The 72,089-nt window shown below is 42.5% G+C and overlaps 3 protein-coding genes and 1 pseudogene across 4 annotated transcripts; 1 reads left to right on the forward strand and 3 right to left on the reverse strand.

Moving 5' to 3' along the window:
* Nucleotides 1-6,461: 6,461 nt before the first annotated feature.
* Nucleotides 6,462-8,328, reverse strand: LOC119733676. The gene has a single exon (XM_038207068.1). It carries the CDS (start codon nt 8,034-8,036, stop codon nt 6,462-6,464), a length of 1,575 nt encoding a protein of 524 aa, XP_038062996.1. The 5' UTR covers nt 8,037-8,328.
* A 14,203-nt stretch (nt 8,329-22,531) lies between these two features.
* LOC119733677 lies at nt 22,532-26,717 on the reverse strand (annotated as a pseudogene).
* Nucleotides 26,718-47,395: 20,678 nt separating this feature from the next.
* On the forward strand, nt 47,396-50,800 carry LOC119733678 (uncharacterized protein K02A2.6-like). Its single transcript, XM_038207069.1, has one exon. The coding sequence runs from the start codon at nt 47,396-47,398 to the stop codon at nt 50,798-50,800; it is 3,405 nt and encodes a 1,134-aa protein (XP_038062997.1).
* On the reverse strand, nt 50,611-55,277 carry LOC119734010. 2 transcript variants are annotated; one of them, XM_038207388.1, is made up of 7 exons: nt 54,979-55,277; nt 54,290-54,438; nt 53,976-54,122; nt 53,476-53,629; nt 53,197-53,312; nt 52,722-52,911; nt 50,611-52,083 (listed from the first exon to the last, which is right to left on the reverse strand). In XM_038207388.1, exons 1-7 carry the CDS (start codon nt 55,187-55,189, stop codon nt 51,953-51,955), a joined length of 1,098 nt encoding a protein of 365 aa, XP_038063316.1. In that variant the 5' UTR covers nt 55,190-55,277; the 3' UTR covers nt 50,611-51,952. The 2 variants fall into 2 exon arrangements, with proteins under 2 accessions (XP_038063316.1, XP_038063317.1); XM_038207389.1 differs by lacking the exon at nt 53,976-54,122.
* Nucleotides 55,278-72,089: the final 16,812 nt, after the last annotated feature.

The following is a 72,089-nucleotide window of genomic DNA, read 5'->3' on the forward strand; positions in this document are numbered from 1 at the left end:
AGAGTCAGGGAGTCAGACTTGATTCCGTTGCCTTGTGGGCTGTATGGCAGTACGTGATTGGCTGATATTCACGGATGATGACGTCGAACCGTCAGTTGACCAACCACCGTTGCGCTTTGTGGAAGACGGAGAAGAACGCTAAAACTCGTGTTCCGTTACTCTTTGGAGAGCAGAGAGTGAACATTTTGACTGCTCTTGACTATTTCGTAATATTTGAAGCGTAAAATACGTGATCATGTGTTGAAGGAATACTTTCTCTATCGATACGTATGTAATTTATTTCTACGGCAGACATATGAGACAACGTTTGAAGACTATTTCTAAGGGTTTACTTTCCACCAAGACGCAACAGTTTTTTGCAGTAAAATTTCACGTAATGTATAAACCACAATCTACATTATTTCTCTTTACGATGAAAACTTCATATCTTTTGGCCATGTAAATCCAATAAAATAAGAATAATACTCCAAACTTTTTACGTTACAAGCTTTTAAAAAAAAGTCCTCCGAGCTCATTATGTATGCATAGGCTGATCGAAACGTGCATACGTAAAAAACAAACGGAAGCACTTTTCAGTGGGCTGCGCGCTGACTGGCCAGGTACAGGTACCTGCAATAATGTCAAATTCAAGCCCAAACCAACCAACCAATACTCAACCAGGGGCCAATTTCATAGAGCTGCTTAAGCACAAAATCTGCTTAAGCACAAAAAACCTTGCTTAGTGAAATCAGGTTACCAGCCAAAATTCTACGTGATGTATAGGGCTGCTTGTGAGTGGTATTTAGCTGTTGTTTGCTTAGCATGACAATCACATGGAGTTTTGGCTAGTAACCTGATTTTACTAAGCAATGTTTTTTTTGTGCTTAAGCAAATGTTGTGCTTAAGCTCTATGAAATTGGCCCCAGGTCCTGAGTACATGCAAGTGAATGTCAATTTATGTCAATTTCAAGCCCAAACCTACCAACCAATACTCTTCCAGGCCCTGCAGATTCATGCCTTTGGATTTCAAGTGCCAGCCCAACCCATCCAACCAATATTCTTAGGCACTGGGCTATACCCGGACTTGAGAAAGCCCAACCATGCAACCACTAGCTTCATTTTACTTTGTTAATTGTGTTGTACATGTTTTATCGTTTGTCACATTTATATGAGTGCCGAGGGCTAGGGAGGGAGGGTTGTGAAAGCGCCCGAACGTGACGGGTGAAACGGGGCCACGCCTGTTCCCACGCTAGTGCATACACTTCGCGAGCGGGTCAGAATAGCCTGCGCACCGAGATTGATACATTTCATGATTTTCAAGACAGGCCCTTAGTTTGCGATCTCAAAATGTATACATTTCCAGACATCTGCGCTAAGTGCGCATTTGTGTTGGTTTAATTTTATTTTAGCCTTTACCGATTATAATCGACTTTAATCGTGGCTTGTAAATATACGTTTGTGTCTTTAATTACACAAAAACCTTTCATGTATGAAAAAAAGTGCTTTTTCGGTGAAGGTTCTAATAAAGTATTTTCCAACTGTTTGTGCACCATAAAGTTAGCTGTAGGCCTACTGCAAATAATAACTGTAGACCTAGATCTGTTGTCACATTATTTAAATAAGCAAAACATAGATGGCTATTTGGCTACTCCTGTGCTTCAATCGTTCGTTTTCCACAAACCTTTTAATACATTGTTATTTTAGTTCATCTTCAGCAATCAAGATGCTGTGGGCCTATGAATGCAAAACTGCACGTGGCAAGACCCCACCGGATGTTACGGAGCGGGCTGTGCGAGATGTGCTATCATTCGGAAACAAGTTCAAACTGTTACATGTAGCAGCAGCCAAGATGCAAGACTCTAAAAATAGTCATTTTTGAAAGAAAATATAACTTTCATTTGATTTAAGAGAAAGACATACGTACATGTATGGTGAAGTATTTAAAGGAAACCAAAATGCACAGGAAAAAGGAATCACTTTTTTTGTAATATCACATTTTTTGAACGGTTAAACAAATCTTAACCCTTTCATAGAGTTTCAAAGTGAACCAAGAAATTGGCAAGGCGGGACTACAACCTGTAAAGCTTCTTGCATATCTTTTTCGGTTATTTTTGGTTTACATGCTGGGTGCGTGGCATATAGGCTCTAGTGCTTGAAAAATATATTTCACCTGAACTCAAATACTAAATGTAGTTGTTAAAGTCATTGTAATATACTTTCTAAGTAACCGCATACCATGTTCCAACTTACTTTATACCTTGACATAGTACATCATTCAAGTAACCATCAACGGTCTAACAAAATTAAAGGCTTCATTTGCAGCCTATATGTGTATGCCTAAACTGCTATAGTTTCTTGGTTAAAAGCGTTTGTAAAATATATGCATTTTTGTGAAAATCGTTCCAACTAACCCCAGTCTCCCCTACCTGTGGTTTTGGGGCTCACAATAAACAGTAATAAACTTGGAATGCGTCGGTTGGTTTTCTCTAAACTAAATTGGCCAGGCCACGCTACTAATATTCCTGCATGTAAAGGGCCCACAGGCCAAGACCATCAGGCGCGGCTCTAGAGCCAATATTTTAGGGTGGCTAGACCCTTCGCACGTGACGTCAACTTCGAACTTTCGCAGATCCAGTATATCTATTTGCCAGCATGTACTTTTCATTGCATTTGTTTTGGGTGTGTGGGAGGCTAGACAAAACTGTGAGGGCCCCCCCCCCCCAAGAAAAAACCCGGCGCCTGCCCAAGACCCTTTGATTACGTACAATGTGTTGAACTTTCAAAATAAGAATATAAACAAAAACACTTACATTGTTTGCCAGAAAAGCATTCACTACTCCTAACCCAAATTCTTCCAGAATCTTTTCCATGTTCTGGCCGAAGAATTTGGTGCAGTGCGGCCGTTAAATCCGTCTCTCGTCGTCAACAACCTCACAATCCGGCTGTTCAGCGTAGAACAATACAATGTTTCTTTCCTTAACAAAAGGCGGCGCAAAGGTAAAGTCGTTCATGCACATGGGAACGAACCACTTCCAACAATGCCTGATGCAGAAAAGTCGACAACTAGCACAAACACGTGCGTGCTAGCAAAGGAGAGCTGCACGTATACATTACAATAGCCGACATCTGACACAAAGGAAACATCTGACGTGACACAAAGGAAACGCAATCTGTGCGTGCTTCTCAAATTACACATTGTCATTGCGCATGCGCAACACCCAGAAAAAAAACAAGATACAGATCCCCGGGGGCGAGATCGGCCAGGGGGCGAGATCGGCCAGGGGGCGAGATCGGCCAGGGGGCGAGATCGGCCAGGGGGCGAGATCGGCCAGGGGGCGAGATCGGCCAGGGGGCGAGATCGGCCAGGGGGCGAGATCGGCCAGGGGGCGAGATCGGCCAGGGGGCGAGATCGGCCAGGGGGCGAGATCGGCCAGGGGGCGAGATCGGCCAGGGGGCGAGATCGGCCAGGGGGCGAGATCGGCCAGGGGGCGAGATCGGCCAGGGGGCGAGATCGGCCAGGGGGCGAGATCGGCCAGGGGGCGAGATCGGCCAGGGGGCGAGATCGGCCAGGGGGCGAGATCGGCCAGGGGGCGAGATCGGCCAGGGGGCGAGATCGGCCAGGGGGCGAGATCGGCCAGGGGGCGAGATCGGCCAGGGGGCGAGATCGGCCAGGGGGCGAGATCGGCCAGGGGGCGAGATCGGCCAGGGGGCGAGATCGGCCAGGGGGCGAGATCGGCCAGGGGGCGAGATCGGCCAGGGGGCGAGATCGGCCAGGGGGCGAGATCGGCCAGGGGGCGAGATCGGCCAGGGGGCGAGATCGGCCAGGGGGCGAGTCGGCCAGGGGGCGAGTCGGCCAGGGGGCGAGTCGGCCAGGGGGCGAGTCGGCCAGGGGGCGAGTTGACCTGACACTGCATATCTGGCAAACTAACGTTTACTAAACGTTTGCCGTCTCCATCCTCTAATGCAGAAGTTGAAGTCCCCTGTCTCTGTGGTTGTGAAGCTGAAGCTGCAGGCCCATGTCCTTGATCTGTGTGGCTTTCACGGTGCTCATCAGAGACAGAAACATCTATACCAACCACAAAAATAGTGTGTTTAGAATTACCTGACCTGCATGTATATTACCTGACCTGCATGTATATTGTTAATTATCCTAAAACCACAGGACCCTTGAGTGTAATTCTAAATTAATCTTCAAGCAAACAAGATTCTCATCTCATTCACTGTGTGCAATTATGAAAATCATCCAACCAGTGTATAACACTGAAAAGTCACCATGTTTTTGGTTGGAATCAGGGGTGTGAGTGTCCACTGATAAAAAAAAGCTGACAACACCTGAAAATAGCTGAAAAAAGGTGTAAAGAAGCTGAACTTTGGAAATCTCTTATACTTTTGTACACAGCAAGTAAGAGAAAAGGCTGAAACCCAAAACAATTATAAACAAAAAGCTGAAATCAGCTTAAAAGCCAAGATTTCACACCCCTGTGGAATGTATGCCTCCATATATTAAATGCATCATTAAAGCGTATTCAACTCATCAAGGACAGTGAATATGACCATAATACAGACCAATCCAGACTGATCAAGTCTGTTTGGAGATAAGCTACAACAAAACTAAGATTACATGTACTGTATAGCTGTTCAAGCTTTATAAATGGATTATTTTCCCACAACAAACCAAACCTGGAAGACTAATATGAACATATTAGATGAGTACATGACCAGTATAAACAGTGAGATTTTGAAGTGCAGGCTTATTTGAGTCCCTGCAAGTCCTTTCACAAAGCCAGCCGCAAGTGATTAAACAATGACAAAGGAATGCACTTCATTTAAATAGCTAGTGACTTGAATTGAGACTAAAGACTTGTGATGGACTTGCTGGACTTGAATACAACTCTGACCAGCTTAGTACCTGCAACATCACAATGTCTCCTCTGGGATTTTCAGATTGCACTTGGGAAGAGTAAAGTTTAAAGAATGAATAACATTTTCAGTGAGATTTTCTATACTATTGTTTATCAGTGAGTTTGAAAATGTTTAGCAGTTGGTGTGTGTGTTAAATTTAAAATACTGGCAAATGCATACATGTACCTTTACTCTTCCAATACTGGACGACTTTTCTAGCCTTGACAAGAGGGAGGTCGTTTAGGTCGGAGACTTCAACAAACTGCAAATCGTCCTCACTCTCTACTCCAAGTGCATTCAGCACTGACAATATAGATTCTCTAAGTGGCCATCAGATATGGATGGTAGGGCCTCTCGAATGCCGTATTCCAATGAGAAGAATGTATTCTGGCCTTTTTCCATTGTATCCAGCTGCAATTAAAAAATAAAAAAATGTAATGAAATGTATGTATTCTGAATGTCTGATGATGATGAAATGGAAGTCAACTGAGGGCCTTTGTATTCTGCAAATGCAGCATGATGGAGACGTGTTCAAAAGTATTCTTCTGTCACAGCACAGGTTTTGCACTGGGAAAACTCTTCACTCGGTGAAATTTGTCATGGTGGTGATTATACATCAAATAAACAATAACACTTCATTGTATTCAAAACTGTTTTATTGTGATTGTACGTTTTCTATAACTTTAGAAAAACAAATTTCACGATGTGAACGTTAATTTTCCCAGATCACATCACATTTGTCTAGAGCACTCAACACACCCAATTTCTAACATGGTGGTAACTGATTGTATGTTGGATATGTATGCAACAATTCTTTTACACTGCATGTTACGTACATGATCTGTATGGTCATATAAGTTACAACGTTTCAACTGACACTGTGGAAAATCTGTAAGTCTGATATTGACCCAAAAGAAACATCACCAAAATAAGGTAATACATGTATCACTTGCGCGCACTATTTGCAGAAATGTCCAAATGTGCGTCTCTGAGATGCCCCTTTGAACATTACATTCTTTTATAATGTTCTTCAAAATGGCAGCAAGTAAGCTTTTTAACAGTATTTTGGTTGGTTACTTTTTAGATATTCCACCTTTAATCCTAACCCCCTTTGGTTCCCCAGGACTTGCCTGCTCAATCCAATAGGATCCAACTGTGTCTTATTTTCTATTAATTTTTTTTTCGTTGGATCCAACAGAGTTCGACTTGGCATTATTTACCAGTAACCCTACAGAATGTGATTGCTAAATCCAACAGGTTGTATCTGAAATGTCAACTGGTTGGTTATGTTGGATTCAGCTGGGTTAGGGTTAAGCTTACACATCTCAACCTGTACCTTTACTCCAAAAAAGCAACTCGAAAATTGTAACAGGAATTTACCAAAAAAAGAATGCAACAAAAGAATGCCAACAAAAGAACGCCAACAAAAGAACGCCAACCAAAAGAATCAACAACCTGTCACACCAGAAGCTATAACTTACTTGATCTACAATGTGTGTATAAGGGATCTAGACGTTACTAGATGAACTTGTACGTTGCACATTCTCCAGTGAGATGTTGTCAAGTGAACTACATGTAGTTTAAAGTCCACCAACTACTGAATGCTTCAATGCTATTATTGTATCTCCTCCTTTGATGTTGTTTGCATGAAGTGGGTTGTAATCTAAAAGTTTGTCTATTCTCACGCACTTCACAAGTTCATCGTCCATTGGTAGGAGTTTATGCAGCCCAATGTTTGCAACATATTCACACTTGCCGAGTTTTACGACTATGAAGGGGGTGTTGCACGAAGAAACTATAATCATTTCAACTTCTCCAACAATAAGATTCCCGTCTACTTTTTCTAAGATGACATGCATCCCCCTGGAATACTGGGTGCCACATACCACACAGCTGTTACTAACAAAGCTTCCTGACAGCAGCTGTGGGATTGAAGAAACTGCTTGCTGTACACTCTCTCTGTACAACTCCACATGGCAAGCTATTGCTTTATCGTCCAACTCCACACTGAAATTCTCCAAGAAGCCACCTAGAAAATGGCTTCCTAGGTTATCACCTAAAAAGGCTACAACAGATCCTTTCACTTTTGCACCAAATCCAATGTGCAAGCCAGTGTCTTCAATGTCCTTCAGATCCGCTACCAGTCTAGAGAAGAAACGTTCTTGGCCAAAATACTGCACATCAGATTCCTTGCACAAACTTACAAGCTGGATGGGGTCTATTTTGGATCTATTGTATGGATGCAAGTTTCCAAGTGAATAGTATACCGCCAATATTTTGTGCTTCTTTTTAGCGGAGCCCAGAGGATTGACGATCTCAAAAGAATCTTGATACAGGATTAACTTAACAGAGCCTTGCACACGTGAGAACAGTTCATTATTTTTGTATGCTGTTCCGTCAGTAAAATCAGAGTACACATTTTCTCTCCCAGTCAAAGGATTGTGATACTGCTCTTGCACCTCATCATCTTTGAAGAGTGTCTCTATAGACTTTTTGATGGGAACATAGTGGTAGTGGTGAAGCTTACTGTTTTCATCAATACCAAGCCGTATTGCAACTGGCTCTATGAATGACATGTTGCTTTTGTAGAATTCCTTTCGTGAAAAATCAGAACGAAGAGGACCTGTTGTCTTTTGGTGTGCGACTGAAAATAAATCCTGGCTTTCTACATCTGACAGTATCTGTGAAATTAGGTCACTGTCTAAGCCTACACTGGCTAACTTGCTTTTCATGAACTGTCTACGATGAACGTGAATTTTGTTTATGCTATTGAGTTCATCGATTACAATTTGAATAGTAGAAGCGGGGACATGGTATTTTGTTTGAAGGCGCAAATAAAATAATGCCAAATTGTGCAGATAAAGCTGTTCAATGTTATCCTTCTCTTCTTCATCATCATCATTATCAGGTGCGTCAAATTCATCTCCAGTACATGTACCAGTATGTATTATCTCCTCCTCATCGTAACTCTCAGGAGAAGTTGAGCCTGTACATGGAGTTTTTGAATGTTCCAGATCAGATGTTTCAGTATTTGCACTACCAGAAGAGTAACATATGCATGATTGGGTGGCATCTTGATAGAAGATAAGTAAATAATGATTTAACATTGTATGTTTTGTCACAGAGGACAAATGGGCAAGAGACTGTGAATCCATTATCGATGTGTGCCTTCAGATGAAGCAAAAGTGATGCTTGGTCTGGGAATGTTTGGAGGCAAGACTAAAGCTGACAACTTAAATTTAGTTTACAAGCACCAGAATTACATGAACATGCCCTTGTTTTCAAGCGTGCTTTTCGTGCATCCAAACGTTGTTGCCTATGTTCCCTAGTCACATGAATACTGAATGCATTGTAGGTTTTGAATATACGGGTACACTTTGCTACCCCCATGGAAATGTCACATTGCCAACATGCGCATGAAAACGATAGTGCCTGACATATGCTTTCAGTGACGTTGATTCATTATGACAAACTTGGCACTTGGAACATCTGTAGACAGACAGAAATGTAAGTTTACGGATTGTTTAGACATACATGTAGGGCCATGTCAAAGCACACAATAGGATAGGGTTATTTTGAGTGAAAAAGACGTCAAATAGAAGTTGGTTTGGTGCTACATGTACAACCTGGAAAGAGAGGGGGGGGGATGGCTTTTAATTTTTTTTTTTTTTTACAATACTTCTTTCCCAACAATACTTTACTTTCTTGCCTACTTTTTTGCCAGAGCTGGTCACATATTGGGTATGATTTTTGCCCAGGACCAAGTCAACGTTACACGATTCACAAGGTCAAATTCGAGTTCAAAGTAAAGGTCAATATCAGTCAGATTGCTCAGACATGTTGTACAAATAATACCATAATTATTTATGACATTACCTTCCAAAAGAATGAATATTGAATATTGGTGCCCACAATATTGGTGCCCACAATCATTTGATTTTGGGCAAAATAGTAGGGAAAAAAAGCAAGCTGTAGCAAAAAACAGCTGGTCGGATGCCGCTAAAATTTAAAATTTGTCTGTTCACCAAAAATAAGCCTTTAAACTACATAATGTAGCTTGGTTTGTTCACATCACCCAGTGATTAGAAAAAGGAAAATAGAAAATAATTATATGAGGAGCTTACCTTACCGCTGACAGGTCTGATACTCTGAAAGTGAAATAAAACCACAACATTATTAAAACATTTACTAAAATAAGGTTTGGATGACAACAGAGCATTTTTTTTACTTTTGTTAGTTTTCACGCCTTCATTCGCTCTTTGCACGCTCCACCATAAGCATGCAAAGCCTTGATCTGGCAACTTTAGACAAGAAAAATGGCCTGTTTAATGATTTCCATGTATACATAGGAATCACTGAACCCTGACATGAAAAATTTCTGAACAGGCTATATTTATTTTGTAAAGTTGCCCGATCGAGGCCCTGCATGCTTAAGGTGGAAGCGTGCTAAGAGCTCATTGTTACATGTACTGTTACATGTACTGTATTATTAATACCCCCCGCAACATCTTGCACACAAAACTGAGCTTTGTTATTTGACATATTTGACCACCTGTGATTTTCAAAAATTATATAAGGTGAGAAAATCGATTTGTTTTTTTTAGCGAGAACCACTCCAAATCAAGCACATTTTCTGAGAAAGTATTATTTAATTTTCCAAAAATAGTTCATTCACCAGAATTCCAGCAAATTTTAAAAAGAGAAAAAAAAACGTAAATGATTTTCATTTTTGAAACTTTTGTCTGCAGCGCTAGCGCCAACGGCACGAACTCATGGACCGAACGCAACGCATGGACCGAAAATCTTTGGCCCAGCACAGAATATGTCACACAAAATTGCACGTGTAGTTGGTTAATAAGTGCACGCGCGATCCAAAAGTAGGCAAAAACATACGGTCATTCTTTGACAAATTTCAAATATTAGCAACTCTAAAATTTATTTTGATTCAAGGAACAGTCGATAGAAGAGTTTATATGACTGTGATGTATGAACAAAAATTTTGAAACCACACAGTACGAGTGATGTACATGTAGGCCAACTACGGAGAAAATTTATTGTTGATTCGCAGCTCCCAGGATTTTCTACAAACCGTCCAAACATGTCAAAGTGTCAAGTCAGAAATGTGGCCAAAATTCCTCTTCTATAGATTTTGTCAAAAAGATCTTTGCGTATCAAGAAGCTTACAATATTTTCCTTTTCAAAATGCACTGCGTCAGAAACAAGTAGGTTTTTACTTGAAGCGATCCGGAACTAGGAAATATCTGGAACCAAGAAAACGACTGTAATAGGCCTTGTACTACTAGGCCAGGCCCCCACACCATCGTACACCTAAAAGCTTCCTGAGAAGTGTACATAATTGCATGCCTGAATTTCCCTAGACCACAGATCACACACCTAGAAACCGAACACAAAGAAAAAAACACTCACCTAGAAAAATCCAGGTGTGCCTTTTTTCACATGCCTGTGATTTTCAAATCAGAAGGACTGGACTTGGGTTGAATATATGCTGCAAACAAAGTACAATGTAAGTACATGGTTATGTCATATACACATGTAAATGTAGGCTACTTAGGCCGAACAGTGAAGATCTGACTGTTACACTAGCATGACTAGGCAGTGCTGGGTTTTTTTTATCTGGACGAATTCTTTCCCTATCCTAAAGGCCCCGGTTGGTTGGACTCCGTTGTGTATGCAACAGAGTCCAGGATATGAACGTCTGCTGCCATAGCGAAAAAAAGTCGAAACCATTTTTTTCATATATTTACCTGATGGACAATGGTGGAGTTTACATATTCCTTGTGTTCAGAATTGTGCCTGCGCTGGGTTTAGAAGAGGCAATTAAATATGACCATGGGCGGCGTGTTTGCCTAAAACAAACCGCAAGTTCTACGCTTTGGTTGAAAACATTTTCAGTACGAACTCTCCGCGTGAAGACGTACACGCGCGTGCCATTTGCTGTCGTCCTCGGCCATGGCGGTAGCGTGCTAGGTGTGCATGCACGCGCGCGCAATCTTCACACGGGGAGTTCGTACAGAAAATGTTTTCAACGAAAGCGTGGAATTGCGGTATATTTTCGGTAAACAAGCTGCCCGCGATTTTGCGGTTCCTAAATCCAGTGCAGGGTACAATTCTGGACACAAAAAATATGTAAGCGAAATTTCAGCTTCCTCCTTCAGATAAAAATTAGACCCTTGAACGTGGCGTTGTACATGTATAGGGCGCTTGCACGCGGGGTCAAAAGGTCAAATTAAAACTGCGCAATAGTCGTAGCCTTGTTGCCATTTTGTGATTGGTCAATTAACGACGTTGAAGTACATGTACCGGTACGCAAGTACGTACGGTACCATGTACGGGTCTGTACACGTACGGGCGCCACATGTACATGTTCATCGTACAAGCGGGCCCGATTCTGCAGGTTTTTTTGTGACACATTTCGTTCACATAATGATACAGAAAGGGGGAAAAGAAAAATCATTTCACAAAACCCTACTATGTATATATCTCGATATTTAAATGAACATTGCAAGCTATCTGCAATGATTCGTCGGACATTAATTTTGTGCATAAACTTTGGGAATGGAAGAATTACTTCTCTCTTTAAAAAGAAACTTATATTATTCATATATATTCATGCTTTCTTTCAAAAATTATTTTATGAATGTAAATTTATTAATTTTATGTACATATTATGCGTGTTAAATTGATCCCTGCTTTTCTCTTCAATCATTGTTTTAATTTTAAAAATATACCTATCTAAAAAGGACTGATAATGCGACCGGCAGAATTACGTATTCACTTTCATGCATTTATGGGGGTGTGTCTAAACGATCTCACGATGTAATCATAGATCATTTGGGAAATTGAAAATGTATTTTCTTTACATGATGTTCATTTATGAAAACAGACCGTCACTAAAATGATTCTGAACGTATTGGTATTGTATACTGAGTGCGGACGGATCCCAGGTGCGTAAGCAGCACTACTTGCGACAGCTCTTGCAGCTACTTGCACTGGAGATACGAAGACACCATCAAATGAACGTCGTTCATTGTCCAATCACAAAATGGCAACAAGGCTACGACTATTGCGCAGTAAATTAAACACCGCCGCCATGTTGTGGGACAACGATCCGCCACCGCGCGGTCGCATGGCTTGAAACTAATGTAAAGGTTACGCCTTGTTACACATAATGGCAGAACAACTGAAGACTTCGATTAAATTGTCAACATATGCTGACTGCCTACCACCTTCAGAGAAAGCAAGATACATAAAGAAAGCAAGCCTTGTTGGTATTGACCCTTATGTCATTCCAAAATGTGAAAAATGCTCCCAACTTGCAGACCTGCCCGAACTCAATTCAGTGGACGTGATGGCGTACCTTATTCCCCGAGCCCGTACACATCGGAAAATTTCCGTAACTATAAATCGTCAGAGGCGTACAACCAGTTCGTCAATGGATGGGTTTCGGATGTGGCAACTTTCAAATTAATTGGTCAAAACAACACAAGAATAGTGACAGGACAGGTAAGATATTTATCGGACTTTTTACGCTAAACAAGGTCCGTGGCTCCGTGCCGCCATCATCATGATCATGGGCATGTACTCGGGTCGGCGGCCGCGCCGGCGGCCGGCGCGGCACCATCCCGCATACGTACTGTTTATGTGTAAAACGGTTGCTCATTCCCACGGTTTCAAGTTCAGGGTTTTTTTCCTCACTGTCAAAACAGCGATGTTATGAGATAGTGATGGTGAACTAAACTAAAAAGAACTTTTTAATTCTAAGTGTATAATAATTGATACCCTGGATGAAGGTTTATATTTCCGTTTGGAACAAAAAGTCCCTGATGTGAGATATGATGACCAGGATGACCGATACCTTCACTAAAAATTAAATTTGGACATGTCTGAAGCAGACAGCAAAATGGCCGCCGTCCAAATGAGTTGTTCACAATCGTGTTTTTTTTTTCATTTTTTTTTATTTCATGAGGAAATAAAGGTATCACAGTTAAATTTTGGATATTTTGTATTGACTGAACATATGTATTACAAAGTGTATGCACTCCAAGGATTTACAGAGACCTTTACATGATTGCAAGAGTACTGTACATTGTATTTTATTTCTTTTGGTCATTTTAACTAAATGTCTTATAAAGGTATTTAAATATATATTGTTGTACAAAGTCTGCACTACGTTTTACTCATAACATTGTTTAGGTTTAATGCATGGTCCCTGTAAATCATTATTTGACCCACAACTCTCATTTCAAAAGCCATGTACTTTAAGTTTCTTTTTAAAGTGGGATTAAATGGTGGTGATTGCAAGAGAGGTTTTGTTATGTCAGACCCAGTGACAATATGGTTCTCTAATTATATGGAATGTAAGTATGTTTGAAAGTAACATTTTTTGTTCTGAGAAAACTATTGTCTGCACATCAAGGAATATCTGTGTGGTCCTTGATTGAATATGCCTTCTTTTTGCTTCACTCAATTCTGTCAATCTTCAGGTGATGCACTCACAAACACCAGGTGCTAAACCTTACCAGGCGTGGTGTGTTGTAGACAGCCCTGGAAGTATTCGCAGCGCACACTGCAATTGCAAAGCAGGCCTCGATGAAACATGCAGTCATGTATCTGCTGTTCTATTTGGCATTGACGCTGGGAATCGCATCAGAGAAAATCAACCCCCACAATGGTCAAAGCTTACTGGATGCAGCCAGGAAAAAGGGAACTTGATGCACAACCACTTCACAGCATTGACTTTTCTTCCTCCAAGGCTAAAAAGAGGAGGGTAGACCGTGAAAGAGACCACAACGCATATGACGTGATTTCAGTAACCTGTTCTAATACACAACCCGATCGGATGACGAAGAGTGAAGTTGCTGGACCGACTGAGGATGAACTTAGTTCCTTTTTGCACAGTCTTTCAGTGTCAGGCATCAAGTGTGTGGTGCTTTCAGGGTTTGAGCCTTATGCAGATGCATTTGTTCCAGTTGAGCTGAAGAAGGAGTTTCTTGTGATACTGACCGACCTGGCGAATCCCACAACCTTTCACATGAACTACACTGATTTGCTCAGGAAATGTGATGAAGTTAATATTACAGTGTCTGCAGAAGCTGCTAAAAATGTGGAGGCGGAAACAAGAGACCAGTCAAAATCCAAGATGAGGTTTCGCTATCGTGCTGGTAGAGTCACCTCCTCCAGGCTCGGTGCAGTTTGCAAGACCAACCCAGCAATGCCAGCTATGAATAGTCTCATTAAATGCATTTGCTATCCAGACATACTGAAGTTCTCTTCACAAGCCACAAGATGGGGATGCTGTCATGAAAAGGAGGCCATTGAAATATACACCGCACAGATGATGCAGACACATGAAAACATCAAGGTGGAAAAGAGTGGTCTGGTTCTGAACACCATGTATCCATTTGTGGGTTCTTCACCAGATGGGATTGTCAACTGTAGCTGCCATGGAAAAGGTTGTGTGGAGGTCAAGTGCCCATACTGCAAGCGAGACCAAACCATTGATGAAGCTGCAACAGATCCACAGTTCTATCTGCAGAAATCAGACAGTGGGGAACTCAAACTTCTCAAATCACACAACTACTACTACCAGGTTCAGGCTCACATCCATCTAACATCAATGAGGTACTGTGACTTTGTTGTGTGGACAGGTAAGAACAACAGCCTGCACATTGAACGACTACAACCAGATGCACTGCTATGGCAGGAAGCAGTACAAAGGGCTGAGCACTTTTTCAGGGTAGCCGTCTTGCCTGAATTAGTTGGCAAGTATTTTACAAAAGTTCGAGATGTTGAGAATCAGGAATTTCACTCAACATGTGGCCCAACAAGTTCATGCTACTGCGAAAAGCCACCAGAGGGTGACATGGCCAAATGTGGAAATCCAACATACAAAAGGAGAGAGTTTCATTTGAAATGCCTCGGACTAAAGAACATGCCTAAAAGGGAGTGGTTGTGTCCACAGTGCAGAGAACTTCCTCAGTTCAGGTGCAAAAATAAGAAATGTCAGCATGAATCTCTCTTGTCTGAATCACTTCATGTGACAGAAGAATGAACTTTGCTGTACATGTACATGCAAAATATTGATACCATGTTTTCAGCAAAGCATTACATTTGACATTCAGCTGATGTAATGATATATTTGTTTAGGGATGGCCAACAACTCCATTTCCGTTTTGGGTTTTGGAGGCTTTTTGTGGGGAATGTATTTTTGTTGCTCCTGAAGTCAAAAGGAGACACATTGTCTTGCCAGTTGTAGTTTTCATTCATAATGCCACCTAAAAAGACATTCTGTTTATAAATGTAAACGTGTCTATGCTACAGCTTACTGAAAAAGATCCTAATTGGTGTAGGTGAACAATTGTGCAAACCTCAGAACAAGTAAAAGAAACAGCTCAAAATGATAACTCTAGATTTGGTTTTAAATACATAAAATTTTATTTGAATTCTACATGAATATCCGTGTATTTACTGGAATTAAATAGAACCTATGCTTAATGGGACACTTCATTCATTTATTAATGCATAAACTCAAGTTAAAAATATCATTAATAGAAAAAGACATATTTTGTTTATAAATGTGTATACATGTATTGCCAAAAGAAGTTTCGACTTATTATCAGACAAAATAAAACACAGTATTAGCTGACAGGTTTATTTTTTGTCGGTGGGTCATAGATGATAAATTAAACACATCGAAAAGTTGCTTTGACATTTCATGAGCATTGCATCCATTTTAAATAGAAAACAGCAATGTATACTTAACCATATGTGTGTGAACTTAGAATTTATTGACCACAAATATAATGTGTTATCTTCAAGCAAACTTGAATCCTCGATCCTGATTGGTCGATCCATGGCAACAAGCCGTGCTACATATACCGCATAACCATACCGCACGGCCACTGTCCATACCGCACTCCGCGTATTGTGCTATTCTAAGCCTACGTGACGCAATTAGTGCTGCACAATTCACTGTGAATTCAAAAGTTGCGCGTACAGCATGCGTGTTCCAACTTTATTGTGCATCAAGTTTGCTTGAAGATAAATTCGTTATCGCGCTCGCGGAACACGGAAAATGTAGTGCGTCTGCGTCCCACATACCACTTGGCCTTCGGCCTCGTGGTATGTATGTTCCACTCGTGCTCGCAAGATAACTAATATTGTTTTGTGGAGTAGATTTCCATGTCTAAGTACTATAGAAATTTTACAAATTTATTCACGTTCATTTTAAAATAAATATTTGTATATTGGATTGCAATAAGTTAATAAATCTATATTACATGTAGATTGCAATAAGTTAATAAATTCACGTTCATTGTAAAATAGATTTATGTACATTAGATTGCAATAAGTTAATAAATCTGTTACATGTTACATATACATGTAGATTACAGCATGTGCACAGAACCCTTTACTGTTTACAAACTTTAAAATTCATGTAAATATAAGGAGATGTATTTTAACAATATGGCAATTAACCATCAAAATGAAATGGCTGTTTTCACTGATGATTTTGTAACAAACAGATCTTATTCTATTTCTTTTAAAGGGTGGGTGCAATTAAATCGAAAACCAGTTTCTAACCAAAGAACTCAGTACATGTACATACATGCCAGTATGCTTTAGTTAGTTTGAGGGTCACAAGAAAGCACTCCTTTTGACTCTTTTAATTTTTCATGAAATACGAGGGCATTGTTTGTGCTGTTTCATGAAGGGAACCCAGAGCTAAAAAGTAAAGAAAAAACATAAAACTTCAACGTGCAGCTTGAGTCTACTAATTTGTTTTGACACCCTACAACCTCTGTTGAATCATTACAAAGCAGGTACCAATCTAATCAGGTCAATAGATACAGGAAAAGTCATAGGAAAATAAAAATCTTTTAACTTTTTATCACCAGTGTGTGTAACTACTGCTGCTGTTGCCCACATGACATCATAAATTTGCTTGTGAATATGCAAATTTTCATTAGCATAAACACAGGAAATTTGCAATTACAGCTCAAAGCTTTTACGAATAAGGGAATAAATGTGTGCTCGAGAGGCTTTTATCACTCTGTTTAAGACCGCTTAGAGTCTAGGTGCTGATGCAGCACCCAGACTCTAAGCGGTCTTAAACAGAGTGATAAATACCAACCGAGCACATATTTATTCCCATTCATAAATACCTTTTCGGTATAAAAAAATCAAATAATTTGTTCAAAAAATCCTGATTTTGTTCAACAAGTTCACTTCATGCTTTTTAAAACAACCCTCTAGCAAAATAATGGAGTGTTCAGCTGGCGAGTAAGATGTAAACAATCCTTTTATGGAGATTGACGCGCGCGTAGCATGTTCTGCGCGATGTCGCACAGAACGCACCTGGGGCGTTGCGTGTTGAATTTAGAACTATAAAATTCTGACTCGCTGGTAGTGTTGCGCATGCCTACGTGAGGATTGTGAACGTTCAACCAATAAAACGGTAAGAGGCACCGGACTTTTAGGAGTCTCCACTTTATTGTGACACTGGAAAAGTGTTTAAGACCAGCTAGCCATGTCTTTATCATCTGTTTAAGACCGGCCACGTGACGGGCTCTCGACCAATAGGAATAGCTAAACTGTCTGAGGTATTTATGAATTTGCATTCAACAGGTAGTAGCATGAACAGTACACTCTTTTGCATGATTTTTGAATGTGAAGTAAGCCAATGACATTATGAGCGTTAGATGCAGCAGTACACTTACCCCTTAGTGAAGTGGAACCACCGACTCACGACAGTTGGTGAGCGCACAACATACTTGCGCAATTGTATCAGTTTTAGGCACCTTTTGTTTCTCGGATGTAGCTAAGGATTCCCATGGAACTTTTTCAGACAAAATGCTGTAAGTCTCTCTCAGTTCTCCGATGACACATTCAACATGTATGCGAAGGTGAGCAATTTTCCGTGATCTCTCAACATCCAGTGCTGAAAGTTGGGGCTTGCCTTTTGAGAAGGCTGGCGTCAGAAGCTGTGCACAGTAGAATCCGACCTCATCAGAAATGTTAAATCCTCGATCAGCTAAAACGTAGTCACCTGGTAACAGTTTGTACAAGAAGTCAGACTGAAGTGTGATGGCTTTGTCCGATCCCCTTCCTCCCCATGCCGAAGACAGATATGATATGATGCCTGAATGGGGTGATACCTATCAAGAATTTGACTGTATTGTGGTGCTTGTAGTTCGACCATGTCTGTGCTCTTGCCTCTACACTTGATGGACGGACACAGAATACTTCGAAACAATCAATGATCACGGCAACATGTTTGCCAAAGGCTTTTCTGAAATCCATCGGCATTGTTTTCCACAAGGTCTCTCTGGAAGGCCACGTTATCAGTGGTGACAGCTGGGTAGATAGAATGTCCAACATCAGAGAAAATATGCGGCACACTGTGGCTTCGCTAAATTGAAAACGAAAAGCAAGATCTTTGTGCTTCAGGTTTAACTTCAGTTTCATCAGAACCAGTACAAGTTGCTGAAATGGTGTCAGAATTTTCCCCACAGGTATTTTAGGTACTACAAAATTGAAGACTGCCTTCAAAACTGCAAGTGTCGGAAGTCCAGTGTAAAACTTCACTTTATCATCATCTTTGAAGTACTGTTCATTGATTGTTGCTCTTTCCGCTGTCTTCATGGCCCGCTGAAGCTCTGAGCTGTTTCCTGCTGGCCGACCTTCCAGAACAATGATGTTAATGGCATAAAGATCAGTCTGGGTGCTCACGCTCTTAAATGAGGGTTTCTCTGTCTGCACACCTTTGTTGTTTTGGTTTAGAAGTGTTGCTTGGTCTTGGGGTTCCTTGGTCTGGGGTTGATGTTGTTCGTGTGCCTTGGCCGCCAACTGCCTTCGTTTTGATCGCTCAGACCATTGCTGACTGATGAGAAGGGTGCTTTGACATAGCTTCTTATGGCCCAAGTTAATGGTTGGTGCCCAGTCTATGCTCAATTCATCATACAAAGCAGCTGGTCGACCTGCAATTAACATAAGTATGCAAAGTGATAAAAACACGTTCACATGCTGCTACATCTTATTCCAAATCTTCCGAAAGTTATAATTCCAAACAAGCTATTTGATCTAATAACAAGTTTCTAACTCCCATTTTAGTTGGGAATTATGTGACTGATTAAAGGCCTAGCTGATGCAAAACACAACTGTAAGAAGTATTTATTTGATTGAATTTCAAAGAAAAATTCATGTGAATGCAGAGTAATGTTCGCTCTATGTTTTTCAGCAGGCTGATAAATTTACAACAGAAAAGAAATGAAAACCAAATGGGTCCAAAATTTTTTGTATTAAAGTGCCAAGTACTACAGCTTTTGTTTTGGAAACAGTGCTTTTGTTTTGGAAACAGTTTCTGTAATCTTTCACCATTTTCTGACACTGACATCTATTCTTTCATTAAAATGGAGACAAATCATTTGCTAGTATAAAAGGCTTAGAACAAAGCAGGCCTATATGCTTTCATTGGATAAACTTCCTCAATGACATGAATAGGAACTGAATATTTGGGGGAGAAATTTTTATTCTTTAACGAAAAGAAGGGAGGAAAAAATGGGTGAAAATTTATTTTAAAAATTACAACTAAAGTACTTTTCGAAATGGATTTTCAGGAGGGGATTTATTCTTGCCTGGGGGTCAATTGAAGTTCGAATCACACACAAAAATAAAATAAAATATAATAATATATAAAAGAAAATAAATAAATACGTAAATAAATAAATAAATAAATAAATACAAAGGTCCATATGAAACCCCCTCCAAAAAACAGAAGCCAAATCCTGGGTGCGCTGCATGGTGCCTGTATTTAAACCATGACCCCCAAAAATTCCCTCAAAAAATAGCAAATTTTGAAAAAGTAACACTTTGCTTGGGTGGTTTAAAAGTAGATGTCATGCACAACCAATAGACCTAAGTGTCAGACTTACATGTATAGCGAAAAAGAAAACGTGTTTTTGTGCACAGCAAAACACGGCGATGATTTTCCTCATTTTGCTGTCTGCTTTTGGTCGGAATAGGCGTGAAGTCGGATTTGAAAGCAGCTACATGCTTTAATGGTAAAACCTTTCCCTTATGATGAACCATTCATAGGATAAACTGACCTGAAACGAAGTGGTCCGAGCAAACTTTGTAGTGGGTTTTCGTCGGATACAAGTCTGCACGTGAAATGTTTGCAAGCCACTGCACTCTCCGTCTTGTTGACAATTCCTTAGTTTTTTCCCCCTGGTGGTGGATAATTTTGGGGATGGAATAGTATGATTTGTCCTTTTCTCGTTCACTTCGATTGCTGCAAGCGTAAATGCAGCACACATGCACCATTTTCGACGGAAAATGCAGCACTGCAGCATGCATGCAACACACACGACATGCACGACGTCAACTGCTTGTCCCATGTCATGGCGGACAGATCGTTGTCAAGTTACGACTTCACCTTTTGACCCCGCATGCAAGCGTTCTATAGACAAATCCATTACGCGCGTTTTCGGCGCCGCTGTATTTTTGTCACAAGGTGGCGCTCTTCAAATCCGCCATTGCTGGGACGCATTTTTGTCAAATTTTGTGCACAGATACATTGGCGAAAGTCAATTTTTGAGATATTTCCGTTTATAATTAAACTCATTTCCAGATTTCAAGTAAACCAAATTAAAGGCAAAGAGGAAATGAGTTCGGGAAATTCAAGAAAAGTTTGTGCGGTGGTGGGCTGCAAAAATAGCAGCAAAAAGCTGTCTGAGTGGAAAACATCGGTGTGCGATCTGCACTCTCCAAAGTCTCATCGTGAATGTTCCTGTGTGCAACCATGGCAGCTACACAGATTTCCCGCCGGCAGTGACTGTGAGGTGTGGTCCTTCAGCAGCCGTAATAATTGGATTAAAAACCTTAATAGAAAGGACTTTGAGCCAACTAAAAATAGCAGGGTGAGTATGCACACCTTTTTAAATTACCTGATAAACTGACAAGTGTAGTTTAACTTTATTGAATATTAGGCCTAATTAATAAAACTGAAAGACTAGCCAGACAGTGCTCTGGAGTGCTCAGAAACGTGCAAAACTAAATGAAGCCAACTTTACAGTGTATGTCACTGCAGAAAACAATTAACAATGTCTGTGTATGGAATTCTTCCAAACAACGTGTACGTGTATGTGTATCTTTAGCCCCTATCACCTGTGGAAAAAGTATCGATTTTTTTTTCAGTCTGACAATCTGCATAATGTCTTGTAAGTTGATTTCCAGTTGTGTGCTTACACATAATGTGGAGTACATTATTTCATATTACAAGGGAAATTGATCCAGAAATGCCTGGATATCTACTTTTCACGTAGGCTATTGTAAGAAGTGTGGTTTACTTTTTTGGCGAAATTACAAAAAAAAAAAAAAGAAATCCATTAAATTGTTTAATAGCCTGCGAAATAAAAAAAACAGCACTCTCCCTTTTTTGAAGTGTTTGGTGATTAACTGAGGGACAGTAACCTGCAGTGCTGCCCAAAGCCAATATATCTGACCAAATAAATAAATTTGTTTAGGTTTAGTTTTATATTTATTCATTTTTTTTTTCAATTCGCAGATTTGCTCAATCCGCTTTCAGGATGGGAAACCATCAAAGAATAACCCCTACCCATCACTGCACATGGGATATAAACCTCACGTAAGTTCTAAAATCATGGCATATTACTACTAAATATGTTTAATCCATTGATAGGTAAATAATTTGACAATCTGTAGGTTGCTGTAGTAGGGTCAGGTGTCTGAATATTTTTAAGCAACAAAGTATATTCTCTGAACAGTGGCTGGAATAAGCCATGTGAAATTATTACATGTCATATGAGTGATTTTCCGACCTTACCTTTCAGCCAGGGGTGGTTATGCTATAGTTTGAAATTTACATAGCTTTATAATGGGACGCAAGCTTAAGGGCAAGATGAACACATGGTCTGGGGATAGATGAATGTACATGTATACATTTTTGTCATTACAGAAACCACTATCTTCTGGCAGACATGCCCAAAGATTGAGACGAGATTTGAAGCTGCAATCCTCAGTTCAAGAGCAAGAATCTGTGTCTGTGTCTGAGCATGCCGTTCACGAGATGCCACATGCTTCCCCTGTGTGTGGAGAAACCATACTGCCTGCTTCTTTAGCAACTACATGTAAAGACGCCTCAGTGCAGTGGTATGATTTTAGCACTGCAGATCACACATATGCTAAAAATCGCAGTTGCAACTCAGACACGTCAGACGGATACCTCTCCCGAACTGTCCGCATCTGATATGGGTGATGATACGAGCAAATTCTACACTGGCTTGAGTGTCCATGTATTTTGGGCATTGGTTAAATGCCTGTCAATTTTGCCAAATCTGCCAACTTTCAAGATGAACAAGTTGCAGAATTTTCTAAGAATGTTGGATGCAAATGATTTGCAATCCACTTGGCAGGGTCTGTGCCAACTTTCTTGGGAACACTAGCTGCTGTGCTGCTTGTTATTCGAAGTTTTCTCTGTGTTGTCCACGAGGCACTCTTTTGGTTAACTGTAGACTGTGCAAGCAATACAGCGTCAGTAGTTGAAAGGTGCACATATTTCTCATAAGTCATGAGACATGCAGGGCACTCCATGTTGGTGTTGTGCAGTTCATGGTCTGGTAGTGTGCGCTTGTTGTGGGGATGGGACAATGGCTTGGCTGATAGTTCCGGGTATTGCAGATAGTTCCTTCAGTGCTGAACTATTCAAATGGTCCATAAGTTGCTCATCAGTATCAAATGCAAGACTTGTATTGACGGTGGATTCATTCTTCCTTTGGATATTGCTTATGCTGTCTGGAAGTACATTTTCCTGTGTTGAATGATTCCAGATGCACGCTTTATCTGTACATGAACTGGCTGTGAATCCACACTTGTTAGCTTCCACAATTTTGAAGAGAAGGCCAGCTGAATGGCTGCAGGATTTCCCCTCAGAAGCAGTACAATTACATTTCACAGTAACTATTTGCCTATTTGCTTTATTCACTGTTACTTCAACATTGTGAAAGTTGTTTATACTCTGGGAAAAGCGAATTTGACCAGCCAGTGTAATAATGTTCTTATTAACAGTTTTGTAGCAATGCTTTTATAGCTCCTACCCATCCGGAATGAAGGTAGTTAAGCCCTTCACTTATACTTCGATGATTTAAATTGGGATGATCATCGCATGCAGGTCCATTTATGTAAAAGTCATAAATATCTGAAATTAAAAAGAGTTAACGGTAATGTTTATTAATATTTTTTGAAACAATAATTGAATTTACTTACAGTGCACATGTCTTTCGTGTAAAAACGTAATAATTATTTATGAAGACTATTTGAGATAATAGATGAATTGAATTGAAATTTATGTATATTTCATGTAAAAAGGTAATACATATTTATTAAGATTTGAAAGAATAATTAAATTTACTAAAATGTACACATAAGCAGCCTCGTCCATATCACAAAATAAAAAAATATAGCGAGTTCAAAAAAATCCTGCAACTGACCATAGACATACTAGTAATTGCAAAAGATCATTCATAATTCTATTGCAAATATGATTGTGCATAGTTTTCTAAACCTATTGAAAATAAAGTAAATTGTAATCTGTAAATGACCGTGCCTTCTTTTTAAATTACCTTGAAATTCTAGCCTAGGCCACTGACGTACATCATCAGTCCACTCCATGAATTACATGTATTTGGAAAAACGCTAGGCCTGTTATACGATGAACAAAAAAAATATTGCTGATCATGACCATTTTCGTTGGCGTTCCATGACTTATCACTGATTTATAATGATAATTTGGAAAATTACATTGTGCACAATTATTTTTAAACTTTGAAGGGATTGCACAGGACTTATGAGAAAATCTTGGCCTGTTACAAGGCTTACATGAATTGCTAAAAGTACATGAAGTATTGCAAGTACTAATCATGCATGATAATGTAAAACGTCAGGCCAAAGGGCTAGGCCTACCCAGAAAATTTGCAACTTCGAATTCAGCTTGTTCAAGTTCTCTTTTTCTAAGCCTTTCTTCGCGTCATTGTCAGACATGACAGAAGCGAAACTCACCTGTGTGCAGTTGAAATGCTGGTAGCTATTCAGATACAAACCTAATCCTGGCAATACATAAATGAGCTGTACACGGCTGCACCATGTCATGACACCCAAATATTCGCACCGAGAATGCAGTTGACTGCACGGGGGGCTGACGCCACGCAAGCCCCGTCGAAGACTGAACGAATTGCGCGCTAGGACACGGACAAATTCCGCCGGGCAGTGCGCGTAAATTAATAATTTTAGTCATGTCTTGGAGGATTTTTTTATTCGTAGACATATTTTCTTGAAGCAAAAGAATTACACCATCAATGTGGTAAAGAACAACAAACTAAATAAAACATTAAGGTCTAAAATACATAATCTTGTTGTTGATCGTCTGCCACTGTGCACTTCGTTTATATCTCCCGCCATACCGATCGATAATCAGAGGTCAGCGGTCACATGCATAATGCAAAATGCGTCCCAGTAATGGTGGGAAAGAAAGAGGGCGCCCTTTCGTAAACCGCGCTTGGATTCGTCTATACACGCCACGCTGTTGTGTCATTTTGAACTTGGCGAAATCGATCCACCATACATAATTTTATATATGTTGAGTAGTCACCTAGAAATCTAAATTTGCCTTCCCGCATGTTCAAGATGTGTCACTTCAACGAAATTTGCCGTCAAGGAAGACCCACACGAAGGTGTAGAAGTTGGTTTTTAACGTTAACTGGACAAGTACCCAGCTGCCCAGGGTCATCGGGCGGCGTCAGATATTGGCCGATCACAAGACCACGTGATAAACCCAGCTTATATTTGGATTCACACTTATGATCCGGACATAAGGAGTGCCCGGAGCATCAGTGCGATACCAAATTATCCACACCATTTATCACGTGGTAAATGACATGCATCAGGAGGAGGTTGCAGGACGTCGACAACTTGCCAGATTTTACGTCGAATTTCGCTTATATGCCAATTTTGGCATAAAAGCAGATTGCAACATGTTCAAAAAAGCTTGATAGGATAAGTCTATGAGTATTTATCACACGGTAAAGCGATGTTCAGTTTTTGTCATGGAACTGGAAGGACCATTTCACTTGGTTCGAAATGGTACAAGCATGACAAGAGCGTGGCGTAGACGTAGTTGACAAGCCACGTTCACGGGTCTAGGGCTAGGCCCTGTGCAAAAAATGTGTTGTATTTTTTTACGCTATGGCAGGAAAGATTCAATCATACCCTGGACCACGTTGTGTGTACACAACCGAGTTCAACCTGGGATTGGGGGGGGGGGCACTGGGGGGGGGGGTTCTTATTGTTGATTATGTTATTTTTGTATTAGCCTCCTACTCCATGTAGGCTAGGCTTACTCCTAGGCCTAATAGAGCTCGAGTTATCCAGCCCTAAATTTTATCATTGGGTTGTCATCTAGGGCTGGAGCTATTTTTTCACGTAACCCAGCAGCGTAGGCAGGTCCCAAAATTTTGTCCCCGTTACACACTAATTGCAACTGCAACTAACCCCAAACTTGCCTGGAATAACCATTACAAAGGGTCCTTGAAGTAAAAAACGATCCACGATGAAGATTCAGCCTAAAATTGCAGTGAAAAAAGGAGGAATAACCGCTAACCTGACAATTGGTTTGTGCACAAAAAAAATTGTGTACAATGAATGGCGGTCGGTTACCAGGCACAGCGCGCTGTCAACTAGTCGTTTTTGCCGGCTGCGCTGGCTGTTGGTGCATGACGTCACGCGGAAGCGTAACACCCAATAACTGTTTCATGCACTATCGGTTGCGGTTCCAGTACCGCAGCTGTGATGCGAGTGGTAAACCTCATTAGTGCATGAAACAGTTACTGGGTGTTACGCTTCCGCGTGACGTCATGCGCCAACAGCAAGCGCAGCCGGCAAAAACGATTAGTTGACAGCGCGCTGTGACTGGTAATCGACCGCCATTCATTGTACACAATTTTTTTTGTGCTCAAACCAATTGCTGTCCTGGCCATGCCTGCAACGTTGTCACTGCTAGTGGTTTTTCCTCCTTTTTTCACTGCAATTGTAGCAGGCTGAATCTTCATCGTGGATCGTTTTTTAGTTCAAGGACCTGTGTAATGGTTATTCCAGGCAAGTTTTGGGTGCGTTGCAGTTGCCATTAGTGTGTAACGGGGACAAAATTGAACATTTTCCAAAAATTTTCGCAATTTTTCTTGGGACCTGTCTACGCTGCTGGGTTACATGAAAAAATAGCTCCAGCTCTGGATGACAACCCCATGATAACATTTAGGGCCGGGTAACTCAAGCTAGGCCTAATACTAAGCCTATATTATAATATAAAGCAGTGCAAAAATTCTTTTCTGTCATGGCCTATATACTACATGGACTAGGAGCAGGAGATCTGAGATGGTGGCCCAGTATGGAATTCTTTCCAGGAAAATAAGCCGAGGCCTATTTCTAAATTGGGCCTAGGGCCTACCATGCTTACTGAGACCAGAAATGATCAATCATGTCAATTCTCGCCCTGTGCACAAACGTTTGTGCACAGGGCGTGAATTGACATGATTGATCATTTGATCGTTGATCATTGGCCAGAAAATGGCATAGGTTGCTCCTGATGATCCTAACTTGAGTAAGTTGTAAAGGCGATTAGGCCTAGCCAACAATCATGACAAAGGTTTTTGAACTCACACTGTCAAACCGAAACTTTTTGTAAAAATTGCATTTTTACTCACCACACTGCTCACACTTCTGTCATGTCTGTCTGTCAATGTCATGTCTGTCCGGTCCAAAGCGCGCGTACAAAATAAATGTAGGCTATCGATATCGTAGCTAGAAGTCTGGTTCCTTGACCTGAAAATTTCCACTACGCCTTTCAAACGCACAGACGTCAGTCAGGGGACCACACCGGGTCCTCAATCTAAAACGAACCCAAAAAACACGCGCGCTTCGTTCGCGCCCACGTCATCATTGCACGTCTGCGAAGTTAACGATCTAGTCTGTGCACAGCTCCCATAAGTAGTGAAAAATAATGTGTAAACGTGATGTTGAGACTTAAACCAGACATCGATCCCGGCACGCAATGGTAAAAATAAAACCGTCCACGTCCAAAATTGAATATATTATAAGACAAAGATTGATAATATATTATACGATACTCTCTAGTTCAGCTAATATTATTTTTAAAAAGTCTATTCTTGGTTTTCACTGTTTGAAAATATAATAGGAAAAATGTTTAAATTGAATTATTTAACATCTTTTAGTTCCTTACCTATACCACAATCGCGAAAACGAAAGCGCGGAACCTCGTTCAAACACTTGTGCCACAATATTCCTGTTAAATTCCGGCACTGTACAATCACTGTACAAGAGTTATTAACAAACAACGCATTTTTGGCAAAATTTTAATTATAAATGTCTGAAGTTAAAGTTATAAAAATTGCACTTCGGAAATAACAGCACAAAAACGGAACTTGTGATTGAGTTTTGACTGCTGCCGTGAATTTTTATTTTTACGGGAGACTTCCGTATTATTTTCTCCGTAAAAATACGGATTTGTTTAAAGTGAAGTACAAATACGGAATTTTCTTATAAAACCCGTACAAATACGGACTTTACGTGAAAAATCCGTACAATTACGGAATTTCCCTGTTAACTCGTACAAATACGGACTTTCTCTGCCAGAACCCGTACAAATACGGTCTTTTCCCGTCAAACCCGTACAAATACGGACTTTCCCCGTCAAACCCGTACAAATGCAGACTTTTCCCGTAAAAGCCGTGCAAATACGGACTTTTCCCGTAAAATGGATTTTACGGACGAATTCCATATTATTTTGTCCGTAAAAATACGGATATTTTTAACAGTGTAGTACACTGCCAAGGGATATTACATTTTGCAACATGTATGTCAACTTTAAGATGAGCCAAAAACCAAACAAAATATATATTTAACCCTATTTCTTTACATTTTTGTGTAAACATGGTAGGGTTTAATTTTCAACCAAGTTTGTCTCAATGTCGGGTGATCCAATAGATCAAATTCAAGGTCAAAGTAAAGGTCAAAATGTCATTATACTTCAAATAACCCTGACATGAAAAACAATGGTATATTTGGACTGCTCATGATGTAACTTTCAAAAGTAATCACGATTAACAAATTTGGCTCACACATTATAAGTCCAGCGGATATGTGACAAATTATCGACGAATTGTGCACTTTTGCATTAAAGCGTGAAACTTGGCACAGATGTTTATATTCATGAGAAAAAATGTTTTAGATGTGGAGCCATCGCAAATTTACCCTTTTAGGGGCGTGGCATCCATTTAAAAAAGGGGGCGGGACTTGTCGTGCCGCAGTGAAAATGGTTTTTTCCACTTGTTACAAAAGCAGGAAACTTTACTAAGACATAATTATATAGATTATTAGTGTTTTTCATATTCGGAACCCACCACAAAAGTACCTTTTTGGGGGCGTGGCAGCCATTAAAAGAAAGGGGGGGGTACTTATTAAGCCCACATTGGAAAACATTCTGCCCATATTTCATGAACGAATAAAACGTCCCACAGACGATTATATTCATGAGAAAAAAAATCCAGATGTGGAGCCATATCGAACACATCCTTTTAGGGGCGTGGCAACCATATCAGAAAAAAAGGGGGCGGGGTTTTCATTATGCCCACCCAGGAAATATTGTTCCCACATTCATAGAGAAATGGAACTTTCCACAGACATTGATATTGTAGCGGAAAGTTTAGGGACTTATAGCTAGTTTATTTACTACGTCATTCCTATTGCAATAACGTAAATTCACTGTGTGTTGGTGACTGGGCGGAGCGTAAGAGCCCAGTGCCTGAATGCACGTATGCCATTGGTTGCCTAAGGCCCATAGGTTTAGTACATGCATATGTGTTTGTGCGGCGTATGCATGTTCACGTGAGGGCTATTCACGTGATCGCGCGGAGGAGTTGTGCTGTGGACAGCGGACGGTACGGTCGTGTATTGCTCGCGTTCTGTGTTTTGGGTAATGCTGACGCGCACTGTGTAAGGTACTGGCCCTGACTGTGCTGAAGTTACGCTGTGTGATGCTGACGCGCAGCCGTACAATGAATGTACGGTACGATGCTGACGCTAGCTTGCATGGGTAAGGCGTAAATCAGGTTAAGGCTGACAGCGTGTATTACTTACATTGGCGTGCATTGCTTACATTGGCGTGTGTTATTTACATTGGCGTGTGTTATTTACATTGGTGCGTAATACTTACTTAGGTACATTGTTTACTAAGTGTACATTGTTTACTGATTGAACGTTGCTGACTTAGCCGTGCATTGTTTACATTAGTGTACATTGTTGACTAAGCAGTGCATTGTTTACATTGGGTGCATTGTTCAAGCGTGCGCGTTGCTGCTTAGTTGAAGCTGTCAGTTAACTCCCAAGTGTAATTAAGTGACCCTGATAATTAACAACCCCATCAAAACTCAATCACTACTGCATATTTCTTGATTATTGTATAATAAAGTACGATTATATTTGTGGTGCCGACATTCCTGTTGTCCATGTGTATTTGTTGTGGTTTATTGTGCACTTAACAGTGGGTAATCACAATCATCATAATCGGCGGTATATTTCCTCCAAAACGGACCTGCTCCCTAGGCCTTGAGGTCGCTCTGAGTGGTCTCTCGTCTTGGGAAAGCTTGCGTTCGGGAAGATCAGCCACACTCTAATAGGTGTCAGACTTGGTCCCAACGAACTTAGGTTTGGCCCGGGGAGATTCCCGCCACAAATGGTGTCAGAAGTGGGATGATTATGATTGATTAAGTGATTTCTCTGCTAAGTTATTTGATTGCACATTGTGTTCTGCATTGTATTGCTAATTGTACTGTGGTTTAATCGGTTGTTTGTTGTTTGTTTTCGTGTGTGATTGTTGTGGTTGTATTCAATTATGAGCAAAGACTCGCAGGGTCAAGCGGGCACCTCAAGTGCTGAGGCCGAGGTGCAGCGACTGCGAATGGAAGCTCAATTTCTGCAGTGGGAAAAAGATCTCATTGCAAAGAAGTTGAAGGCTGCCATGGAGATGCAGTCGCGTGGTTCCCCAAATGGAGGGAACACGATCACGCCAGGTGGTAGCCGGCGTATGTTCCATCAGGTAGATACCGATGTTGAGCTGAGGTTGCCCGAAGAGACTACTGGGTATGTCTCCGGAGCAACGGGGAAACCAGAGTCAGACACAAACATGGTGACTGACGGGGCCCACAAACGTGGGAGGGAGGTGAGCTTTATGGAAAGTACGCCTCTGAAAGACTCAGGCTCAAGGATAAAACTCCGAGCAGGGTCGACGCCAATCGCCTTGGGACGCGAGAGTCAAGTCATAGATGACTTGACGCTGTTCCTGTCCTGGCAAGATGGCGTGGAACAGGGTAAGCCAAGCACTAACCCGTTCGTTTGTGATAGGGAAAAAGTAAACCCTACACAAGTGCACAGCGATCTGCTAAGTTTCGCAACTCGACCAGTCGAGGCGAAAAACAGCAGTTCAGCTGAAAGAGTGGACAGCTCGTCAGTAGGTCCTTGGCCACTGAAACGAGAGGCACGTGTCCATGGCGACTTAGGTCTGAAGGGAAGTGAAAGGCCACCAAATCGTAGGCCAAACATAACCCCTGACCGGTATGGTGGGAAAGTGCTCTGGAACGAGTACTTCTGCCATTTTGAGTCATGCCGTGAGGTAAACCAGTGGGGCAAAGACCAAGCTGCGAAGTGGTTATCCGCAAGCTTGCAAGGGGATGCTCTACGGTTGGTGGGCGACTCTGGGCAAAAGCACACGTACAGTGCGCTTGTCAAGTTGCTTGAGCGTAGGTTTGGGTCAGCTTGACAGAGTGAGAATTATCTCGTTGAGTTAAGACACCGGCGCCAAAAGCAGAAAGAGGGATTGCTCGAATTAGGGCAAGCAATCCATGAGTTAACAGTGCGAGCATACCCTGAAATACAGGAAGAAGCTCGAGAGAAGTTGGCAAAGAACCACTTCATAGATGCCGTTGACAGCCTCTCAATTAGAGAGGGCATCAATAGAGCCCGTCCAAAAACTTTGGACGAAGCAGTCCAGGCTGCCCTGGAGACTGAAAATTTTGACACGGTCGAACAGCACAGATTGCTGGACCGGCAGCCCGCCAAATTGGCGAGGGCTCTGGACTTTGGCACAGAGCGGAGGCTCGTAAATTTAGAGCAAAGTCTTAAAGAGCAGGCCAAGACATTGAAATCTGTGGCCGAGTTGGTCAAGTCATTGTCCGACCAGATCAAAGGCCAGGGTCAAGGCAAGGGCGTGTTGTCTCCCAAGACACACAAGCCCGGGAAAGCCGAACCTGGAACCTTGAAGTGTTTCAAATGTGGTGAGAAAGGGCATTTTGCCCGGGAGTGTAAGTCAGCCCCCCGGAAGACCCGCGGGAAGGCTGAAGGGTCTAGAGGGTCCAAATGCAGACTCCGTGAACCCAAGGGTGGAGAAGTGAGGTCCAAACGTGAGGATGGGCAACAAGTAATTACATGTACTCTGCCTGATCCAAGCCGTGGTCCTCAGTATGGGTTGTTTGTGGATGGGATGGTAAGCGCAACCAAGTGTCGATTCTTGATTGACACGGGGTCCACCGACACTCTTATAAGTAGTGCGGTGTATTACCAAATCCCAAAAGAGAAAAGACCCGTCTTGGAGACGGTAGACGTCCAAGTAAAACAGGTGGACGGAAGCCAGTTAGCTGTGCTTGGCATGGCTTTGGTTGAGGTGCAAGTGGGTAGGACCACGCACCAAGTGAAGGCTGTATTTGCTGAGATCAAGTACAGTGGTATCCTGGGCATGGATTTTCTCATGTCAACAGGTGGAAACATAGACTTCCAATTAAGGGAGTGGAGGCTCAATGGTGAGCGAATCAAGTGCACAAATGATGCAGGCGAGCCCTTTTTGGGTCGCGTTGTAGTTTTTAAAACTAAGGTAACCCCACCAGGTCATGAAGCTGTGGTCCCCGGCAAAATTGCTCGGAAGGGTCCCGACTTGCTCGGGCCAGCCATGGTTAGACCGGTGGAAGGTGGTGGTGACATAGCCAAGAAAGGCTTGGAGTTGGCCAGATCTCTGGTTGAGACTGAAGCCGAGGTTGTTCCGCTGCAGGTCTTCCATCCCGGAAGGGAGAAAAGAGTTGGCCTTGAGGGAACAGCAGCGAGAGTGGTCTCCCAAATTGAGGCCAGTCCAATTCATGACGAATTGAACATGAAGGCAAACACAGGGAAGGAGTTGCCCCTGTGTTCGCAAGACTTAATTGAGTGGGGTACAGCCAATGTAGAGGCTAAGTACAATGTTGATGTCCGGGAATGTCCGAAAGACTTCCAGGATGAATTGTCCAAGGTTGACCATGACATTGGTCGCACGGACGTGATCAAGCATCACATAAGCACTGGTGATGCTGGGTCGATCAAAGAGCACAGAGGCAAAAATAAGCTTCGAAATGCTGATGGGATGTCCAGACGGCCATGCAAACAGTGCGGCCGTGATGAAGAATATGAGACAACTGGTGAAGTACTCGAGGGTAAACCTCAAGGGAGTGAGTTCTTGGTTAGGGGCGTAGCTGCCCAACCAACCCTGTCACAAGTTGCTTTAAGACAAGCACAGTTGCAGGATGACACCGTGAGCTGGCTCATAAGGTTGAAAGAAGAGGGTCAAAGTCGACCAGAGTGGAAGACAATTTCCCACTATTCAGCAGTGTGCAAGACCAATGGTCGCAGTAGGGCCAGGAGGAAGTCGGCTGCTAAGAGAAGGGTTGCCCCTCATAGCAGAACCGAGTTGGAGTGCCAAAAAAACGAGTAGCAAAAAGCTTGCTCGGGCCATCGCCCATAATGGACAATGGAACCGTTGGACGTTTCATTGAAATGCCCAGCAAAATTTATAAATAGTTGTGTATAAATGTTCATGTTTTTGGTTCGAGCTCAGGAGTTCTGCATGTCGTCATCCTGTGGTAGTCGAGTGTCTTTGCCAAGCTTGGCATGGAGATGGTTAAACCGGCGAAGCAAGCCAGGAGAACCGGTCGTCTAAGGGACGAGCCTGCCCAGAGCTTCAAGGCAGCAGCGACACGACTAAAGGAGTCGACCCCATCCATGAAGAGGACTAGGACGGAGACCCGATGCATGATGGTACCACGAACCAGATGTGGCTGGATGGCAACAGAGTCGCCACCGACAGAGCACAACGGGGGGTACTACCGGCAGGTCAAGTCTAGGCGGACGAGGTGAGTCCGATGGGAGACAGACAGCGACGAGCTTCGAACAGTTCACCGTAAAATGTTGAGTTAAAGTTTTTACTAAAATTAAATGTTTATTGTCGATTAGGAAAAATTACTGAATCCAAATTATTCTGTATATTCTTTCCCTGTGAAATTTTGTGAATATTTAATAAGGTAAATTTTGGTGTTCTTGTGTACCTTTTACTGTGCACAGGAATCTTGTGAATATTTAATGAGCTTTGAAATCAGCCCCCCTTCTTATGTTTTATATCGAATTATAAACAAAAAGTTAAGTCTTATGTTTTCTATTGATTTATAAAGAAAAAGTTAAATCTTATGTTTTCTATTGAACTTTAAAACCTTATGTTTTATATTGAATGATAAAGAGGAAGTTGAGGTATAGGAACACTTTCCTTTTATTTCTATTATGGTTATGGAGTATGAGGCCATACCCCACCATGCTCGGGCCTATGTAGCGGAAAGTTTAGGGACTTATAGCTAGTTTATTTACTACGTCATTCCTATTGCAATAACGTAAATTCACTGTGTGTTGGTGACTGGGCGGAGCGTAAGAGCCCAGTGGCTGAATGCACGTACGCCATTGGTTGCCTAAGGCCCATAGGTTTAGTACATGCATATGTGTTTGTGCGGCGTATGCATGTTCACGTGAGGGCTATTCACGTGATCGCGCGGAGGAGTTGTGCTGTGGACAGCGGACGGTACGGTCGTGTATTGCTCGCGTTCTGTGTTTTGGGTAATGCTGACGCGCACTGTGTAAGGCGCTGGCCCTGACTGTGCTGAAGTTACGCTGTGTGATGCTGACGCGCAGCCGTACAAGTGAATGTACAGTACGATGCTGACGCTAGCTTGCATGGGTAAGGCGTAAATCAGGTTAAGGCTGACAGCGTGTATTACTTACATTGGCGTGCATTGCTTACATTGGCGTGTGTTATTTACATTGGCGTGTGTTATTTACATTGGTGCGTAATACTTACTTAGGTACATTGTTTACTAAGTGTACATTGTTTACTGAGTGAACGTTGCTGACTTAGCCGTGCATTGTTTACATTAGTGTACATTGTTGACTAAGCAGTGCATTGTTTACATTGGGTGCATTGTTCAAGCGTGCGCGTTGCTGCTTAGTTGAAGCTGTCAGTTAACTCCCAAGTGTAATTAAGTGACCCTGATAATTAACAACCCCATCAAAACTCAATCACTACTGCATATTTCTTGATTATTGTATAATAAAGTACGATTATATTTGTGGTGCCGAAATTCCTGTTGTCCATGTGTATTTGTTGTGGTTTATTGTGCACTTAACAGTGGGTAATCACAATCATCATAATCGGCGGTATATTTCCTCCAAAACGGACCTGCTCCCTAGGCCTTGAGGTCGCTCTGAGTGGTCTCTCGTCTTGGGAAAGCTTGCGTTCGGGAAGATCAGCTACACTCTAATAGGTGTCAGACTTGGTCCCAACGAACTTAGGTTTGGCCCGGGGAGATTCCCGCCACAATATTCATGAGAGAAACAATTCCAGATTCGGGAGATCGCAGGTTCAAACCCCACCCCAGTCAATTTCGTTGTTCAATTCTTAAAATCTTATAATAGTAATGATAATAATAACCGTATTTATAAAGCGCCTTTTCCAAAGGATACAAAGCGCTGGGGGAGAATGCAACCAAAGACAGGTAAAGGAAGTATATGAATATATGAGACCCAGTTTGTAGCACCTTTGTGCGTAACACACCTTGTCAGTTTACTGTTGTAGTTTGTTTAAAAAAAAGATTTGACAAAATGTTTCAAATTATATAGTATTAAGAAGTCCTCTTTTCTTTAATTTACATTTGTGCTCTTCTTAAAACCCTACCCAAGTGGCCTTTGGCCTTTTGATGAACTTCAAACAAATATAAACACCGAAGGCTTCCTGTGTTACTGTCGCCATATATTTTCGAAGGTTTACACTTGTGATCTTCTGGGGCTGCTTTAGGCCTGCTCTGCCATAAACAGTAGTGATGCTTTCATAGCCTCTCACAACTCCAAGCCCACCTAAATATGAGTCAATGGGATAAATACATGTAGCTATATTATCAACATCAACGCATTTTTTTCAGTATTACATTTGGCCCCAGTTATAGTTATAGTCCGACTCCCGCGCGCGCCTTCCTTGACAACATACTGGTACCCTTCAGCGTTTATGCCACACTAACGTTGCACTACTACCGCCTAATAGTCAGAGCAGCTTACGTAAGTTGTGTTAATGTCACAAGGACTTGCTCATATTTGCTCTTATTTATCAACTTCCTAAAATGTTTAATAGTCACAAACATCTTGGAGTCAATACCCAATTTTCTCTCTGGGGTAATAATACACTTTTCCTGCTTGACATCTTTTATGCATTATGGTTTAGCTGATAATTTCATCGGGGTGTTGCCAACATTGAGTACTTAATAGTGGACATGTCAGCCACCACTGAAAATATGTAACGATAAATGTGCCCAGCTATGTTTGTCAGTTAAAAAAAATATCAGATGGTGCACCAACCCTACTAGAATCAATGATGTATGCCTGTTCATTGTGAATTGGTTATGAAATTGGCAATAAAAATGTATTTCAACCCCATTACACTAGAGGTTTGTTGATCTCTTTGGTGAGTATACATGTATGTGGTTCTGAGAAGAACTGGCCACATTTACTCGACATTTCAAACAGTATGCTCTATCCATCTTCAGTCTCCTGAATGCAAACAGAGCATACATATGTTTGATATATGTTGAGTAAATCTGGTTCTTCTCAGAGCCACAATACATGTAACCATAACAGAGATTAAACACATTGTGCATCCATAAACCTCTAACTAGTGTATATTGTCTTTCCACCAAGCAAATGTTAAATCTTTTTAAACCCTATTATCACACTTCAACATGTACTTAAAAAATACCTCTTTTTTTGCATGTAGTCTCAAGTCGTATACAAGTCGGCCCAACTGGGATGCAGCAAGTATCTCCGACATAAATCAGTATCTGACGCCTCTTGAACGCCACCTAATGCAGGAATTGGATATGGTGTATACACGTGGTAAACGCAGGAGGAAAGTACCCATTCTGATTCCGGCAGAGACCAAGGCAGCGATGGATCAGCTGACAACTCGTCGTGATGTTTGTGGGGTACCCAAAGATAATCCATACTTCTTTGCTCGACCTGGCTGTAACACCAACCTACGAGCCTGTGATAGTCTGCGAGAACTCACTAAGGAAGCCAATTTGCAGAAACCGCATCTAATTTGCACCACAAAAATGCGGAAGTATACAGCGACAGTCAGCCAGATCCTCAACCTCAAGGACTCTCAGTTGGATTGGTTAGCAGACCATCTTGGACAACAGCATCAATGTTCACAGAGACTACTATCGTCTCTCTGCACCCACTATCGAACTGACAAAAGTAGCCAAACTTATGTTGGCCATTGACAGTGGCAATGTAGGGAAGTTTGTGGGGAAGTCCCTGGACGAAATAGATCTTGATGGTGAGTGTCATATATTCAAGCTTTAGAGGTTGTAGTCAGTAGCCTAATGTTACCCCTTGCAGGGTCTTCATCAGGGTCTTGAATTTAGCCTCTGATGAAGACCCTGCACCTGATACTGTCATGCCACCGACCTCAACTTTGCATTCATTTTTTGCAACAGCTGATAACTAGAATTGCTCATTAAGTTTTCAATCATTTTAGATACATGTGGAGCTTAGACAATTTAAGATTTACCTAGTGATCAGAATGCGTATCTCCTACTTTTCTCCTAATTATCCCCAAGTAAATATAAAATAACAGCTGCATTCCATCATTGGAAAGTTGCAAACAAACCTGTCAGTAAATTTTGACTAAATTCATAGTACATGTACACAAGCTTTGTTTTCCTGATAATTGATTTAATTCGTCATTGCCGCGTCACTTGATGTTGTGTATGCCACATGATTGATATTAGTGTTGACACTCAAAGTTATGAATTGTTCCGTATTTGTCCATGCCCAGTCATACATGTAGCTGCAGGTGTTTTGATGCAATCTAGCATGCATATTTTATGCATAAGTTTTTGAATATATTTTGTAAACTTATTAGTCTGGGTTTTTTTGTACACTATTTTGCTTACAGACATTCCTGTGCCAGATATGGATTCAGACACCGAAGAAGCGCAAGGTACATATTTCCGTTACAACCGTTTCTAATATTGAATGCCCAGAACCATTATTTGTGTTTGGAAATGGGTGATGTTCTTGCATTATTGATTCACTTCTTGCTAAATTGCTTTGCCAAGAACTACCAAGTGTAAATAGCCGGTTCAGGAATTGAATTAATGCTTGGCTCATCACTGCAGTGAACATACATACATGTGCAAATAATTGTGTATATGGGCTCAAACTAACGACGTCCCATTGTGTCTTTGTGTTTAACATTATAAATACATACCTCTTTAGTTTTTGTACACAGTGCCCTACTGAGAAAAATCCCCTTTTGCTGTATACATGCATAATGTACATGACTGTTTGTTTGTTTTTCTTTGGGTGTATTACTGGTTTTCCTCCAGAAATGTTGGTATAATGCAACAGCCCAGCACAAAGGAAGAAGCAACTCATTACCGCAACATCTGCTGTCAAAAAGATTTGCAGACCAACATAGTGCAAACAATTTACAAATGTGCATGTAATACAACTAAAATGTAATTGTTTTCTGCTGATGCACAATTGTTAATCTGTTGCTGTATAATCCAGTCGGTACTTCCGAAGCAGCAGCAGGGTCCACAACGCACACCAGGAAGAAACGACGCACTGGCGATGTGACAGATGTCCGTGCCTCTGCAGTGTGTACCCCGATGCAGTCTCCAGAACCAGGTCCCAGGCCAACGGGAAAGTCCAATGGTTGGTTTAACTCATTCTCGCTACTGTATTTGAGTACTGGTGCTACACTTTAAAGGGGGTAGAATACGTAAAGGCTCAAGACACAGAAAATTGCAAAAAGCTTATCTTTTTGAAAGCTACCGTACTGCAGGCCTGTTTAAAACCATCTCACAAAATACTGATTTGTGACATATGTTAATTTAGTCGCAAACTAGTAATTTCAGATCAAAGTGATCTAATGCACTAGATTATTTCTTGTTTTACAAACAAATTTGGATAGACCTAAGTGGTCACTCACAACGACAATGACGAATTGCAGTACCTGAGTGGAACTCAAATAACAACGGAATCTGTGTTTGATGGAAGCAAATCGAACAGCATGCTGGGGGTTACTGCTGTGTACAAGACAATGTAATGGATTGTTTGATACGCAACTTTGCAGATAATACCAAAACTACCAAAACTACCAAAACAGGAAGGTGTGGCTAATGATATATCTTCTAAAACACATTAAAACATTTTGCTTTGCTGTATAATATATATTTGCTTTGTCGGTACTTCCAAAGCAGCAGCAGGGTCCACAGCACACACCAGGAAGAAACAACGCACTGGAGATGTGACAGATGTCCGTGCCTCTGCAGTGTCCAGCCCGATGCAGTGTCCAGAACCAGGTCCCAGGCCAACAGGAAAGTCCAATGGTTGGTTTAACTCATTTTCCTTATATCATTTGAGCAATAAGGCAGATTGCAGTAACCAGTTTCAACCCAGTCTATACATGTATATATCGAGATGGTCAAATAGCTAGCAGTCTATGAGACCATTGAAATAGCAAAACTATTAAAGGCTACAATTTAAATGTGGAATGTGAACATTGGATTATTCAATCCTTGCACACAAATGGCGTATTTTATGCAGTGAACAAAACTAGCAAAAGCCATCTGTTTATTAAAGCCACTTTGTGTTGTGTAATCTTGCCCGAGTTCTCAGTTGCAGTGTGCATTGATTTTTCTTTCAGGCACTGCCCCCAAATCTCGAAGGCCATGGAGCAAATCCGAAACTTCGGCTGTTTGGACAGGACTACACGAGATAATAAAGTGTCACAGAGTTCCTGGTAAAAGTGAGTGTGAAGCATGCATGGAAAAAATGCATCCTGCTCTCAATCAGCGGTCGTGGAGGGATGTTAAGTACAAGGTGAAAACTATTCTATGTGGCATCAAACGGGACAAAGAAAAGAACTAAAACATTCATAGAGTTGCATAGTTTATCCTTGTTGCAGTTGAAAAATGTTAACTTTAACATTTATTCTACATTACAGCAAATGTCCCTATTTTATACATGTATCAAATAGGATCATCTCTGTCCATATTTTGCAGGCTGCACTTGATTGAAGTGCAAACACAGACTGTTATTGTCCATTTATGCATGGCATGAGGATGAAGGAACAAATTATGATGTTGGAATACCCAGTGAAAGTTTTTTATATGGGTACATGTTTTTTTCTTATTTTTGTGTAAGCCATATCGTGTCAAAAATTTTACTTTGCTTTGGTGTACCAATTAAAATGTTACGACTTTCATTTAGAAGATGAAGTGGACAACCAATAGATACTGCAGGTGTTAAGAGTTTAATATGGGCGTTTGTAAAACAAAGAAATTGAAGTTGATTTCCATAGTGAAAAGTTAATAATTGTAACATCTCGATGCATTTCTTGGTGGAACATTTACTGTAAGAAATGGCAAAATCTTTTCTTGATGGTGAAGTAATTTCTTACTGTGGCCATTTTCAAACATGGCAGTGCTGCAACAGGGCTGTTTCTAGGCCTAGTCGCTATGACTGTATCCAAATCTATAGCTTAAAGTAAACGTTACCTGCTGCCAATGTTACATAGAATTTGGACCTTAGTCCAGTACACAGAGAATTGGACTCCATGCAGACACACTGGCAATTAATGTGCAAAACAGAACCGATACCGACCCAACTCGAAACTGACCGGGTCAGGTCGTGTCGGTTTTTCCATCATTTCAGTAGTGTCGTGTCGTTTTGTCCATCATTTCAGTCGGGTCAGGTTGGTTTTTCCATCATTTCAGTCGGGTCGTGTCGGTTTTTCCATCATTTCAGTCGAGTCGTGTCGGTTTTTCCATCATTTCAGTCGGGTCGTGTCGGTTTTTCCATCATTTCAGTCGGGTCGTGTCGGTTTTTCCATCATTTCAGTCGGGTCGTGTCGGTTTTTCCATCATTTCAGTCGGGTCGTGTCGGTTTTTCCATCATTTCAGTCGGGTCGTGTCGGTTTTTCCATCATTTCAGTGGGGTCGTGTCCGTCTTTCCATCATTTCAGTCGGGTCAGGTCAGTTTTTCCATCATTTCAGTCGGGTCGGGGTCGGTTTTCCATCATTTCAGTCGAGTAAGGTCGGTTTTTCCATCATTTCAGTCGGGTCAGGTCGGTTTTTCCATTATATCAGTCGGGTAGGGTCGGTTTTTCCATCACTTCATTCGGGTCGTGTCGGTTTTTCCATCATATCAGTCGGGTAGGGTCGGTTTTTCCATCATTTCAGTCGGGTCGTGTCGGTTTTTCCATCATTTCAGTCGGGTCGGGTCAGTTTTTCCATCATTTCAGTCGGGTTGTGTCGGTTTTTCCATCATTTCAGTCGTTTCGGTTCGGTTTTGCTTTGGGATTTTTGGTTCGGGTCGGGTCAGGTAAGCTATGTTGTGAATAAAAGAAATAAACCGAAAATAACTGGAAAAAAAAAACGAGCGGGAAATTCACGTGGTGTATTTACTGTTTTTATAGCTTTAGATTAAAACAGCCAAATTTACGTGTTGGTAACGGTATGATATGAAAAAAAGACTCCAGTGAAAATCGGACCCATTTTCCCTATTATTGGTTAAACCCTCTCACGTGCTGGTCACTCTCCTAATTATCCTGATCATCACTTAATTAAGCATGCGTAATACTACCAATGAGGCCGTATTTCAAAGAGTCTTAAATTTATGCTACACCGGCACATCAAAAGAGAAAAAGAACAGTAGACTGGAAACGCGCACACAAAAAAATACATTGTAATTCTTTACATACCATGGGATGGTAAGTTAAACAGGTAACGGACGTTCCTTGATTGATCAATATTCATGCAATACTGGTATAATTTCAGGCACAAAATGGACACAATATTCGTGAAATTTAGGATGATTTGCCCGAGCTAGACATTCGGGTTCGGTTGCATTTTTCTCGGTTTGGGTCGGTTTTTCCCAGAATTTGTGTCTAGTCGAATTGGGTTGGAGAGTTCAGATCGGTGCGGTTCGGATTCGGTTTACATTTTTACTGTTTCTGGTCGGTTTCGCCTAGTCAACCCAATTCGATGCACATCATTACTGGCAAGGGTCTTTCAGAAGGTATTTCAGAACACCAAGATGTTTTAAACATCATCATGCTAAAGTATAGGAAATATTGATGGTATTGTCCAAACTGGAAATGTATGTTTCTTCCTGGTGTTTATTTAGCACTGTATACTAGGTGCTTTCCGAAAAACAGTAATTAAACACAATTGTAGGCATTCTCAGCCAGGATTTGAACCCATATTGTCCTGCCTACTTGTACAGACCGAGGATACCAGTACCAGTGTCAAGTAGCCAATTCAAATCCTATATGGGGCATTGCAACCAATGTAATAAGTGAGGGAACTTGAGCGAGTTTAATCTTATGTTTCGTTGATTGCGATACCCTATATAGGATTCTTCACCAGTAAGCGGAAGCTTGTGGGTTTGAATCCTGCCTGCGATATACAGCGTGTCCCAAAAAATGTCCCTCTCATAGACCACAGAATAATTACCAAAATCAAGTTTTATACTCCATTAACTTTACATATTTAGAAAGCCCACTTAATTTTGTAGTTCCTGTGAAAATTTCAAAGGTCTCGCTTCATTGGTTTTGAATACACAGGCTCTCATGTACCAGCAGTGCTTTCCGGCCTATTCCAAGTTTGATAAAAAGAAATGCACACTACAGACATACCATACCTTATTCCATGCTTCACTTTTATTTCAAAAACTGTGTTCTTGTTTTTGTTATTAAGTAACTAAAGTCAAGTTCCTTTACTTTTTTAAATGAAAACTAATCAAAGTTGCAGTTCCACTGGTCGTGTTTGCTTTCACAGGGTGTGTTCCACTTATGGTTTGTCCTTCAATGTCCAGCTTTCAAACCTTTATTGTCCTCCTGCACGTCCTTTCCACCTGATTTCCATTCAGGTTTATGCATTGATGCGCCCTATTGCAGAAAATGTAGCACTGCAAACTTGGAATGGGCTGAAAAGCACTGCTGTTACATAATACACTGTGTATTGAAAACCAATGAAGCGAGACCAATGAAATTTTCACAGAAGTTACAAAATTATATGGGCTTCAAAATCTGAACACTAAATTGAGAATAATACTTGAATTTAGCAGTCTATCAGAGGGACATTTTTTTTGGGACACCCTGCATATATGTTTTTTTATCGTAGCTGTATTTCTGTATGTAGTAAAACAAATTTGGCATTTCTAAAATTGCATTTTTAAACTTACATTTTTACTGCAATAACTAATTCTTTTGTTTGAATCATTGTTTGTGGAAATATTACATTTGCAAGGCATTGGACCACCACCAAATACAAACACGCTTATTAGAGATACTTAGTACAAATAAAACTGTCGCACTAGACAAAAATATATCTGCACAAAAGATTGTCATTTCATGAGGAAAATGTCAAAATAACAAAAAAAATACATACTGGCTTAAGGAAAAAATATTAACAATTACAAATGTATTACGACATAACAACTCATGAAATGGAAACTCATTAGTAAGTAGGGCTGTGCATCGGAACCGGGTACTCGGGTACCCGACCGTTGATGTCAGGAACCGATTCCAGATTATGGAATCGAGTACCCGTTTTCAATTTTATGTAAACTACGTATTAATTTTTCAGATGATGAAGGCAAAAGGTTTTGAATGTCATTTGATCGGAATTTTCAAAATGAAAATTTCAAAATTTTGTATTTTCATTTGATTTTTCACTGTTTTCATTTGTATTTATTAAAGAGTTTCTTGTACAAGGCCACAAAAATAGTTATGTTTCCGATTCATTATTACATGGTATTAGAAAATGTGTAGGTAGGGAATTTCTTTTGCACACAGCTTACGTGTAGTCGAGGTTTAAAGGTTAAATGTAGTAGGGGCCTAATTTATGTTGTGGGTGGGTGGTTTTTTTTTTGGGGGGGGGGGCTTTTTTCCTGAAAAAAATAGCCCCGAGGCTGTTCGAATAGGGTAGGTCGGGTAAATCGGAAGCAAAACTTTTTTTTGGGCCGAGCATAAGGTTTCGTGTTTTTAAGGTTTTCACTGTTGCATTTATTAAAGATTTTCTTGTACAAGCATAGTTTTTGTACTTTTAAGGTTTTCAATGTTTCATTTATTAAAGAGTTTCTTGTACAAGCATAGTTTTGTACTTTTAAGGTTTTCAATGTTTCATTTATTAAAGAGTTTATTGTACCATGGAGGAATTCCTCCATGCTTGTACAAGCATAGTTTTTGTACTTAAGGTTTTCAATGTTTCATTTATTAAAGAGTTTCTTGTTCAACCACAGTTTTGTTTACTCGGTACTTTGTGGGGTATTTTGTGTTTTTGAAACACTGATAATCCTTGTGGGGAATAATTGAGGACCCCATATTCATGGCCCACAAGGAGCAATTGTACTTACATCGGTACCCCACAATCTGGTACCCCATATATGCCTTCGTGTAAGTATAGGTGGGTGTGCGTGCGTGCGTGATGCATATGGTGTGAATAAGCAACGGACCCAAAAATCATATAAAAAGACAGCTTTAGTCTGCATGGCTTCCTGGATGAATACAACTCTTTTCTACGATTCAAGTCCAGCTGGAACCGGGACTGAACACGCTGAACTTAAGTTAAAGCCACTTTTATCATCTGTGTTTTACCCTGTAATTTCACTCCATAATCAAAAACCTGCCCTATCTCCACAAAATAATTTCTTCAAGTTCGTTACATTGAAACTGTAAGGCAGTTGGCAAGTCTAGAAACTAAAAAGTGGAATTTGTTTTCTTTCAGGATTTTGTTTTCATTCGGATTTTTGTTTTCCTTCAGTAAACGGGGGAAGACCCTTACCAAAAATACCAATTCAATTTTCCAATTGGAACCAATTAGAACTAATTGGAAATTATTTCCAATTGGAACCAATTGGTTCCAATTGGAAATAATTTCCAAATGGCAATTGGCACAAACCAATTGGAACCAATTGAAACCAATTGGATCCAATTGGATCCAAATGGTTCCAATTGGAACCAATTGGTTTGTGCCAATTGGTTCCAATTGGAACTAAATGGGATGGATGGGACCAATTGGGACCAATTGGAAAAATTTCCAATTAACTGGAAATAATCCCAATTGGGACCAATTCAAGTTTCTTTTTTGCAAATACTTTTGCTAAATGGTAGGAGGAATAAAATTTTTGATCGCTCGCTAACAAAAAGAAAATACAGTGTCATATATATTGGTCGCAATGTGACAGTTCACAATTTATTTACAATATTTACAATATACAATAATTTTGTTGACAGTGGCTGTTTCATCTAAAATGTTTGTTTAACTCTGAGCAAGCATGGACTAGGGCACACAATGAGTGTCATAACTTTCCTTTCACCTCCAAGTTATTATTTAAATGTGAACGTAAACAGATATTAAGATTTTTCACATATTCTTTATAGTATTGTACAACAGCAGAAATATTTTCAACAAGTTGTGGTCAGACCCTTAAAAGTGAGCATATCAAGGTGACACCTTCAAAGTTATTTATTTAAAATGATTCTCCTAAGGAAGGTATAAAATACATTTGATATGGTACAAGGTCCCATCAATTTACAATCCCAAATGAACTAGACTAGGATGTGGACATGATCGAAGCATCAGCTGGTGATTCAAATACGGCAGTGGTGAACAATGCTGTCGCTGACCACTACTGACCTTTGCCACAGACTGCCGAAAGTACACATGAAACTTAAAAGAGACCTGTATCTGAAAAAAGATTGGTGTGAATCATTGGAAAAAAATGAGAAAAACCAAGCTCTAATTTGCCAATTTTCCAGAAAATAACCACATATGCAAACAGTACACAGGACGTATGCAATATTTAGGCCAATTATTAGCAAAGTTGGTTTGAAATCATTAGGAAAAAATGACAAACAAGGCCATTTTGTCCATTTTTAAGAGAAATGACCACTGCTGAACAAAGTGACCTTTGTCCTAAATCAAAAGACAAGTACTCACAAAACATGCAACTAGCCACAAAACTGAATAAGTTTGGCAGAAATCTGCGTACACCCTATATAAGGCTACATCAGCCCAGGGATGCAAGTGACCATCGGATGAAGACTGTGGGAGAAGCAGCTTCTTTTTTCGTTTTCTCCTGCAAAGCAAATGTACTAGCTGTGCATAATTTGCATGCACTATATACTGCGTCTGTACTGTACTCGACCTCTGCTGTCTGGCACAAGTTTTGGTAATTAACACCATGGAGTTACATGTAGAAACACACAAACAGGTAAGTAAAAAAAAATATCACACAAACACCTATGCAAACACTACATGCAATATTTTATAATTTAGAGAACTGTTTAGTCAAACAGATGAATTAGTGATGGTCCTTCAATATTCATGGAGTTTGTAGGCCTAAAACAGTACCATGCCATGAATGAGTGACATTAGCCTTCTTCATTATCATGTTCTTACTTGGAAAGAATGTTTGTGCATGAACATCACTTGACACCATACAAGGCTACACGATGTAACTAATTATGCACAAACCCAGTGTGAGACTGGTCTGAAAAAGTCTAAGTGTTTTCATAAGTTTCCCTTCTAAATCTGACTTTTTTGGTCATCTCTTTCTGATGGCTGACATGGCTGATAATACATGTAGGTCACTGCAAGTGATGTCTGTTATGTCCGTGTATGGAACTCTTTCCGTTTGTGTATTTTTCACTATGTCCTTTTTGGAGTTATATGACTGACCACTTTCTGTTATACTTCTAAGATCTAGAAACGAATTGTGTACCTTCTACTTTTTAGCACTCTTACTTCACAGTGGCAGGTAGTCGTGCAATAAAAACAAGATATCCCCCCCCCAGCACATTGTTGAATTTGAGAGAGATATGGCAGCCAGGACCGTAGCTTTTGTCAGAGATTTTGTTTGAGAATTGGCATTCTACTGTGTGATTGTAAGAGTTTTGAAATTCGTCCATTGATGCACTTTTCAAATTTCCATTGAGTTATAACTTCCCCAAACGTAAGAGTGCTAGAAGTGTCTAAAAAGTACATTTTTATAATGCCACGACCCTCACATTCCTACAAAGCATAAAACATTGGATGTCAAGTTCAAAGGTAAAGTCCATCATTTGTCATTTGTGCATTTTTTTCCCGTTTGAAGCAACAGAAGTGCTCAATATCTAAAGAAGGGTGCTTAACCTCTAACCTGATGGAGTTTCAGTTTCAGTGAATGCAGTACAGTGTATATTCCGAGAAAACAATATTCTAGTATCTCAATTTTCTATTAAAAAACTCCTGAGTCATGTTGCACGAAATCAGCATTTGAGACACGTTCTCAACTTCTCATTCAGCCGATTGCTACTAAATGTACATGTCTTTTGTTGGAAATGACTCTCTTTTACTGTTTTCTTCAGAGTGACTGCGTGTTAAAAAGGAGTAATTTTACATGGAGTTTGTAGTATCCAAACACATACATGTTTAATATAGAATAAGTGTTAAGCCACATGTCATTTCCAGGCCACCATACAAATGTACAGGTTTGACCTTTGTACCCTGTGTACAGTATTCGTGCATTGCATGTGTAGTTCCAATAAAGCAGCATACAGATCAATCTAAACAATCTGTCTCCATCCTCCGATTCTACACTGGCGACGAGGATAAAAGGTCACCAATCCTAACATTAGGATCCTGGACAGTAACTGTGAGTTAAAATCTGCACCAAATCTTGGTGCAAAAGTGTGAAATTTGGCGGATAAAACTTCGTCTGACTGTGAACATTCTGCATATTCGCTGTTCATAGAGAATACACACGTTCACGTGTATACAGCTATACATACACGTACATGTACTTACTGTCCTACTCGCGATTTTCAGCATTGTTTATCGTGATTTTCGTCATGGCCTCCGGTGGTTTTTCAATGCCGACACTGTCACCATTTGATCCACATAGTGATCCATCTTCGGTTTCCACGAAATGGGAGAAATGGACACGAAGATTCGAAGGCGCAATGGTTGGGTTTGATATCACTGACGATACACGGAAAAAAGCGCTACTTCTACACTATGGAGGTGAGGAACTACAGGACATTTATGACACGCTCAAGTCAGATAGCAATGACTATGCTGCTGCCAAAAAGGCCCTCACTGACTACTTCGCGCCAAAGAAAAATGTCGTCTATGAGACCATCATATTCAGACGCACCAAGCAAAATACCACTGAGAACATTGACCAGTACTGCACGAGGCTTCGTCAGCAGGCTGTGAAGTGTGATTTCAGTGACATCGATCGCGAACTCAAAACGCAGATCATTGAAGGCTGCACCTCTAAGCACCTACGGCGCAAATCTTTGGAAAAAGACAGAAACTTGACTGAACTGCTAGAACTAGCACGATCACTGTCGTTGTCGGAGAGCAGAGCACATGACGTAGAAGCAGATGGCTCACAAACAGCCGTCAACAAAGTTGCCAAGCCCAAGCGCAACTTCAAAAAGCCTACCCGACACGACACCAAGCCCCCAAAGCGTACATGTTTCTACTGCGGAGGATCGTATCCCCACAAGAACCAATGTCCTGCCAAGGGTCACGAATGCTCAAAGTGCGGTAAGCAAGACCACTTTGAGAAAGTCTGCAGATCAGACAAGCAGCGTAAAAACACTCCGACTCGCGAACGACCGAGGCAGTACAAACCAGTCGCAAACGTCGAGGATAGCTCAAGCGAGGATGAATACCTATTCGGCATCCACAAAGCAAGCTCAAACAAGCAGCCGAGAGTCGATGTTCGAATCTGCGGTTCTCGCATCAATGCCTTAATCGACACTGGAGCCTCTGTCGACGTCATGAGTCAGCGCACGTTCGACACACTAAAAATCACACCGCCCCTCACAAAGCCAACACACACTCGCGTATACGCGTACAACAGTGACAAGCCTCTACAGATCACCGGAACATTCGAAGCACTGGTGACGCACAAAGAAAACACATCATCAGCCACTTTCTTTGTCGTTGCTGGTAACTGTGACACTCTGCTGAATTTCAATACAGCGTTGGCCCTCAAAATCGTCCACATTTCGTACGCAGTACAACATGATGGCGATATCCTGTCGAATTATGCAGATCGCTTCGAGGGAATCGGCAAACTAAAGGACACAAAATGCAAGCTCCATATCGACGAAACTGTAAGATCAGTTACCCAACCACATCGTCGAATTCCATTCCACGTGCGCAAACAAACAGAAAAGGAGCTACAGCGTCTCCTCGATCTCGACATCATAGAACGCGTTGGTGACGAGCCAACCCCATGGGTCTCACCGATTCAAGTTGTCCCGAAACCCAAGAGTCCTGATCAGATCCGCATTTGTGTGGACATGCGTGCGGCGAACAAGGCAGTCCAACGCGAACGCCATATAACGCCTACAATCGACGACATCTCAAAAGTCAATGGAGCCAAAGTCTTCTCAAAGCTAGACTTGAATGCAGGATACCACCAAATTGAGCTCGCTGAGGAATCGAGATACATAACAGTGTTCTCCACACACATCGGACTATTCCGGTACAAGAGACTCAATTTTGGAGTCACCTCAGCCGCAGAGGTTTTTCAGAACCTCATCCAATCATCACTGCACGGTCTTGATGGTGTCATAAACATTAGTGATGACATACTCATCTTCGCACGCTCACAAGACGAGATGAACACCCGGCTCGATGCATGCCTGCAAAGGTTGAGAGATCGCAACCTCACACTAACCAAAGCCAAGTGTGAATTCAATCGCGACAGCATTGCTTTCTTCGGACACATATTCAGCGCAGAAGGCATATCACCAGACCCCCAGAAGGTCAAAGCAATCCTCAGTGCTTCTGATCCGCAAACCGTGAGTGAGGTACGCAGCTTACTTGGCCTCGCAACATATTGCAGCAGATTCATTCCCGATCTCGCAACAATATCTGCTCCCCTTCGCGATCTCACACGCGAATCAACCGAATGGAAGTGGACCAAAAAGCACCACAACGCGATACGCGAAATCAAGCAACGCCTTGCCACCAGCTGTTCTACATCCTACTATGACCCCGCCAAAGCAACACAGCTAATCGTCGACGCAAGCCCTGTCGGTCTAGGGGCCATTCTCGCACAGACTGACAAAACTGGAAACCAATCCATTGTCGGCCTGGCAAGCAGGTCACTCACACTGGTCGAGCAACGATATTCGCAGATCGAACGCGAAGCACTCTCAGTCACATGGGGAACTTTGCACTACCATCTCTACCTATATGGTAATAACTTTGAGGTTGTCACAGATCACAAACCGCTTGTGACACTCTTCAACAACCCCAATAGCAAGCCACCCATGAGAATTGAACGTTGGATCCTGAAACTGCAAGAATACAGGTTCCAAGTAGCATATCAGCCTGGTAAGCTGAACCCGGCTGACTACCTCTCCAGGCATCCGCTTCCAACGACCAAGCCAGCAAGCCACGAAGAAAAAATGGCAGAACAGCACGTCAGCTTCGTAACCAGCAACGCAGTCCCAAAGACTCTCACACTGAGTGAACTGAAAAGTGCAACTGAAACTGATCACGCACTACAACTCTGCATCGAAGCCCTGAGAACGAACAACTGGAAAGCACTCATGAAGCAGGCAGTGGATCCTGACACCAAAAGCACACTGCAAAGCATGTACAAAATACGCGACGAACTGACAGTAATCCCGACAAATGACCTGATCCTGCGGCGAAACTGCATCGTCATCCCTGCTTCAGCCCAAGACCATGTCATCGAACTTGCTCACGAAGGACATCAGGGCATTGTAAAAACTAAACAATTGCTCAGGGAAAAAATATGGTTCCCTGGCATTGACAGGCTGGTTGAAGGCAAAATCAGCCAGTGCATTCCCTGCCAAGCAACATCGTCCAGTACACTACGCGAGCCACTGCAAATGTCTACCTTGCCAGCCGGACCATGGCTTGAAGTCAGTGTGGATTTCGCTGACTTACCTTCAGGCGAACACCTTCTTGTTGTAACAGACGATTACAGCCGCTATCCTGTGGTCGAAATTGTAACTTCGACTTCCGTCAAGGCTGTCATTCCGAAACTGGACGCCATATTTTCGCAATTTGGCATTCCACAAATCGTCCGGTCCGACAACGGCCCACCGTTTAACAGTGGAGACTTCAAGAAATTTGCAGCATATCTCGGGTTCAAGCATCGCCGCATAACACCCTTGTGGCCACGAGCAAACAAGAACTCCACAAATTTCTACGCAATTACCGCGCCACACCACACTCAACTACAGGCTCTCCACCCGCCGAGCTCCTGTTCGGACGCCCTTTTCGCACACGCATCCCTCAGACAGACATCACAACAGACAACGCTGACCGCGAAATTCGCGAACGCGACAAGCGCAAGAAATTCAACATGAAAAAGAACGCTGAAAAACACATGACAAAGAGACACAAGCCAATCACTCGCGGTGATCCAGTTTTGGTGAAGCGTGATGGCTTCATCCGAAAGCAGCAAACCCCGTATGACACGAATCCATACCGTGTCGTTGACGTCAAAGGTCCCATGATAACAGCCGAACGCGAAGGACATCGAGTCACACGAAACTCTTCGTTCTTCAAAACACTCCCAGACAGCGTCGCTACAGACAGTGAGTCTTTTGAGCCAACAGACATCGTCCAAGAGACAGCACCCGATGAACCAACCAAGAACACTGGAACAAGCGAGTCACCAGAGACACAAACAAACACAGAACAACGCTACCCGACTCGCATTCGGAAATCACCCGAGTATCTCAAGGACTATGTGCCATCCTAGGCATCACAGGCACACAGGCCAAAGACTCTTGCCAAAGGACACTGGACATTGAACTGTAGACAACAGACTTGTTTGCTTAAAATCAAGCACGCTTTATTTTTGTATCCTTTTTGTTATTTGTTCTGTAACAGTTAATCTCTTTAATTCAAAAAGAAAAAAAGGCAAATATTGCAGATGTGAGGTAACTGCATGTTTACATGATTGTTCTAGTTAAAGTTACTAATTTGTTAATCTTTAATTCAATCATTGTTCTGGCCAAAGTTTTCCAAAAAAAAACTATTCTTAAATCGCCATTGGACTTAAAAAGGTTCACATGATGCACAAGTACCTTTTTAATCTAAAACTCCTGAAAAACAGAATCCAAGGTTGGGAGGGATGTAGTATCCAAACACATACATGTTTAATATAGAATAAGTGTTAAGCCACATGTCATTTCCAGGCCACCATACAAATGTACAGGTTTGACCTTTGTACCCTGTGTACAGTATTCGTGCATTGCATGTGTAGTTCCAATAAAGCAGCATACAGATCAATCTAAACAATCTGTCTCCATCCTCCGATTCTACAGAGTTTATTGCTATTACTAGATTTAAACCAAGAAAGGTTTTCAACAGTAATTTGGTCAGATAGCTGCAAATGATGGACTATACCTTTAAATCAGTGTACAAGTATAAACTTCACAGAAAGTTTTTAGGAAACAGTATAGCCAACAAGTAATATATATGGAAGTTAAAGATTAAATTCAGAAATCCCCTCAGGCCCTACATCTCATTTGTATCACCATCAGCATCAGTTGCTTTAAGCTTACGGAGATCTGCAATTTTCTCAATGATATATCGGTTGACTTTCTTTTTTCTGCCTCCCCATATCGCTTGGTAACCAAATCTGTGGGAAAAAAATTGCCATTTATTTTACTTTACCTAGAAATTTCTTGTGCAAACGTTTTTTTTCTTGGAAATACTGCACCATGGGAATGGCAAAATTTAACAATTTTAATGTGAGGGATCACTGGTTGGCTTGATGATTAATATTTTGCTATCTCGTAATGACTATCTCTGGGAGTACGTTTAGTCACCCACAATACATGCACTAGCATGTGACTTGAGGAAAAACTAAACATGACATAAAAGTGTTGATAGGTGGAGCCTCTGTGATTTTGTTTTTCTAATTCTTTTCTTAAAAATATTTGGTGTTCTTTTTTATTTTGAAAATGACTGGTTCACTTCCTATAGGTTCATAAACTGCATGGCTTGTTTGTCATCTAATCTTACAATGCTGTGAGAGTGACAAAAGGGTTTACTACATTTGGGGCCTCTGAAGGTCTGTCCACTGCCCCTCGCTGCTACAGTTTGTCCAGCTCGACCTGTCATCCAGACCCTGACCACTTCTCATTAGGAACATGTGTTCCCAATGCTGTGTAGTTTGGAAAGCTACACATTTTGGATACTGCACAATGTGTATAGCTCTACTCTTCAAACTGATGGTCACTGGATGTGAAAAAACTAAAGCTAAAAGACACCTACCCTTTATTGTTTCCACAATGTGTGGGTCGAGGGCATCTCTCGGAGCCCGACCACCTCTGCTGGGAATACGCCCATCGAGAGATGAGTTCCGGAGTTTCTCTGAACCGATGAGGCGGACGCAGAGATTCTTGGTAAATAAGGATGGCTTCCTTTTTCTGTCCAGAACCCTCACTTCTTCAGGGTCCAACAACTGAGAAAAGAAATATAAATTTAATGCTGGCATTTTCCTTTTTGTATATCTGCATGAAATTGTAAATTTGGTGAAGACTAAAACTAAAGCTGACAGCAAACAAAATTCCTCTCAAAATTCAACAATGAAAGATTTCAAGGAAGTACTTCCCTCCTCAGATTGTGGTTTGTCAATTGTCTAATCCACTGTGTGGGTTTTGGTCTCCAGTGCATTGAGGGAGGAAATAGCATCCCCACACAAAATCTAGACCCCTGGGTTAAAAGTTCAGAAGAGTCACAAACATACGGATGTGTTGTCACCGACATTCCTGCCAGCTGGTGGACTTGGCATCGACACGGGTGCTGGGCAGCTGTGCTGGGCCTTCCGCTGTTCCTTCGTGCTGACTTGGAGGCCAGTCAAACCTTGGAAAGTTTGTGTTTAAGAGTTTAAAACAATTTGCCTACAAATATGTAATTGATCTTTTATATCACAAAGCATAAAAATCTGTAGTCCAGGATTGCATGTCCAAGTCAGGTTATCAGAGACTAAAACAAGGTGCCACAGCACCAGTACACATCATGTTACCTTCTAATTTGTCCAGAAGATTAGCTTGGAGCCTTATATTCAGAAGCCTGAGCTTCTGGTTCTGCTCCTTTATCTGCTTATTTTCGGAGAACAGCCTTTTGCACTGGGAGCATTCCTGGTCTGAGTCTGTCAGATACATAGTCCTCTTCCGTGTCTATCATCACAAAGTTGTAACAAACAAAGAGAAAAAAATCAGATGTCTTCTAAATGCCTTTGTTTATGATAGGGTGGATCAGAAAAATGAAGCGTTTGTGTACAAAAATTTATCATTACCCTAATGGTCCTCAGTCTTTACTGTTGGCAGATTTTGGACTGTTTGGGTTTTAAAGGGCCATATGTAACATGAGGCCTCAGGAAATCTCTGAAAACTGATTTTAAAAGATTATCTCAGAAAATTTAGTAATCAGAAAAATGTAATTTGTTTTGTTCAATAAGGCTAAGGGAATTCAATTTTAAAACTTCACTTATTTGAAAGAAAGACATAATAATAGGCCACGCACCAAGCCTGACTGGGATCTTCTTTGGGAGCCGATGTTTTCCTCATCAGAGCTGTCCCCCACATTATTGCACAGTGGATTCCGTGCATTGACTGCAAGGATGTCCTTGAGGCGTTTGGTGCCCGATGAAGCTTTAGCCTTTTTTTTCTTCTGAATATTTTATTCATAGCGAAATACATGTAATTAAGAGAAGCAAAATTGCAAGCAATTAAACGTGTACGTACATATTTACTATGTTAAACATTACATTACCACATGTTTTTATATATTTGTCACTCGGCAGTACAGCCAGGTCCAGAACAAGACATGTCTTATACCTTTGCTTCGTCCCAGAGGCGCTTCTGTCTTTCGACAACCTCGTCTTCACTTTGCTCTTCAGGCTCAGTTGTTGTGTTTGTGACGTTTGGAATTCGAATTCGTTTGCCCGTGTCGCTATCCAGGACCTTCTGAAGTTGATTCTCTGATTCTACAAAATGATTCTAAAAATTATAATAACTATTTTTTCTTCTGTTCCAATGGGAACTAATTATGTTGCATCATACAATATTTTGATTAAAAAAGGTCATGGCCCTATGTGATTTCCATTATTTAAATGCTGGTAATAATATACGGATATAACAGTGTAGGCTACCTGCTTTTTCATCAGATGATATTTAATTATAAAACCAAATGTAATTTAAGCCTCGGTTAATCATGTTACTTGGCCCCTACTTTTCTATGTTGAGATTTGCTTAAATTTGACTAAAAATGTATTTTTGAATGAAATCTGTAAGGATACAATGAACATAATTAAATGATAAAGAGACTAACGTTAATGTAAATTTAACTAGGGACTAGGCCTAACCATGGTTTAAACAGCCATGATAGGGCTAACTTACTCCAGTTGTAACAGACAGTGGACAGTATATTATTGTAAAATAACACGGAATGAATGAAGGGATGAATGAAACATGACACACTTTTTACCTCATCTGATATTTGCATTGAAAGAAAGTCATAGACCTACCTGACAACTTGATGATCACTGCCGGATACTTCTTGCAGCCCAAGTCGGCAGACTTGCTGCCGGCGGCGGTGCCACTCCATTCTACCATATGTACCTTGTCCTTGACAAAATCATGTTCGTCTTTTGGATTAAATTTTTGTATTTGACTGACGCGAACAATATCGAAAACCCGATCTTTTATGAAATACAAAAGTGCATATTTGGGAGGCATCGTTCAGAAAGAGCGGTATGCCTGCGCATATCGTGAAGCCAAAAAAATTTAAAGTTCCCTCTCCGATCGTCGCATGACGTACTCCGATGATTGCCAATGTTTGTACACATGCTCGATCAAGCTAACAACATTTCATAATTTGGATTTGCGCGTATTCTTCGATTGTAAACCCAAATTCTTAAAGAAAAAAATTAAATTTATCAAAAACCAAATTTATTTGATTTATATCTTATCACTTTTAATTGATAACAGAGGATGGAAAACTGCGTTCCAGTTGTTAATATTCGTGACTTCAATGAATAGGCGTGCTCCTTTTCTTCTATAGTGCACACTGAACAAGCATGACGTCTGGTAATCTGTCCCGGACGAAAAATCGTCTGCATCGTAAAGTAGTTGGGTTATACACAAGTGCATTTTTGGATTTCCGCGTATTCCTCGATATTAAAACTCAAAATCTTGAAGAAAAAAATACAGTTTTATCAGGGGAAGAAATATTTTATTCGTATTTTGTCGCACTAATATTTTGATAAAAGATGTTGAAAAAATGCTCGACTTCAATGAATGGACGTGCTCCCTTCCTTTGTACTGCACACTCACTATACATGACGTCAGGGAATCTGTCTGGGACGAGCTATCGTTTTCATCGTAAAATAATCGTCTGCTGGCGCTGGCAGCGCCCGCGCCGGCGCTCGCCCGCCAGCCTGCCAGTCGATAGCTGATAGCTGGTCGGCTCGGTTCGTTGCTCGCTCTCGGCACCGGCACCATCGCGGGACTGCACCAATGTACAAGAAATACCTTGAACCTGGAGCAGATTTATGTCCACCAAAGCGAACTCGGTACCGATGGGCCAGCGAACATCAAGCAAGCCAGGACCCAATACCCGTAAGCTGAGATGACTTTTTAGGCCAAAATTGTGTAAAAATTATGTGGGCCGGGCCAAGCAGCATGCAGTTAAGGCATCATGGCGATCGAGGCATAATGTTCGAAGTTTGACTGCATAAATTTGATAAATATTTTTTTTATATTTTTTTGTCTGCAAGCTTGCCGCAAGGTTCCAATAATGTAAATAAGGGCAAGCTTGCGGCAAGCTTGCCGGTGAGCTTGCCGCGAGCTTGCCGCGAGCTTGCCGCGAGCTTGCCGCGAGCTTGCCGCGAGCTTGCCGCGAGCTTGCCGCGAGCTTGCCGCGAGCTTGCCGCGAGCTTGCCGCGAGCTTGCCGCGAGCTTGCCGCGAGCTTGCCGCGAGCTTGCCGCGAGCTTGCCGCGAGCTTGCCGCGAGCTTGCCGCGAGCTTGCCGCGAGCTTGCCGCGAGCTTGCCGCGAGCTTGCCGCGAGCTTGCCGCGAGCTTGCCGCGAGCTTGCCGCGAGCTTGCCGCGAGCTTGCCGCGAGCTTGCCGCGAGCTTGCCGCGAGCTTGCCGCGAGCTTGCCGCGAGCTTGCCGCGAGCTTGCCGCGAGCTTGCCGCGAGCTTGCCGCGAGCTTGCCGCGAGCTTGCCGCGAGCTTGCCGCGAGCTTGCCGCGAGCTTGCCGCGAGCTTGCCGCGAGCTTGCCGCGAGCTTGCCGCGAGCTTGCCGCGAGCTTGCCGCGAGCTTGCCGCGAGCTTGCCGCGAGCTTGCCGCGAGCTTGCCGCGAGCTTGCCGCGAGCTTGCCGCGAGCTTGCCGCGAGCTTGCCGCGAGCTTGCCGCGAGCTTGCCGCGAGCTTGCCGCGAGCTTGCCGCGAGCTTGCCGCGAGCTTGCCGCGAGCTTGCCGCGAGCTTGCCGCGAGCTTGCCGCGAGCTTGCCGCGAGCTTGCCGCGAGCTTGCCGCGAGCTTGCCGCGAGCTTGCCGCGAGCTTGCCGCGAGCTTGCCGCGAGCTTGCCGCGAGCTTGCCGCGAGCTTGCCGCGAGCTTGCCGCGAGCTTGCAAGTTGGGTTGCAAGCTAGCCCATGAGCTAGCAAGCTTGCCGCAAGCTTGCAAGTGGCGTTGCAAGCTTGTGCATGAGCTTGCAAGCTAGTAGCAAGCTTGCATGTGGGCTTGCAAGCTTATAGCAAGCTTGCGCCAGGGCTTGCAAGCTTGTGGCATGCTTGCGCCAGGGCTTGCAAGCTAATAGCAAGCTTGTGCCAGTGCATGCAAGCTTGCAGCAAGCTTGCAAGTGAGCTCACTCTAATAAAGCTTTATGCATACAGAAATGCCTGCACGCTTGCAGCACACTTGCCGTCAAAGGTTCCAAACATGTAATTGGGGCAAGTTTGCCAGCAAGCTTGCAGCAAGCTGCCTGGCAAGCTTGCAGCAGGCTCCCTGGCAAGCTTGCAGGCAAGCTTGCAGACAAGTGTGGTAAGGGGGTGAGAGGAGACAGCTCCCAATGGGGATAGGGATTGTATGCACAAAGGAAACTGGCTCACGACACTCTTGGGTTCGGCTTGACTGATAATTTATTCTGTGGAGTGGCGGTCGAAGAGCACCGACCGATGACGGAGGCGGGAGATTAGCATCAAAACAGCACATGAGAAAGAAAGGAATAAAAATAAGGGATCATAAGTACATTGTAAGGTGATCTAATGCTGGCACCGGAAAACAATACATTTAATTAAAGGGGGCAATGAACAGGTTATGACGAAAACCCAGCAATGAATCGGAAAATAGTTGGAACTAAAAGAAACAGTTATTTCTTCAAAGTCACCCATGTAAACCTACATAATTTCTCTAATACAAGGGGAGTTCAATAAAGTGCATGTCGAGCTAGAAAATACATGTGTTACTAGTGTCATTTTCATAGCAGACCAGAAAGGGGCAGATAAAAACACATTACTGACAGAACAAAATCCATATTTTTGTACTCATAAATTAGCACAAAGGACAATTTGGTCACACAATGCAAATTCAGAAAGTACCAAATTCTCTAAGGCAAAAATAAGGAAGGCACAAATATAGTTGAGTCCCATGTTCATTACAAATAAGGGTGTCTCAGTGCTACACTTCATCTCTTCAGGCATAATTACATGCATAAAGTACATTCAACTCATGGTTAGCGACTTCACTTAATAATGGGGGCGCTATTTAGTAAACACGACCGAGCAATGAATTACAAAATATCTCGGAAGAGGACGCTCTTTTACTGAGCAAAACCGAGCGATGAATTATCATAAAAACCTCGGAATTTGCTTTAAAAGACTCTGATGTTCCGGTCTGACATATCACCACAATTCAGGCCTATCAAAGAATAAATGCAAGACTATCATGTCGTCTTTAACTTCCTGACAAAAATAATAACTAGGAAAAGTTACGGCACTTTTTATCACCGAGAGGTCTCCATAGCAAGACAACTGGGTCGCCATCTTGGCCAAAGTTCGTAAAATGAAAACTCCCCAATGTCAGGGAAAATGCAACAGTTCGCCCCATCTGCAATATCACAAATATTCCCTGGTCTTTCCGGTTTAAGGACATATGACATATTTAATTCAAAAGAAAAGAAAACTGCAAAAAATGTTACCTGTGGAGTGGCGGTCGAAGAGCACCGACCGATGACGGAGGCGGGAGATTAGCATGACCCGCTTCCGCCCTGCGGTGGCGCCCTTCAGACTCACCGTAAAAGTTTAGACTATACCTCGAGAGATGCCACCAACGGCTGAGCAACGGTCTACATTGAGGTGAAGTTTCTTTATACACAGAAAAAATGGAGAACTAATACAAGATTGATTATGAGGGATCATCCATGTAATAATTTCAAATCTCAAATCTCAGCTCCCTACAATCGTCCAACAGCGATGTGTCGTCGCCCTCGACGACTGTCAAGCCAAAACAGGGTAATGCACAAACAAACCTTTTTTTTTTTTTTTTTTAACAGGTCAAAGATAACCAAAAATAAGTTGTAATAGAATCCTAACAGCATTTAACACAGTACATACTTTAACTAGCAGGTAAGTACCAAAACTCTTTGTAACAGGTCAAAGGTGACCAACAAGTACTCGAACTTGGGCTCCAACTTACATAAGCTAACATTTCGAAGAGCTTGAAATGGAACCCTAAGAGTTTTCAACATATAGTACACATTTAAACGAACAGGTTATTTACCGAATACATGTACCATGAACTAGCAGCCCGGGTCCTGCAGTAAGAAGTAGGGACACGTCTTGGGATGGCTGTCACTCGGTGTCAGGGGAGTCCGACTCTGGTTCGTTGGTGACCAGCCGCTTAACTCGGTCAAGTAGATGGAGAACACTTGACTGGTACCGCACCGGTGGTCGACCCTTATTGACACGGCGAGAACGTCTGAGTGGCCTCCGCGGTCCAGCGGTGTCTGTGTCAGTTGTGACTGGGTCACTCGCGTCTCGATGAATGGTGTGTGACTCTGGCTCCTGAAGGTTTGTCTGTATATCTGCACCAGCGTCGTTTCGAGGAAAGACTGGTGTTGCCATCTCTGGTGGGGCCGGCAGCTCCTGGAGGTCGGTCTGCACATCCCTTGGGTCCCGCCCAGTGTCGTTTCGAGGAGAGAGTGGGGTTGCCTTCTCTGGTGGGGCCGGCGACTCTTTGAGGTCAGTCTGCGCATCCTTGGGGTCTCGTCCGGCAGTATTACGAGGAAAGACTGGGGTTGCCGTCTCTGGCGGGGCCGGCAGCTCCTTGGTGTCGGTCTGCACATCCCTGGGGTCTCGTCCGGCAGTATTACGAGGAAAGACTGTGGCCGCCGTCTCTGGTGGGGCCGGCGACTCTTTGAGGTCAGTCTGCGCATCCTTGGGGTCTCGTCCGGCAGTATTGCGAGGAAAGACTGGGGCTGCCGTCTCTGGTGGGGCTGACGTCGTGCTGTCCGTGTCCAAGCTCGTGCCAGTATTAACCGTGTCGCTTTGCCCAGGACCAACTGCAGGGAAACTACCAGGAGGTAGACCATCCGAGGCCTGTGGTGCTGCAGCAGCGCTATTAGCTTCACCAGCTTTTGGTGCCCACATTGGCGGCGTCCCCCATCGATTGTCACTACTCGCCATGGATTGACTCCCCGAGTCAGATTCTGAGGTCTGTTGAGTTGGGGCTTCCGAATTTCTGAAGTAGACTTCCCAGGGGCAGTGCTTCAACTCCATACGATGGAGGACCTTTTCTCGGCCATACGAGTTGCGGACCTTGTAGACCGGTTGACCCGCATATGGACACTCCACTACCAAGTAGGGCTCGGGTTCCCAGTAATCTTGTATCTTGGCTCTGCCTCGATGTGATCGATCCCGAACTAGAACATACTCGCCTCGACTGAGTGGGCGTTCAAAGATGTCCTTGTCGTTGTAGGCTTTCCGCACAGCTGCACTCTTGTCTAAGTTGGCGGTGGCCACCTCCCGAGCTTTTTCCATCTGTCTGCAATACTTTTGCACGTACTGGTGTGGGGTTTCGCCGCACACCTGAGGGAGATCCACACCAAGCAAAAGATGTTGAGGGAGGCGTGTCGTCCTTCCAAACATCAGGTAAGCTGGCTCATAACCGGTTGAGGAGTGAGTGGTGTTGTTGTACATTGCGACGAGATGTGGGAGACTGTCTGTCCACCTGGTCTTCTTCGCAGAAGGGAGTGTGACGAGGAGGTTGTGAAGCGTTCTATTGAACCGCTCGCACTGTCCATTCCCTTGGGGATGATAGGGAGTAGTGTGCGAGCGGCCAATACCATACAGATCACAGAGTTCCTTGATCACCTTTGCCTCGAAACATTTGCCATTGTCGGAGTGTATGCGGAGGGGTGCGCCGAACGGAATTATGACATGTTTAACCAAGGCTTTAGCCACCGTCTCAGCTCGCTGATTTCTTGTAGGCACGGCCCAAGAGTACTTGGTGAAGACATCAGTTAGTACAAGGACGTCCTCGTATCCATCAGATGACGGCTCCAATACCGTAAAGTCTATGGCGAGCACTTCCAAAGGAGCTGTGGCTCGTAGTGTCCCCATGGGGGGCCTAGTGTGTCTACTTGGTTGTTTGCTTATGACACACCTCTTGCACCTTTCACACCAGGTCTTCACTGTGGCCTCCATCTTCAGCCAGAAGAAGAGGGGCCTTATTAGCCGCAGGGTGCGCTTGGCACCGAAGTGTCCCCCATCTTCATGGAAACTCCCCAAGACAATACCAACAAGGCTCGCTGGGACAACTAGCCGTTTCCCCGGTGGACCATCAGGGGGTGTCCACCGACGGAAGAGTACCCCATCCTGGACAAAGTATTGTTCCCAGTGTCTTATGAGCTTTTTGACATCGGCGGTTTCCAATCTCCTCTCCTCTGTAGTGGGTTTCTGCCCCCTCCTAAGATACATCATCACCCGACGAAGGGCTAAGTCATCAGACTGCAGTCGTTGCAACTCCTGTGGAGTATAACCAGGCAGGCTGAGGCTCCCGTTACGCTCTGTCAACCGAATCTGGTGGCACAGTACCAGGGGAAGTTCGGTGGCTCCCTCCCCCTTGCCAACAACAGCTGAGACGGCACTTGAAGAAATTTCAACTTCAGGACCCAGGTCACCCTCACTCAGTCCATGGCTGTCCACTGTTTGAAGTCGAGACAGGGCGTCAGCTGCACGGTTATTTTTCCCCGGCCTATACTCCAGCTTGAAATCGAAGGACGACAACTGCTGTACCCATCGGAGCTCCGTTGCACTCAGGTTTGCTGTGTCGAGGTACTTCAGAGGGTTGTGGTCTGTGAGTATGATGGTCTTGTTCCCAGTAACGAAGTCACGGAAAGCCTGACACATGGCCCAGCGGATAGCCAAGAGTTCCAGCTTGAAAGCTGAGTAATTCCTGTCTTGTCGTTCTGCACGCCGCAGAGTCCGTGAAGCATATGCTATCACCGCCTTTGATCCATCAACCTGTTGCTGCGACAACACTGCCCCCAGCCCACAAGTACTGGCATCTGTCTCCACTATGAAAGGGAGCGAGAAATCCGCAAACTTCAGAACTGGGCTTCCGACTAGTTGCTGTTTGAGTGCTTGGAATGCGGCACAGGCTGGCTCATCCAAGGATATATTCTTCTTCCCTGTGCTAGCTTTTCCCTTTGTAGTAGTCCCCTCCAAGTATCGCAGGAGCGGTCCCACAACACTAGAAAATCCCCGCACGAATTTGCGAAAGAATCCTGCGAAACCCAAGAACGAGCGTAGCTGGGTGACAGTGGTAGGTTTTGGCCATCCTTCCACAATGCTTATCTTATCGGGGTCTGGTTTCACACCTTCTCCTGCTGTGACAAGATGACCCAGGTACTTCACCTCCTTCTTGAAAAACCCGCACTTTCGTGGCTTCAGCTTCAGGCCATGCTGCTGTAGGCGAATAAAAACTTGCTCTAGGCGGACCAGATGCTCATCGAAGCTGTCGCTGTACACGATGACATCATCGAGGTAGATTAGAAGACTTGAAAGCGCCTGGTCCCCGAGGCAGCGTTGCATTACCCGTTGAAAAGTGGCAGGACTGTTGCACAACCCGAAGGGGAGTCTTGTATACTCCCACAAACCAAATGGTGTGACGAAGGCTGTTTTTTCCATATCTTTCTCTGCCATGGCTACCTGGTAAAAGCCGGATGTCAGATCAAGCACGCTGAAGTACCTGGAGCCTCCCAAGGCTTGCAGGGACTCATCAATTCGGGGGAGAGGGAAAGAACTCCTGGTCGTCACCGCATTAAGCTTGCGATAATCCACACAAAGGCGTATGGACTGGTCCCTCTTCCTGACCACCACAATAGGGGAGGCCCAGGGGCTATTGCTCTCGCGGATTATGCCTGCATCCAACAACTCCTGGATGTGTTGTCGAACTTCTCTATGTTGTGATGGAGGCAGAGACCGGTAGCGTTGCTTTATTGGTGGCGTGTCTCCAGTAACGATCGTGTGTTTCACCGCACCAGCGTATCCAAGGTCAAAGTCGTGTTGGGAAAACACGCCTGCATACTTCTGAAGTAGGGAGTTGAACCTCGTTTTCTCGTCTGGTGTGAGTCGCTCCCCCAAGTCCAATGCGTCTGGTAATGCAGAGCCCTGTTCACTGCAGTTGGCACTCAGCGAAGAAGACTGCACTTCATGGCCCCTCTGCAGGATCTTTTCCGGCTCATCCTCGCAGGCCTCAGCCTCCTCAATGTGATGTACTGTACCGATGCATGCATGGGGGGCTAATGTAACCTCTTGTTCTGTCTCATTGACTAGGGCAACTGCAAATTTACCCTTTACGACGTGGACAGCTGCGCATTTTAGACCAATGGATGGTGGCAGGTTAGCGGCACTGTCTGGCTCCAGAACGGCATAGTAACTCAACCCATTAGGGCCAGGCTGAGCTGATGCCTGGAAAACTGCAACCTGTCGTGGTGGTACGGCAAGGGTTGTGTCACGAGGCAGATAGGCCCGGCTGATGGGTCCCGCAATTGCTTCAAACTTGACATGCTTTTCTGCTGCCCTCATTGCTTTGTTCCATGTCCCTCCACTGCCCCCACTTGACTGGAGTACCCGTAAGTGTTCATTGGCCATTGGCGCAACCACTGTCGACCAACACTCCGAGAGGAAGTTCATCCCCAGTATTCCCGGGGTGTCGGTGGAGGATTCTCTGGCTTCACGGATCACCAGCACCAATCTGTCTCGGAGGGTCACACCCAAGGCCGTGATGTCAAACCCAACAAAGCCGACGTAGGGGATACTTGCGCCGTTTGCAGACTGGAGGTGAAAACTGGATGGGATGTCTTGGAGTCGGTACCCGTTTGGCTCAAAAAGTGTCCGGTAGCAACTCTCCGTAACAGTGGTCGCCATTGATCCTGTATCAAGCAGGCACTCCAGCGGAGTAGTCCCAAATAGCACAGTAACAGAATAGCAGTTACCTACTGCTCGAGGAGTGAGGGTCTTGGAGCCAGCTGTTGCCCCTCTAGCTGACTGGCTCCTGGCAGCTGAGGGTGGTAGTTTACCGGTAGCTGGACACTAGGCGGGGTAGGCTGTGCAGCAGTCTGTACAGGGTTACCAATCACTTTGTCATCTGGTCTCGTGGGTGCGTATGTCGGTCGGGGGAAACAGGGGCCATATTGTTGGACGGGCCTTGGGCACTCCCTGGCAAAATGCCCCTCACTATCGCAGTTGAAGCAGCGCTGGTGGCGCCCAGCAGGCAGTCGTGGTCTTGGTGGTTGATTAGATCGGTGGAGGGCCTGCAACGACTGCATGACCCCATCCATTTGATGTGCCAGTCTCTGAACAACATCCTCCTTGGCCTGTACAGTGGCCGCCAAAGGTCGGCTATCGGCGACGGCAAAAGGTTGCTCCCTGTCAGCCCTCTTTATGGCCCAGTCCTTCAGGTCACAAAAGGGTATATCTGCACGCCTTTCCAGTAGGTCTCGGGCGGAGATGCGTAGGGCCTCCGATCGCAAGCCATCCACGAATTGACCCCGGATGATGTTATCAGGCTCCTTAAAGAGAGCGGGATCTTTCTTTTGGACACGCAAGAAGATTTTCTGTAAGGCCACCGCAAAGTCCCTCACAGATTCACCACGCTCCTGTCTACGTTATAAAAACCGCCGCTGCAGTTCGCTGGTGTTGAGGGGTTCTCCATACGAAGACTTCAAGTATTGAAGGACCTTGTCCATTTGGGCCCCTGAAACAAATCGTGCCTTGGCCTCGACTCTAGGGCCTGCCTTCAGCGCATCCAGTAAAAACTGTTGCTGTTGGTCCTCCGGCACATTGTAGCGCTTCACAGCATGTTGAATTGCCGTCACAATCTCATCCACAGTGGGCGCCTTTCCGGTTGGGTCCTCCTGGCCACTGAAGGTGGGGATTTTTCGCTCTGGGGCCATAACCACAGTCGACGGGCTTGTAGGCAGTCCAGCCTCGTGTTTCACCTGCTTTACTATCGGCTCGTACACCCCCGTGTCCATCCATCCTCCAGCTGGGGGCATCACCACACCATCAACTACGGCAAGGATGGTGTCTTCCTCAGCACTAGTTTGCAGTAGACCCGTCGCATTCATCCAGTAGCTTTGTAGGGTAGTAAGCGGCAATTTGCCATCGACTAGGCTAACTCGGAGGGGTTTAGCCTCCCCAGGTCCTTTTACCCTGATTGACGCTGCCATCACTTCAACTGTGAGGGCAATCTAGACTGTATAGTCCACCTCCGCCAGGTAGGCAATTCACTCCTTGCTGATGCAGTCAATCCCACTTCTGACACTTGTGGTAAGGGGGTGAGAGGTGACAGCTCCCAATGGGGATAGGGATTGTATGCACAAAGGAAACTGGCTCACGACACTCTTGGGTTCGGCTTGACTGATAATTTATTCTGTGGAGTGGCGGTCGAAGAGCACCGACCGATGACGGAGGCGGGAGATTAGCATCAAAACAGCACATGAGAAAGAAAGGAATAAAAATAAGGGATCATAAGTACATTGTAAGGTGATCTAATGCTGGCACCGGAAAACAATACATTTAATTAAAGGGGGCAATGAACAGGTTATGACGAAAACCCAGCAATGAATCGGAAAATAGTTGGAACTAAAAGAAACAGTTATTTCTTCAAAGTCACCCATGTAAACCTACATAATTTCTCTAATACAAGGGGAGTTCAATAAAGTGCATGTCGAGCTAGAAAATACATGTGTTACTAGTGTCATTTTCATAGCAGACCAGAAAGGGGCAGATAAAAACACATTACTGACAGAACAAAATCCATATTTTTGTACTCATAAATTAGCACAAAGGACAATTTGGTCACACAATGCAAATTCAGAAAGTACCAAATTCTCTAAGGCAAAAATAAGGAAGGCACAAATATAGTTGAGTCCCATGTTCATTACAAATAAGGGTGTCTCAGTGCTACACTTCATCTCTTCAGGCATAATTACATGCATAAAGTACATTCAACTCATGGTTAGCGACTTCACTTAATAATGGGGGCGCTATTTAGTAAACACGACCGAGCAATGAATTACAAAATATCTCGGAAGAGGACGCTCTTTTACTGAGCAAAACCGAGCGATGAATTATCATAAAAACCTCGGAATTTGCTTTAAAAGACTCTGATGTTCCGGTCTGACATATCACCACAATTCAGGCCTATCAAAGAATAAATGCAAGACTATCATGTCGTCTTTAACTTCCTGACAAAAATAATAACTAGGAAAAGTTACGGCACTTTTTATCACCGAGAGGTCTCCATAGCAAGACAACTGGGTCGCCATCTTGGCCAAAGTTCGTAAAATGAAAACTCCCCAATGTCAGGGAAAATGCAACAGTTCGCCCCATCTGCAATATCACAAATATTCCCTGGTCTTTCCGGTTTAAGGACATATGACATATTTAATTCAAAAGAAAAGAAAACTGCAAAAAATGTTACCTGTGGAGTGGCGGTCGAAGAGCACCGACCGATGACGGAGGCGGGAGATTAGCATGACCCGCCTCCGCCCTGCGGTGGCGCCCTTCAGACTCACCGTAAAAGTTCAGGCTATACCTCGAGAGATGCCACCGACGGCTGAGCAACGGTCTACATTGAGGTGAAGTTTCTTTATACACAGAAAAAATGGAGAACTAATACAAGATTGATTATGAGGGATCATCCATGTAATAATTTCAAATCTCAAATCTCAGCTCCCTACACAAGCTTGCAGGCATTTCTGTAAGGGAAGTACCAACGAATAATGAGCTACTTTTAGTGTCAAAAATATTACATGAAATGTGAGTTTACAAGACTCACTTCATTTTGCATTGATCTATTATGATTACGTTTTGCACGATACATGTAGAATGCATATAAACATTTTCCCCAAAAATGTTCACTTAATGAATCGAACGTTATTTTATTGAGTGGTCGGGCACAACCCGACCACTGTCTAGAATTGTTCTGATTAATCTTTCTTACAAACAATTATATTTCCCCTATTTTCACACGTTACTACTTTACAATGAAAAATTATCCTCTCCGAACTTTATCAGCATTCACTAACCGTTTTTGACTGATGACGTCATCAAACAAGAAATAACTTTTTTGTGCACATAGAATGTTTACTGAAATTTATCACCCCGTTAAAGATACCTTTTTGAAACATTGATTGCACCAAGGGATTTAATTTCGTGATCCTTTTTTCTACATAAACATATATTCCTAACTTAACTGAGCTGTGTATAATGAAAAGGCTGTCCGCCCGACCACTCTGTGTTTGTAACCCAACAAAGGCGAAACTCTAGTTTTAATTTGAAAATGCTTGAAAGATTTATTATCAAACCATAAACATTTAAACGCGAAGTTTGGCTTATTCGTTGGTACATGTATGTCAGCTTGATGATTGATACGGAAGGCTATTGTTCCTTTTAAGCAGGTTTCCTAGACAAGAACTGTAATTAAACCATGTTTTATTTTTTTGTTTTTATTCTGCAGCATGCGTCTGTTGCTGACGGCTGTGAAGTTCCTCTGTTGAACTTGCAACTTCCACACCTCAATGATCTTTTGATAGAGGGAGTTTCTAATGCAACAAAGGGTGAAGCCATTTCACTTATAATGACATATGCTTTGAGACATCATCTTTCTACCTGTACAGTTGTGGACTTGTTGAAATTAATCAATAACCTTTTTGGCAGGGAAGTAGTTCCTGATACATCTTATCTTTTCAACAAGTTCTTTGAAATGCAAGATGCAATACAAATCCATTTTTATTGCAAGAATTGTAACAATTACATAGGACGAGTTGTTGATATCCAAGAAGAATATATTGTTTGTCATGAATGTGAACATCGTTGTTATCTGAAGGCACTAAAATCAGTGTAGTACTTCATATCGATTCCTCTTGGTCCACAATTTCAATCTGTACTAGAGAATAAAGACATCGCAGGGAAGCTCATCAGTCGTAATGACTTAAGTGAACCATGGAATTGTGTCAGAGACATTTATGATGGAGCCCTTTACAGAAAGCAAATGAATGACGGGTCCATTCTCAGCGACCCAAACAATTATTCATACACTTTCAACACTGATGGTGCATCGGTATTTAAATCATCCGGCTTTGAAATATGGCCAATACATGTTTCTTTGACTGAACTGCCTTATAGAGATAGAATTGACCATACTCTTCTTGCAGGTTTATGGTTTAGTTGCAGTGCACCAGATATGGCCATTTTTCTTCAGTCATTTGTAGAAGATGCCAATTTCTTGGCACATGACGGAATTAAGTGGCGAGCACCAGATGGTGAAGTAGTCCGCAGCAGATTTATTCCACTGGTATGTGCTGTAGACTCTGTTTGTAGGCCACTCATTCAAAACATGGTTCAGTTCAACGGGATGTATGGTTGTTCCTTTTGTAAACACCCTGGTAAGCAAGTACAGCGGGGTAATGGAACATCCCATGTGTACCCTATTGGTATTTACCCAGAGAGGTCTGAAGAGGAGACACTGCATCATATGCGTCAAGCTGTAGAAGATGACACTAGGGTTCAGGGATTCAAGGGGCCATGAGTTCTGATAAATCTCCCACATTTTAACATCGTATCTGGTTTTAATCCTGAATACATGCACTGTGTACATCTCGGTGTGACTCGACAGGTGACTAACATCTTCTTAAAGTCTGCAGGAAGTAATTTCTACATAGGAGCACCACAAACCATGGCAACTGTTGATTCTCGGCTAACTCAAATAACTCCAGTAAGTGAAATAACAAGGTGTCCCAGATCAATCAGAGATGCCAGGTACTGGAAGGCAAGTGAGTGGAAGTCTTGGCTTTTGTATTATAGTATTCCTTGCTTGAAAGATATCCTCCCTAGTAAACATCTGAAACACCTTGCCATGCTTGCTGAGGCTGTCTTCTTATTACTTCAGGAGAAAGTCACGTTTGACGAGATCAACAAGGCCCATACCCTCTTGATAAAATTTGTGGGAAGAATGGAAATGTTGTATGGAGAGGAGGAATGCACCTTCAACACACACTTACTGACGCACTTGGCCAAATCTGTCAAAAATTGGGGTCCTCTTTGGGCCCACTCCGTGTTCGGATTTGAAGGAGCAAATGGAAGGCTCACAAAATTGATTCAAGGCACCCAATATGTACCCAAACAGATTGTCCGCAAATTTCTTTTGTGTCGTGCCTTACCCGTCATGGTTCAGCATATCGACATGAGTTCATCTTCTGAACAAATGTATCATCACTTGACACAACATCCTAAAAATTCAGTTGTGACAAGAACTGTTGAAAATGCCGTCATGTTGGGGAGGCCACAAATTGAAAAGCCTTCTGAACCAGAGGTTGCTGCACTCTCCAAACTTGGTATCGACCCTGCACCTCCTGAAATTCATAGCTTCAAACGCATGATATTCCACGGTCAAGTCATCCACAGTGTTGAATATACTCGGGCAGCTAAGAGAAACGATGCAGTCATCTTTCTTGAGAACAAGCACTGTGTTGTTGTGAAAATTGCAACGTACATGTACCAGGAGAGTGTCAAGACCGTTATGTTCTTACGGCAATTAGTTAAGTCCCACCAACCAGTGCTTGTTTCCACATCTTCAAAGTAGTTGCCGGGGAGGATGTTATTTTTGCTGCATGGTTGTATTCTGTCAGAGAGAAATGCCTGTATTTTTCAACTGGCAATGATGAGCACTATGTTCCCATCTCCCAAACAGGTGCGAACGTGATTAAATGAGATTAATTTCTCAGTGTTTCTGGACATTCAATTTTGGGGTCAGCCTACTAGCCATTTCACTTATTGTGACATATGCTTTGAGACATCATCTTTTTGCCTGTGCAGTTGTGGACTTATTGAAATTCAGCTGAAGTTTTGTTTCCAGAAACTCTTTATTTACATTTGCATAGGCTTGATTAAGCCTCCCTTGGTTTTGTCCGAATTCTATGGAGGATCCTTACTTTTTCTCTTACATGCCTGTCGTACGCCTTTACAAGTTGTTTTCTTGCCACTTAGCAATCCTATAGTCTGACCCAATACTTGCGAATGAATTGCATGTTTGCGAGCTTAGTACGTTTTCTCCACGGTCTTCGAAAGAGGATACAGTCAAGTTGGGCTCTGTGCCCACTTACATGTAGGAGTGTGCATGATGTCTATAACTTAGCAGCTGCCTCTTGAAATTTTGTATTCATGGTAAGAAGACTGTTCTCTTCTACAAAGTTTTTCAATCCCTCAGTAATTGCTGTGTATGTAACCGCCAAGGTTCAAGAGAATCAATCAAAAAATTAATAATAAATGTACATGTATGGTGTACATTGTAACAGTCTAAAATGGTTACTGTTTAAAGTGGTTGATAATGGTCTGAACAGTTGTGGGAAATGGATTTTTTAACCTTGCTTGTAGGTTATTCCATGCTTGGGCACCCCGATATTGGAAATTTTCCTGCCAGATTCGGTTCTGGGGCGTGGCAGAATAACATTGCCTGCCGTACTATAGATCTTGTGCAATGTGAATGCTGTTCATTGATCCTAGTGAATTTGTCAACAAGGTAACATGGAACTAAGCGAGCCACGCACTTACAATGGTATTGAGATTCAATTCCCTTTGTGCTAGCTTTAATGTTGACCAACCAAGATGATTAAATATGTCAGAAGTGGGTGTTCCATATGTGCATTCAAAGCAATCCGTCCTGCCCTGTTGAGGAGCTTGTCGATATGATGAAGATGTGTTTTAGCAGCGTTGGTAGAATAACTGACTTAACAATGAGATTCAAAGTTTTTGTCAGAAGAAATTTCTTAACTCTGCTGAGGACCCCAATACGTTTAGACACGGTTGTGCTTACATTATTTATTTGCTCAGTCCACTTAAGATTAGGATCAAAGTGAACACTTAAATACTTCATATAAAAAGTGTTTTCAAGTGGGGTATTATTACACAAGATGTTCATTGAGGGCTGCTGGATTTTCGCTAGGCGTTGGGTCAAGCCGATCAACATAGTCTTGGATTTGGAACTGTTAAAACCAATCTGTTATTTTTCAACCATGCACTTACTCTATCAATGTCATGTTTTAGATGGTAGTTAATTTGATCAATATTTGTTGTGTCAGCATAAAAAAATGGCTGTGTCATCAGCATAAAGGGAATTTTTTAAATATTCAATCACGGAGGAAAGATCATTGATAAAAACTGAGAACAGTAAGGGACCCAGAATGGTACCCTGTGGAAACCAAAACAAATAGGATGTGAACAATGAGAAAGCTCATTCCCGACCTTTGTAACCTGTCTTCTCCCTGTCAGGTACGACTGGAACCAGTCTAGCTCCAGACCACTCACACCCATAGCATTCAACTTGTGAAGGAGAATGGTGTATTTACTGTGTCGAAGGCCTTACGTAGGTCCAGCAAAACTGCTCCAGTAAGTTTACTCGAATCCGTTTGTTTGAGAAGAAAATCAGAGACGTCAATTAGAGCAGTTTTTGTTGAGTGGAGTGGTCTGAAGCCGGACTGTTCCCGTGCCAAAATATATTCCTGTCCTGGAGAAAACAAGAGAAGTGGTTATATACGATACTCTCAAAGATTTTCATTACTTGTGATGTAACGGTAATAGGTCGGTAGTTATCCGATCACTGGTAGAAAAAAATAGGTGTTACATGGGTGTTACCGCCATGGTTACTGCATGAAGTTAAATACAATTTGAAAATGGAAACATTTCACTACAGATAAAGAATTGTATTGACCTTGGGCTTTCAAAAGCTGTGACGCCATGAAACTGAAAGTGACGTATAAATACACGTGCTTAAAGATCCATTATATTTTTTCATTGTCACAAGTTCTTTTCATTTCATGATGAATGTGTATCCTCTAAGTCAGTATTCACTTTTCAGATTGTAACTTACATGTATGACGTCATAATACCGAAATTCGTCAGAGGGTTTCACTAGTCCTATTGATCGAGAGCCTGCACATGGCCGGGTGTCTTAAAATAGTTGATTAAACACGGTTTGTCAAAACTAGCAACAGGGAGAGTAGGTGCACGCACAAGATGTAATGAACTTCATAATGTAAGACAGTGTTAATGCACGCTTATAAAACACT

The sequence above is a fragment of the Patiria miniata genome, unplaced genomic scaffold, assembly GCF_015706575.1.
Source record: "Patiria miniata isolate m_02_andy unplaced genomic scaffold, ASM1570657v1 HiC_scaffold_26, whole genome shotgun sequence".
Taxonomy (NCBI): Eukaryota; Metazoa; Echinodermata; class Asteroidea; order Valvatida; family Asterinidae; genus Patiria; species Patiria miniata.

What these genes read in the sequence shown, in the direction of transcription:
- LOC119733676 (XM_038207068.1), bottom strand. Translation starts at nt 8,036, where the DNA reads ATGGATTCACAGTCTCTTGCCCATTTGTCCTCTGTGACAAAACATACA.
- LOC119733678 (XM_038207069.1), top strand. Translation starts at nt 47,396, where the DNA reads ATGGTTGGGTTTGATATCACTGACGATACACGGAAAAAAGCGCTACTT.
- LOC119734010 (XM_038207388.1), bottom strand. Translation starts at nt 55,189, where the DNA reads ATGCCTCCCAAATATGCACTTTTGTATTTCATAAAAGATCGGGTTTTC. An exon ending in GCCTCTGGGACGAAGCAAAG is followed by an intron (nt 54,123 to 54,289) that starts GTATAAGACATG and finishes TAAAATATTCAG; the next exon opens with AAGAAAAAAAAGGCTAAAGC. An exon ending in TCTTCTGGACAAATTAGAAG is followed by an intron (nt 53,313 to 53,475) that starts GTAACATGATGT and finishes AAACTTTCCAAG; the next exon opens with GTTTGACTGGCCTCCAAGTC.